General features: G+C 39.1%; 2 protein-coding genes and 2 long non-coding RNA genes across 33 annotated transcripts; 1 reads left to right on the plus strand and 3 right to left on the minus strand.

Moving 5' to 3' along the window:
• Positions 1–382: 382 nt before the first annotated feature.
• LOC142602345 (uncharacterized) lies at positions 383–4,446 on the minus strand. Its single transcript, XR_012836067.1, has 2 exons — positions 2,105–4,446; positions 383–911 (listed from the first exon to the last, which is right to left on the minus strand). It is a non-coding gene; the product is annotated as an uncharacterized LOC142602345 (long non-coding RNA).
• A 126-nt stretch (positions 4,447–4,572) lies between these two features.
• On the plus strand, positions 4,573–29,821 carry NFE2L2 (NFE2 like bZIP transcription factor 2). Of its 4 annotated transcripts, none has more exons than XM_075756563.1 (5): positions 4,573–4,731; positions 24,225–24,494; positions 24,659–24,754; positions 25,443–25,622; positions 27,517–29,821. In XM_075756563.1, exons 1-5 carry the CDS (start codon positions 4,702–4,704, stop codon positions 28,723–28,725), a joined length of 1,785 nt encoding a protein of 594 aa, XP_075612678.1. In that variant the 5' UTR covers positions 4,573–4,701; the 3' UTR covers positions 28,726–29,821. The 4 variants fall into 4 exon arrangements, with proteins under 4 accessions (XP_075612678.1, XP_075612680.1, XP_075612681.1 ...); XM_075756565.1 differs by lacking the exon at positions 4,573–4,731 and adding an exon at positions 4,919–5,261; XM_075756566.1 differs by lacking the exon at positions 4,573–4,731 and adding an exon at positions 4,981–5,035.
• On the minus strand, positions 29,478–31,621 carry LOC142602346 (uncharacterized). The gene is made up of 2 exons (XR_012836068.1): positions 30,369–31,621; positions 29,478–30,338 (listed from the first exon to the last, which is right to left on the minus strand). It is a non-coding gene; the product is annotated as an uncharacterized LOC142602346 (long non-coding RNA).
• Positions 31,622–32,626: 1,005 nt separating this feature from the next.
• HNRNPA3 (heterogeneous nuclear ribonucleoprotein A3) lies at positions 32,627–51,130 on the minus strand. 27 transcript variants are annotated; one of them, XR_012836072.1, is made up of 15 exons: positions 49,046–49,074; positions 46,898–47,009; positions 46,403–46,426; positions 42,329–42,451; positions 42,101–42,247; positions 41,810–42,020; positions 41,476–41,565; positions 41,307–41,414; positions 41,108–41,188; positions 39,923–40,069; positions 38,543–38,668; positions 38,387–38,458; positions 35,227–35,320; positions 33,210–33,264; positions 32,627–32,890 (listed from the first exon to the last, which is right to left on the minus strand). XR_012836072.1 is itself a non-coding variant. In XM_075756583.1 (13 exons), the coding sequence occupies exons 1-12, from the start codon at positions 49,051–49,053 to the stop codon at positions 38,406–38,408; spliced, it is 1,230 nt and encodes a 409-aa protein (XP_075612698.1). In that variant the 5' UTR covers positions 49,054–49,074; the 3' UTR covers positions 33,434–35,320; positions 38,387–38,405. The 27 variants fall into 27 exon arrangements, 21 of the variants coding, with proteins under 21 accessions (XP_075612698.1, XP_075612710.1, XP_075612707.1 ...); XR_012836071.1 differs by lacking the exon at positions 33,210–33,264 and having other exon boundaries at positions 32,627–32,941; positions 35,246–35,320; XR_012836070.1 differs by having other exon boundaries at positions 32,627–33,264.
• Positions 51,131–71,557: the final 20,427 nt, after the last annotated feature.

Consider the following 71,557-nt stretch of genomic DNA (forward strand, 5'->3'; position numbering starts at 1 on the left):
AAAACTAGTTCAGTAGATAAAAAAATTTATTAATTGACCAAAAAGTCAGAATGAGTTTTCACTGCATGAAAGACATGATAAGCTCAACAACTAAGAAACGTCCTTTATCTTGTTTTTTATCAAGCTAACTTAATAGGAGGTGAATTCTTAACGTGTAATGTTGGTAAAATGTGCATCCAGAATTGCCTGTACATAAGCATCTGTACATTATAAAAAGTTCTTCTGAAATTTTTTATCTGTTGAGTAGATCAGGCTGCTGTTGCAAAATGAAGTGTGATAGCACAAATGCATTGTTCTCAGGAATTTTTCAACTTGAAAAGAAATTAATTTCTAAGTTTAAGTCACCAAGCCATAACAAGACAGAAACTCTGACAGTCACACATTCAAAGCATGTCAATGTCAGTTTATTCCACAGGATGAGACAAGTACCAGCAGAAGATAAACCATTCCTGATTCCTTGAAGCCAAATTTAAAGTTGAACTTTCCTCAGGAACAATAAGGGTCTATATTCTACTTGTTCATACTCATGTACAAAGTCCTACCACTGCTCCTATTTCCATGGTTCCTGGGAATGAGATCATAACCAATACTTACTGTCTGGGATGTGGGAAAAGGTTGTAGGCATGTGGTTACTATTTCACTAGTACTAGAGACAGGGTCTTCTCCCTCAAGTGAAGAAAGAACCAGCTACTGTACTTTAGACTGTACATTAACCTCATCTAACTTCTAGATGGTAAGGGTTAGGGAAGATGAATTCCAAGCATCGTGGCTGAGGACTTATCATCTCATGCCAACAACCAGGCAGGAACCATGGTCCATCTTATGACTTTACGATGTAAGAAGGGAACAGATCTTGTGCTACATGTGATTCTGGTTCCAGGGTCCTTGGTTTACATCTCGTGCAGAGCTCTCTGTAAAATAGAGGAAGCCTTGTTATCACTGAGTGAAAAATAAATGTTGTTTCACTGAATCTTTTCATCAGTGTTTTTCTAGTGTCATCACAGGGACTAATTTTAAAATGAAAGTTCTTATTAAAAATGTAACGTCGAAAAAAATTCTAGGCAAAATCCCAGATCCTCAGAATCATTTCTCATTACAGTCTCAGTCAAAATAGTCACTGGTTCAAAGTTCAGAAATTCAGTGTGACTGAAATTCACTCAGCAGGTCAGGACTTGTCTCCAACATATTTCAGAGGTTTGAAAGACTTTATTCGGGCAGATATTTTCCTACATTGCCCTTTTATTTCAAGGTACCCAAACTAGTAAGGTTTTTAAAATGTGTATTTTCAGCAGTAGGTGGCACTATGAAGTTTCTAACTTCATAATTATTCTAATATAAAATAACATAAAATGTCACACAGATACATTAGAAAGACCTTCATCAAAATGTTGTTAATAGTCTATTATCTGAAAATATGGCCAGATCTTTCCATTTTCCTATCATTTTAAAAAGAGCATGAAAATATTTTCTAATAAATTCTGACAATAAAATAGATGTTTTTCTAAATATTACAATTGACAAAAAGTCTAATGCAAGAATAGGAATAATGATAATGTCTAATATAAAAATAGACAACTACTAAAATTTAAAATTATAGATGTCTTTAGAAGTTCTCGATAGTCTTTGTTACTCATCAGTAAAGTATCACTGTGGGTTGTTTTTGAATATACTACTTCGGCTACTTCAAATTTCCTGGAAATTATATCTATCTCATTTGCATATAAGATGTAATATTGCAATAATGAGTGTCAGTACATATAGACTAGTTATTTAAGTTTTATAAGGTAAATGAACATATACTAACAGGAATACAGCAAATGGAAAAGCATTTGGATTTTTCTGTGCTTGGCCAAAAGTTCATATTTACAAGCGGAGACCAAAGCATTACATGTGGGCCCATATTCCTCTACGTATGCCATATGGACATGTCCCTGTATCCCAGATAAACTCCAGGATTAGAAAGATGCAATGTTAATTGAAAACATTTTCTTCAAAACTTTACAAAAAGCTGTAAAGGGCAAGTAACAAACAAGCCTGTGTTTCCAGGTATTTCGGGTTGTCTAATAAAATGAAAATAACAATATTACAAAAGTATCACTCATACTTTGTTTCAGAAAGCTCCTAATGCCATACTCCTTGTTCGTCAGAAGCATACCGTGGGAGCAGTGCAGTGATATACAGCATTTTCATTAAGCTGATTTTTGGATGGCTGCCTTATTCATCAGAAACAAAGCGCTGGTCTGCCTGAGCTCAAGGTGTGAAGATAAGGAAAGGAGAAAAGAAATTAAGCAAGGAACACAAATGAAATATATAGTCAATGCTCTTTTATCTGGCCTGGCCAGAAAGTGTCCTTGCCTTTTTTTTTCACCCCAGGCTCCAAGCAAGCCGCTTAGCTTTGCATACTATTTCTGCACTATGATACAATCTGTGCCAATGCCCAAGATTCATGTTTGCTTTTATTTTGCTTTCTATTAAATAAAGCATATAGAAAAGACACCTTTATAGCTTCAGGGCAATTTTTCACGAACTGACATTGTGTATTATTCATTTTGCGCTAACGTGGTCTGCTTGCTGTTTCTTTTACAATACTGAAAAAGTCAAAAGCTGGTACTGGAAAAAACATTACTTGCAAGGAGCTGGCAGCAGCTGTACTCAAAGGTTTTTGACTTGTGACAGCCCACTTCTGTTTCTCTGGAGTCTCCAACAGAGTCCTTTCAGCTGGATTCAGTTTTAGACCACAGAATAAAGTGGTACTACAAAAATAATACACAGGAATACACTTAATATTCTGCTGCTGGTTCTCCATTACAAATGATTTATTGTTGCCAGGCATTCTCCCTCCATGGAATTGAAGCCATAGCATCGCAAGAGCTCCTTCGATATACCTAGTTCGTCCAGTGATGCAGCACATGTTCTGCTTAGACCTCCATATTAAGTTTAGTGGCTCTATGGATATGTTTTAACTAAACCTTAATTATAAGGCAAGTGCTTCCACTATATCTAGTACAGTTATCAAACATGCATATAATAAATCTACTTAGATTACAGGTTCTTCTGCCTTCAAAGGGACATAGCAATTTCATACAATTACAGCAAGCAACATCTTTGGGTAAACACCTACTTGCAACATGATGGTGCAAAGATTTTTTTATTATTATTACAAATTTATCAAATGTATACAGTTGTGCTATTTTTTAATTTATAAAGTCACACTCCTGTACCTTATAGGGCAAACATGAAAATGAGATCTTCACACGAGCCCCATTTAAATGGCAAGGTGCAGTAGCAGCTCAATGGTTGTGAATACCCAAAGCAGGCACAGTGCACCAGGCTGAAAGACCATAGCAGCACTCTGCCTCCAAGACACAGAAGCTAAATCAGCACCTACAAAGGAATAGTTACATCTTCTATCATGGTTAGTGAGAGTGTCCTAATTGCACACTATTTGGTTATATTAGATCATTGAAAGTAGCCTCAAAAACGGGCCCAAAGGGTGACCAAAGGATAATTTGAAAGGTATATATTGTCATATACTGTCAGCCAGGCTACAAACACAATGGCAGCGGTCATACCCTTTTCAAAGCCGTATTCAGTGCACTGAATTGATTAACTATTTGACTGCTACTTGTATTTCCGAGTGGAATTCAGCTTGCTGTCTAATTAATGTCATTTACCGAATGACACGGGATTTAAGAGAAGACACTCCAATAATTTGGTAACTATGACATAGGGGTAGGGATCCAGGCCTGTGGCCCATCTGCTGTAAAGCATTCCCTCCTACTTTTAGGTGTGCTGTGGCACACGCTTGCTGTTACGCGCAAGGAGTACAATATGTTGTTGGATGCGTATTAAATAGCTAGAGAAGTCAAAAGGTTGACAAAATGCTATCGGGACTAGTGACATTACTGCTCTGCGGAGGAACTCGTCCGAAGGTGTAAATTCCCAACGATTTGTGTGTACCGAATCCCAGATCTCCTTCTCTCTGTTTTGGCTGGTGTGTGAGTTTGGTCACTCGCTGGGCATTGCTCTGCTTGGCAGAAGGCAGCTGGCACACAGGCACGTCTGCGAGGCTGTGACGGCATTGCTCCGCTTTCTGGTCCTCTGCCTCAGCCCCCGCAGCGCGGTCACCCCAGCAGTGCTCTCCGCCGGGTTTTGCCGGCACGTCCATCTTCCCGGCACCGGGGCTGAACTCGCTGTTTGACTGCACGGGAGATAAGCGCTCTGTGGGTATGAAATGCACAGATGCACACGCAGACAGGCGGCTGCGCTAAGGCACAAGAACGAACACACCGAGCCGCCCCGGTTCCGGGGGTTTGTGCGGGGAGCCTGCCCGGTGAGGCCGGACTAAGATGCGGCTGGCCGTTACCGGGGACAGGGTGGGGGCTGGCCCCGGCAGGGGCGGCCCCTCACGCAGCGAGTCACCGGGGCAGAGGGTCTCGGGTGGCTGTGCCGCGGAAGCGCCGGGGGCCGGCGAGGTTCCTGGCACGGCCGCCGCCGCTGCCGGGAAAAGAGCCGCCTCCGCGGGCTCCCGCAGCCGCTGAGTGGCTGGACGGCGGCGGGGCGGAGCGCGGGGACGGCCGCTGGCCCGGCCCGGGCCGGGCCGCCTTCGGCCCCGAACAGCGCAGGAGTGAGCGGGCAGGCGGTGCCGGGCCAGCCGTCAGCGCGCCGTACCGGCCTCTCCGTGCCCCTCGGCCCCGCGCGATGGAGATCGAGCTGCCCCCCGCCGCCCAGGTGAGAGCGCGGCCGGCGGGCGGGGGGCGGAGCAGGGCGGGGGCGCCGGCACCCCCCGCCTCCCCCCGCAGGGCCCGGCCCGGCCCGGTCGGGTGTTCGGGTGAGGGGCGGGGCGAGCGGTCACGAGGCCGGCGGAGCACGTGGTGCCGCCCCGCCCCTGTGAAGGCGCTGAGTCATGGTGGGGGCGGGGCAGGGCCGCGGAAGCCTTCACAGCCCCCCCTCCCCCCTTCCCCCCCTGCCCCGCTCCGGGGGGGGGGGGGTTTACCGGGCCGGGCCTCTTCCCGCCCGCGCCGGTTGTGGAAAGGTCAGTCAGGGCCTCCAGGAGCCGCCTCCGCGGCAGCTGCCTGCTGCAGGCAGCCTCGGGCGGGGTCAGGAGCTCGGAGTGAGCCGGGGAGGGTGAGAAGGCCGGAGCCGGTCCCTGAGGGAGCGGCTGGGGAGGCGCCCTCCGTCGTCGTCGGGGTTGCTCGCGCCAGGCGCAGCCTCGCGGCGCTGCCCCCGGCGTGCCCGTGCGCCTCTCGCTCCTTCCTCGGGTGAGTTACCGCAGGTTCCTTCTGTCGTGGCGCGGCTGCCCGTGGCAGTTGCCCCGCTGGGGCCCTGTCCCCGCCGGCGTGCGGCCCTGTCCCCGCCAGCGTGCGGCCCGAGCCGGGCGAGCGGGAGCTGTTGCACAATCATGTACTTCCCTGGGGCGGCTTTGGGCTTGGTTCAGCCTCTCACGCTTAGCCTGAGGAGCCTAAACGGGGATGACCCTGGCCTCGGCCTGGGCCGGCGGTGAGGGGCTGTGACCGGGGTGCCCCCCTCGCACCTCCGGGTGCTGGAAACGCCTCGAGGGGTTTGAGCCAGAGCGCTTCTCTGCGGCTTTGGCAGAGAGGAGGTGAAGTCTTGGTGGTCTTCTCCGAGGCAAATCTATTGGAGGCTTAGGGGTATTTGGATGTATTTGTGTTTTGTGCTCTTGTGCTATGAGGCCTCTTCTCTAAAAGCCTGGGAAATTTCAGTACTTTTGGATTGCAAACTTGTTGCAGAAGGAGTGGGGTGAATAACTGAAAACATAATTGAACTCGATTTTAAATTTATATAATCATTATGTGGTTTTCTTGGGCTTTTAAATGGAAAATGTATCCTTATCAACTAAGTATTAGGTTTAAAGAAGAAATAGTTGAAACTTCATCTGGAGCTGTTTTAATTCTTAGCTCTTGAGTTTTGAGGGTCTTTCAGTGTATGCCAGTACAATCTATGCTATGCTATGCAATAGAGAGGTGTTTTGGTTTTTTTTAACATCATCTGCCCATCCTTTAGGATATATAAGTGGGTATTTCGTACGGGTAATATCTCTTCAACAGTCTTAGATATACCTTTTGCTGTTCATTGAATGCTATTGCTCTTCTGTCTTAGGCCACTCATAGCTTTGTCTGGCCCATCTGTTTTTCTATCCCCGGGTAGTGTGACCATGACCTCCACCTTGCCTCCTCGGTTTCTTGGAAAATACTACGACAAAAATCAGGCTCTTGGCCTGTGCTATGTAAACAGCCTGTGAATTTCTTTTTGCCTATAGTATCCAGCTATGGCATTTTTTGCTTTCGTGTCTGAGAGAGTCTTGACAGACTGATTCCTGTGTACCTGCCTTTGTCCCTTCTTGCCCAATCCACTGTGACTTCTCTGCCAGCAAACCTAGCTTTTGTTACTCGTTTGCCTACTTTGTCAAACCCTTTCTACCAAGCCACCTGTTGCAATTTTCCTATCTGAGCTCAACAGCTGCTGGCTTCTTCTCTTGCAGACCTAGCCTGAAAAGGCACTGCATTTTTTAGATAGTACATGATTACCATCTTTGACATATAGTTTTAACTGTATTTATTAAACGGAAAATTCAAATACCTTTTCCCATAAAATGCTCACTGAAAATGAGAGATGGGGAACACAGTCTTCATTTAGCAAGCCCCCAGATGGGAAGGGTGTACACTTGTGCAAATACAGTGCAAGCTCTTAGACTTTTATGTGTCTGGTAGCAATTGTCGTAGCATTAAAGGTGAATGTAAAGGACTGGGATCGATCTAGCTCCCTAACCAGAATGTAAAATCACCGCTTTCTGCTACATAGTTCTGTGGGAGTTGGCAGTGTCATTGTCTGCAATATTCTTGAAAAAAGTATTTGTTTGTTGTACCTCTCTGTCTGGAAATAGGATGCACCTCTATATGCAGAGGTGAAATGGGATGTTGTCTATTGCACACTAACAACACAGACATCAAAACACCTAAAATAAAAGAATGCGATGGAACAAGTGTCAAGATGTTTCAAATGAAAGCATGATTTTCTCATAATAGCTGTTTTCCTCCTTGGTAAAGTTGGGGTTATTGAAATGGTTGCTTTTAAACTTGTAAAACAAGCTCAACAGTTATTAAATTTTGAGCCTCACAACAAGAAGAGAACAAAAAGAATTTGCTTTCCAACACAAAGAATGAAGCTGTGGGTTGCACTTAGACTGAGGTAAGACCGACTGTAGCAACTGGCAAAGCCAAGGAAGCAAATAATTGAGTGCCTGTGTAAGTGTATCTGTTAGGGATTTTCCTACCTAGAGAACTGCCCTGAAGAGTCTCCAGCTCAATTAGTGTGATCCCTTTAGTATAAAGGGCTTTAATGAGGAATTACATGTACTTTTTTTTATGACATGCTGCATTAAATTGCCAAGTGAATGCGTTTATTTTTTTATTCATTCCCTAATGGCCTATCATTTCCACATCAGGTAGATTCTGCAGGCGAAGACAAACAAGTGCACTGCTCAGGCCTGGCAACAAGGTTTTTTGGGTTGGTTGGGGTTTTTTCTGGTTTGGTTTTTTTTTGGTTTTTTTCTTGATAATGAGGTTTAATAACCCTCTTGGATAGGAATATCTGATCAAGATATCTGTAGAAATATCTATTTATGTATGTAGATAAATTTCAATATAGGAAAACATTATATTCAGAAACATGTGTGTCATTTACTAAAATTCTGGACAAGTTTGGAGGAAGTAGATGAGAGAGTATCACAAGTTCTATCTTAAGTAAAAATGCATTTCTTTTGACCCTCTCAGCTCTTCTGTGCTCACCTTAGTATCAAGGTGCACGGATTAGAGCTTTCTTCCCTTCCAAACTCGCAAAAAAATATCTTTCTGTTAAGGCAGTGGCAGATGTAATGCAGTGTAGTATGTTTAGCTGAAATGAATGTGGACTAATAGGAGCTGACCATGTCAATCCCTTCAAGAGAACAGCTAATTGGATATTACTGTTATTGTTGTAAATATCCATCATACACTGTTCTGTAGTTTCTTTAAAATGTGCTAAGAATTTACAATTATATTGGAAATTGATGGAACTGCAAGAAGTTAATTGCCTCTGAAAATCTGACTTGAAGTTTGTGGTTAGGATTCAAAGTTGGAGAAGAATTTGGCTTTGAAAGTTTGTTGGGAAATAATTGGAAGAGACCAAACTGGAACAAAAAAGAACATTCAGTGTAAGCAGAGGGCAGCTGGATGATCTCGTCTGCTTTAAAGAGCTTGAGACGTTTTTATAGCACTGTGTGAGTGGGCAAGAATAAATTTTGGTGCTCTGTCCCTTTTTTCTTTTTTTGATTGAAAAAATAGAGACACTGTAATACTTACCCTGAATAAGAATGCAGCAGGCTATGTGTAATCTTGAAGGACAAGTATGTTGTTAAAAATGTGTCAGATTATTATATCTAGTGCTGCACCTGAATACCCTTTTGATTTCTTTTGATTTCTTTTCCTCAAGTGCTATATCTTAAATTTGCAAAGTAGGAAAATATCTGTTTGATAGGTATTGCTACTTTTGTGATCCTGACTGAAATGAAAGTAGCAATGGTATATTGAATATACTGATTTTTGTTAAAGAAGTCTTGGATACCTTTGTGAAATGTGCTGGGCTTTGTGAGATGATGATGAGGAACACCAGAAGTGGAAGGAGCTAAATGAAATATTTTATTCACTTTCTTAGTTACATAAATTCATAGTATTTTTTAAATGTAGTTTTTCCTCTGTAGTTGTAAAATGTTGTTATATTTGGTCCTTCAATATAACGAACAAACCCCAAAACAGCACAAGCTGTCAGTCTGTCATTCAAAATTTTTGTAATGCATTAGACTTTTAAAGGAGAGTGAAAAACTCAACTGCAGGCCCAGAAAAGGGTGAGCTTAGGGGAGAAGGAGAGTATATAGAAAGTTCAGGTAATGACAGCAAACAACACCAGCTGTGTCCATGCCTGTAACACTGGATGTGTGCTTCATTAGGAAGACGGAATTTGGTTTTGTATCTAGAACACTGCTTCTTTCCTCTTTTTTCCCCTTTGAAATTATAACGATAAGCTTTAAAATTACTAAACCATTCACAAAAATTAGGCCAATTTGTGAAAGTGTGATGTATTTGCAATAATTGTGTTGGCTGAAGCTAGTGCAGTACAAGTCCAGGCAGTAACCTGTCAGCATGAATTAAGTATTAATCCCCTGCTGCTGTGCTTGAATTGTAGCCAGCAAAAAGTCCTCCAAAGTCTCCAGGTTAATCACCTAGTTAAAGTTTGTTTTGGCCTCTGTCTTATTTCAACCCGAAGTAACGTATTATTTTAATATAGCACATTCCTAGAGAACTTGAAAGGGTTTGAAGTCTGTTCAGTTTTCTGATAGTGTATTATACCAAAGTCGGACTTTATGCCTCAGAATACAGCTTTAGGTGAAGGGAAAAGAATACGATGCATTGGCCAGATTCTTTTGGCCAGGTTCTTTTTTGGTAATAATCTAGTTTAACTGCTTTTGGAAACACTTCCATCTGCTACCTATGTAAGTCTTTCTACATAGACCGATGAAAAGTCAGGTAGAAGTTGGAAGTCATGACTTTGAATTCGTGTTATCCAAAGATGACTGATATACAGCAAACTGAAATCCTGCTCAGGATTGCTCAACAGTAATACTTTTATGGCATATTTGGTTTATTAAGGTAAAAGATAAACAATTAAATCAGCCAGCAATGCTATCTGTGGTATATAAAACTGCTTTAAACCATGGAAGGCTTATCTGGAACAGATACCAGCAAATACAGTTCAAATGAAGATAGGCATTGTGTACTTTTCTTTCCTACCCAGTAACTGCTTTCTGTACAGGAAAAGTAAAGCTAGTGACAGTCGTATATTCATTGGCAGTAGCAAGAAATTAATTGATTGTATAACACTTAACTTTTTCTGAAGTATAAGAACAGTGTTACTACTCTGTGCGGCTTAGTATTGAAGCAAGCACAAAGGCAGCTCTGTCTCAGGATTCCTTTGTTTCAGTGACTTTTAGATATACATTTCTTAATTTTTTTTACCACCTTTTGAAATAAGGAAATGAAAAAGTACATTCCCCAACAGAGTATGTTGTTTTAATATTAGTTTAGTTTTACCTTGACATGCATAGCCCAACAGTTCCTGTTTCAAATAGAAGCAAAGTCTCTCAGAACCACACATTTAAATTAAATATTAATCTGGCACTATACATTTAAATTAAGTATTATTTTGGGTAACCAAGCAATCTGTAATATCAAGTAAAGATAAAAATGTTGAATTACTTGACTGCTTTGGAGAAGAGGATTTGACTTTGTCTTATAAAGCATCTTCTGTTTTCTGTCTTCAGCCATTTTGAATTCTTGGTAAAATATTTGTTCAGTTTAACTGACGTTGATTTTTCTAATGTTACGTGTTGATACATGGGCTTTGTGTTTGGCTCTTAATATCTACTTTAATATTTGCTTTAAAAGAATTCATTCAAGTGTTTTGACATCTCCACATCATGGAGATGATGGAAAGCCAATAGGAGTTAATAAGAGTATTAATAACTTAACTAAGTTAGTATTGTTTTACCAGCAGAGTATAACTGCTGCTCAGTGGTATATTACTAATCCCTAGTACGAGCACTAATTGGCAGGACTGTAGTAGAATGGGTAGAGCTTAGAAATAATGCTTATGTGGGTGCAATTTATATATTACAGATCTAGTTGAAGTTTTTCATTATGTCAGTTTAGGTTTCTGATTTTCGCCTGATGAACTGCAGTTTTTGTACTGGGAAGAAGGAATACAAAACAGTGTTTATTTTTAGCTAAGTTATTTTGAAGGTGCTGTAAATGACTAATTTTTCCTGTCTTTACAGTTAAACTAAACCATTTCAAGAAGTATGTCTTTGTTGTTGAAACTATTGCAGTACTGAGGGAGTTGAGACCACCCAACCTTGTCTTGCAGAGTCTTAAGACCTTTAATCCAACTTCTGCAGTATTATGAGCAATGCAATTAAAAAAGAGAAGAGAAAGGAAAAGAAAGTTCCTTTAAGTTTGTTGCAGCAACAAGTTATGTAAGACCAGTTTGAAACCATCTCTTTCAAACCTTTTAAGGAAGTATCTTCTGTATGACTATAGAACATAAAGATATCAATTTTTCCCTCTTGCCCCCACCTCTGTCTTGCAGCTTCCAAGTTTTATTGCTGTTTGCTGTATTGGTTTTACATGCTGTCTCTTGTAAGTATTAAAAAAAACAACAACCCACTCCTGGAGACTGCTTGCAAAACAAAGTTTGCATGCTTGAGAAATTGACTCAGAAGGAGCTTGCTTGATAGCCTGTCTTTAAGAAGAGGTTTGTTTTATGATTAAGGGTGTGCCTATTTGCTGTGTTTGAAATTAATGCCCACTAAATGCTGAAGGAGTGACTTTTCTACAGCTCAGTTATGTGAGAAGCTGCTGTGACTTTGATTTGCTTCCTGCTCAGATCATCACCACCATTTAGCCATAAAGAGCTATGAGAGAAAGATCTGGGGGGTGGGGGGGTGTTGTTTGAACCCTTGTGGTAAAATTAGTACCTCCCTGCTTATTGCTATAATTAGAGTGAAGCAATTCCTGTGCTGCTTGGGCTGTTGGAAGATCCCCATTCAGAATTCCCAGGCAGCATGTGGTCAATGCAGGTCTGCCACTCTGAATTCTGCCTGTTCCCATGTAAAATGGCTAGTCTTTATCTGCTCCACAGCTGGCATTTGTGTTTTGTGCTGCCTGGGCCTGGAAGCTTGGTCATTTCTTCTTTCAGTCTTCAGGAACTGTTTGCTTGAGTTATGTGCTGTTGGGTAAGAAGGCTGAATTTTGTCCTAAAACAGGGTATTTCCAGTTAGATTGCGTGCAGTTATGTGACCAGATGACATGTTCCACTGTCAGCTGGGTAATAAAACGATGGGTGAAAGAGGGTGGGTGGATAGCTCTGAAGGTTGGTGCGGCTCAGCTCAGATGGGTAACAATTTTTCAGAAGCTTTATGGCTGGAAGGAGAACACGAAGACATTAGTGGCAGAGGTCATCCAAGACATGTCAGTGGGAGTATTCCACCTCAGCTTGTTACACTAGTGCTTGTCTTCACTGGTATCATAGAATTAGTGACTGATACGTATGCACTGGGGCAGATAATATAATCATTAAGTGTTCTTGGAACAAATGTACTGTAGACCCTGGTGCAATCTTCTGTGAATTATTTGACACAGGATGCACGGACATATTTTCTGGTGTATAACATTGAATGTAAGTACTTAAGTAATAAAAATTGTACTATTAAAATAGCATAATATGATGAAACAGAACTTATATTTGAAACTAAGTCATAACTTCTGACAGCTAGTCCTCCAAATTATTTAAATTGAATTCTTTGGCTATGAAAATGCACATCATGTTTAGATGCCTCAGAGCTACGTGTGCCGTAACAGAGAGAATTACAGCACAGTAACTTCTGATACTATGCTTTCTAATTTGGTTTTAGTATTTGAACTAGAATATTATCAGATAAATTATTCAGTGAGTGAAGAATTGTTGTGACTGAGTGGAATTTTGTAGTTCCATGGAATGTTTTCCAGCTTGGTTTGTGATCCTTTACCATCTGCCACTACAGGCATCTAGTTTGCACCTACCGCTCTCAGGAATCCTTGCTCAGCTGATAACCAGTGCAAACATCTCTAGACATCTCTCATCTCTCGAAGTTTCTTTAGGCTGAGAAAATGAAGCATGGAAGCCACTTAAATAATGAAATTGTTAATGGAGTGCTTTAAATTATTCTGAAAAATTCTGTTACTAAGGTCAGACACATAGAATTATTTTAAATTCAAAATGAGGCTTGGGATGAGAGTTTTTGATAAATTGTGTTTTTGTGGCGGAGATGATGAACAAGGTCTTATAAAATGCAAATAGTAATGACAGAATTAACAGTTCATAGCTGACTGTGAGTAGTGATTTACCTAACAAGATCTCTCTCTCTCTCATTGTCTAAATTAACTGTGCTATAGGGAAATTTTAGAATCTTGCTATTTTTACTGATAATTTGCTATAATCTGACTTTCTTCCAAGTATTTACTGAGGCATGAGGAAGTGTCAAGGCAGAAAACAGTTTAAGATCCAAATCTGACCTTTTCTTTGGATTCCATATTTTCTTATTTTACGAGTGATCATCTTAACCTTTTTGCTCAACAAATTGATTCTAATTACATCTGGTAAGCAATCAAATCTTCTGTAATGTCTTCTACAAGAAAAAATCAGCTGTCAATGCTGATTTTTAGAAACAGTCTGCTAAATATAGTATGCTGTAATATAATTGCAAACTGGATAGCCTCCCCCCTTCCAGTATTTAATATTTGTTAACCATATTAACATGCCTGGAGTATGTTTGCTGCTTATGGCTGGAAGAGGTATATTGACATGTTTATTATTTGTGGCAAACAGTCTTGTTTTGGCCATCATAGGTGCTGAGGGGACAGACATCAGGGATTGGCCTCTACCTTGATTTTTTTAGGTACATCTACCCACTTAATCAGAAGGCTGAAAGAAGCATTGCAGTGGTAATCAGCTGTACAGGCTGTGAGCCTCCTGTGCACTGAGGAGGGACAGGCATGGAAGCCCTGAGGAAAGTGGTGGGCAGTGGAGGCTCTTGAGTTGGAGGGAAGGCTACAATTTCTGATTGTTGACCTTTGAGGGTTTTGTTGTTCTTTTGAGGATATCAAAGTGACTACTTTTTATATAATTTGGTAAGATGTATAAAACCATCTACCTATTCTGGTTCACGCCTTGAAAGATTAATTAGCTCCTTTTGCTTTCGGAATTTATGAATTGACTACTATGCAGGACTTTAAAAAGTGAGGGCTGGATTGTACCACACAGAAACAAAGCTATGGTTTTGTACACTGTTGTTCAGTTCCTCAGTGGGTTTACCTCTTTTAAGCAAAAGTTGTCATTGTGTATAAAAATGATAATTTGGCATGTAGATGCCTGACGTGTTGGCCCTGCTTGAGCTTTCTGGTTTAGTTGTTTAACTTTGCAGGACCTTCAAGTGGAAGGTTTGTGGGGGTTGATGGCTTTTAGAGGATTGCTTTTTGCTGAGAAATACATGAATTACAAGTACTGAAGAAAATGAGTAAAATCTATCCTTGCCTCATTCTATGGAAAAAGAACTCTCATCATGTATCTCTGTGTGGCTGGAGGAAGGGGAAAAGCTATACAAACTCCTGTCATGCAAATTAAATAACTATTTCTATGATGTTTCATGTAAATTTAGGGAGACCATTATTGGTCATCAGTGCACAGTTGAATGATACTTACTGAAGCTTTTCTGTAGTATTTCACTAATGAAGGCTGTGCATGGTGTCAAATAAACCATTTAATTACTTGTTTGGAAAGATAGTGTCACCACAGCAAAAATTTGCCACACTGGGCCTCCCTTCCTCAAATCTGTTATGATCCTTACTGTCCAGTATTGAGCAGTTGAATAGCAATGTATTTTTGGCCTTTTTTCTGGGTTTTTTTCTTTCCCCTTGTAGGAACTAAATAACCTTTCCAAGTATATTTGAAGTTGAGCACTCAAAAAAAATTCCACCCTGCTTGCTTACTCAAAACTGTGCCCTGACACTAAATTTCCAGCATTATCTATATAAATTACATATGTGAAAAGCGTACATTAATTGCAAGAGTCTGATCCACAAAAGTATTTAACACTTGTGCCCCACAGGTTGCAGTGGGAGGTAGGCACCTACGTACTCTGCCAGATATTGGCTGCTGTATACAGAACGTGTCACAGCTGACCACCTCTGGAGCAAGCTGTATTCCATGCAACATAACTGTATACTTAAGTTTTTAGACTTCAGATAGTCGAGGCTCATGAGGTGTTTGGCAAGTTCTCTGAGTTTGAAAGCATCCTTGCTCTTTCTTTGTGAGCTCAGCTTGGAAGCATGGAAGAATTTCCTTGATGCAGCCTTATGGAGTAGATGTTGGTGTGACTGAAGGAGGACTGATGGATGTGTGCTGGCAGGACAGTTAGTGAACCACTTTGCTTTCTAACCCACACAGGTATTTCTGTTGCTTGCAATTGTAGCTTGGCCTACAAATGACAACAACAAAGTTGCTTGTGAGATCAGTGAAGTGAAACTTGGTGAGACATGCTTCTTGTGATACTAGAGCATGCTGTTTCCACATTCAGGCTGTAGTGCAGCCCCAATAACCCATCTGGTGCCAGTCCCAATAACTTGCCTAGCCACCAGCAGAATGACAGCTAAAAGTGGGGGCTTTACAGGAACATCCCAGTGCTGTGAAAATGTGTAGTACAAGAAAGATCCTAAATAATGCCGGAGAATGTTTTGACTCTCCAACACACTTTTTTCATGTTTAGTTTGAAACACACTTTTCCAAAAAGCATGTAATACTGATGAAATCAAAATAGTGGCTGACAGGTCATAACCCGAGGTTAATACAACCTAATAAATGTTATTTGCAGTTTTGTTAGGTTCTTTTCTCTGTTTCTATGTTCATCTTTTCTTGCTTCCTGATTTGTTTCATTGGATGTTGAGAGCGTGCTATAATTTGACTGGATTGTGTTTCCCAGATGAGTGAGCCATTATTATAAACAAATCCTCTTGTAGATAAACTAATGAGTAGCCTGTGGCAATGTCCACACAGTACATGCCTGGCTGGGTACAGTAGGATAGCTTGAAGATAATCATTTAACAGGTAATTGTTTTCCAAGTGCTATAGGTTCAACGTATAAATTTAATTGGGACACAAAGGCTTTTGTATTCCTATGGTTAAAACATCAGCAGTATTTTCAGATGTTGTATATTTTTTTATATTTTTTTTTACATGTAGGGTAAGGATTTTTTGTTGTATAAATCACAAAATTCAATATATGCCAGGCTTTTTTATGATGCAGTTTTGACTTGGGAGGAAAAAACACCAAATACAAATAAAGCCATTAAGATCAGCTTTTCCTGAAATGAAGTAGACTTCTGTCTGAGATGGCTGCTGTTTGAATACCTTTGAAAATGGAGTTATGTGGGTGCAGTACGTGGTGATTAGACAACAGCTAGAAAGTCAGCCACAGGAGAATCACTTGGTTTACTTGCTGGGGTAACATAGCAGGGTTTTGTTGATGTATTAAGCATGTAAAAACAAATAGGCAGCCTAACCCATTCTTTTATAAAAACAATCCCATATTTCTGCCAGCCTCCCAGTTTCATTATGCAACTTGTGTAGTAGATTGTAACTTGAATACATATTAACTTTGTGTGCTTATTGACTTAATCATTTTGTAATGCTGCTGATGTAAGATAAAGTAGCAGCAAGTAAATGGCTCTGTTAAGCTGAAAGAGGGATTCAGAATTTGAGTAGAAGGGACCACAACACTTTTATACCAGCCAAATATGCTGCAGAAAAGTGAAATTTAGATTAACACAATATAATGAAGACCTAAAAGGGAAGAATGGAACCCATCTAACTGAAACAGCAAAGCTCTGAAAACATGTAACGTTCATTGCTTTAGATACTGGTGTTCCAGAAAGTACTCTGAGATGTCAAGAGATTTAGGACTAAGTTTGAAGAAGCTCGATGACACCCATGACCGTTTTTGGCTTTTGCTTAGCAGCCAGGGTAGTGCTTGTAAATAGGGGCATAGTTAAATTTATTCAAGAGAGGTTCATTGTCATCAGCTCACAACATTAGACCTCACTCAGTCTTTTCCTTTAGGCTAAGGTAGAAATAAGGGAATTTGGAGCAGATACAATGCATGACAGATTTGGCCATGAATATTAGAGAATAACTTTTGAAAAAAATCAGATATTGTACAAAGAAAAGAAGTACCAATGTCAGATTTAAGACTTTGCTTTCTGTAAGCCATGCGAATGAGACAGATTTCAGGTTTGGTTTTTTCCCTGATGATTTTTTTAAATGTTGAGGCAGGATCAGTCTTGGGACCATTCAGCCCCTGGAAACTGCATATTCTATATTAAACTCTATTATTTTAAAGCTACCTTCTAAAATATGTATTGATTAAATAATTTGGAAAATCACAGCTACTTCTGGAGTGTCTGAAAGCACCAAACCATCTTCTGCAAAAAGATGTGCAGCACTGAGCAAGAATCCCTTGGTCTGTTGTACCAGAAATGGTCACCTCAAGGCAGACCGAATGTGGTGGGAAAAGGATCTGTGTACGTATTTCTGACTCTGGCGATCAATGAGCCAGAGAGGAGAATGTTGCTCCTGCTGCTGTGCCCCAGGCTGGGAGTGCATGCTGCGAGGCTCTTGCACATGTTCAGGATTTTAAGGAATGGTACAGAGCTGAGGATTGATTGATTTTGCAGAAAAAGAGAAAACTACTGTCAAAGTGAAGTAGTAAACTGTTCTTTATGTCCTGCCTTTTCCGTCTCTCTGCTGTCTTTCTGATGAGGGTGTTTTTCTTTACCTGCTGTGGTCTTGGTCTACTGTTAGCATTAGGATTTTGCAGCTTTTGGAGCTGGAATTAAGTTAGTACATTAATGACCATAAACAGCCTACAATAGCTATTCTTTTTTGCAGTTACATTCTTGCTCATTTTACATTCTTCAGGCTTAAAGAAACCTGTCTTTTCACTGTTGTTGGAGAATATATGAGGTATATGTTTTCCCTGGCAGTTTGGAAAGCTTGCTTGCCATGGGATGTATCATATAGAAATGCCATCATGTTGAGAGCTGTATAGCTCTTAGTCATAGCCTTTGTTGATACCATTCCTGGAAGGTAGTGCTTCAGGTGAGATACATAAGTCATCCACCTCTCAGAGGAGTTGGAGTGAGGGTTGGGAGAGTGGGTGAGTAGTGTCCAGAATTGCACTTGCATGGGAAGATTGTCCTTCCAGCCAGCCAGAGCCTCTCCCCAGCTTTGTCAGAATAATGCCCAGTCAAGGCTTGTAGTGAAAATTTCTTAAGAATGCTGGACAATCCAGCCAAGCTGTTTTTCAACTAATCTAATTTATAAGAGTAGATCCTGACAATTTGGCACTTATTAGGAGAGCCTGCTGGAATACAGTGGGAGGGACAGTCTGAAGTATGAGATGTATGTCAGGAGAAAACAGAGGCTAAACGCTTCTAGCTAATGAAATGTCAAGACTTCTGTTCCTGGTCTGGCAAAGCATTCTAGAAGTTTCTTTCTACAGTAAGAAAATGAAATTTGTCTACAAACAGTTGCATTTCAGGGACTGAGCTTATCTCATTTGTCTCCATTGGGGCAGAAGAATGTCCCAAGACATATAGTCAGAATTTTTCAACAGGCTTATTTGTATAGACAGGGAGTGGAAGTTCTCTTACAACATCAATTCTTTAAAGGCTTTTCAAGCTGGCCTGCCAGGGCTTAAAAAGAGTTTGCTGACCAAGATATCATACATCCAAAGGCTCTTTAGGGTCAGGAAGAGCAAATGGGCACCAAGAAGTAGAAGCAGGCTGGTTTAGCATCAGGACATACTGGTTTAGGGTCAGTCCAGTCACACCAGCAGTAAGTGGCAGATGTATGAGAGAGAAAAAAAAGACACCCCATCACACCCACCCAAGGACCCTGTTTCCTCTTAGATTGTCTGGAAGGTCTTGGTGAAGATGTAGGACAGAGGGCAGCTCCACAGGGCAGTCAGGGATTTGATCTTGTGCATTCACAAATCACAGGTTGCTGTCACGTGGTTTTGTTTGACAGCTCTCTGTTCTGTCACACTTCCAAATCCTAAATCCAGACATCTAAAATTGCTGTTGTACCCTTCTGCCATTCCTTTTTCCCCAGTCTTCTCACAAGGGCCGCCTCTTGTTGGAAGGGACAGGGAAGACGTGAAAAATTTCACATTCTTGAGTTAACCTTTTTTCTTCCATTTGTAAAGGATATGGGTCAGCTTTCAAAAAGCAATTGTTTTTGAAAAGTTACGGTGTTGGGCTGTCTTTATTTGTTTGATGTACTTTCTCTGAAGCATGAGGGCTGTGTGTCCAGGATTTTTTTCTGTAATTATGAGTTGTAATTAATAAGTAACTTACCTTGAAAAAGATTTAGAAGACAAACCACTAGTTATGGTGATCTCAGAGATCATCTGAAAACATCAAATGATTTATAAATCATTCTTAAAACCTACTTGAACAACATCAGTTCCTCCTGAGGATAATGAGGGGAAGACATTCAGCTGTTGCTTCCACAGCCTGTCCTTTTCTTCAGTGGTGAGATGCTTCCAGCTCCTCCTCTTGCACTTGCTTTATCACTTGATCCCCTCCCTTTCATTCTTGCCTTGGAATATCTCTGGTCCTTGATCCTCACTTCCTACACAGTTTTTTTTTAATAAATCAAAAATGTTAAGGTGCTTTTTGTTCATCCCTTTCACTTTCTGGAAAACAAATAAGAATTAGGGAATACTTTGCCATCTCTGTGGAGTGTTCTCCTGCTTCTTGTAGGGTCCTGGTCTGAGCTCCCTGCTGGATGCAATAGCCACTGATTCTGTTGCTTTTTCATTTATTCATCCTGGCATGTGAAATCTCTTTTCTTGGAGTTAGGTGCTAGTGGATCATGGGAAAGAAAACAAATCCTTGCCTGGTGAGAGATTTTGCTAGTGTTAACCCAATTTATGTTGCAAAAGGCATGGCTTTAAGAAGTAAATGTTCAAAACACAAGATGTGCTCTGTATTAAGGGGATAGCTAATAATGAGTTGAAAGCACTGAGATGCCAGCAGAGAAACAATCTGCTACTTGGGCCGCTGGATGTTTCCACTTTACCCATGCTACCTGTAAATGGCTTACATTCCAAACAAAACCAAAACCAGTCAGATAAACCAAACAGGGATTAAATGAAAGATTAGCATTTTATTTAAAGCACAAAAGTCAGTCTATGAAAATAACATGAAAACAGGGTCTCTGTCCTTTGTTTACCCTACTGCAAATATGTTTGCTTAGGAGCAATAAGAGTTAATTGTCAAACTTTACAATGTAGTTGGAGATTTTCTCATAAAATGTATAACAGACTCTGCCCAGATGGCAAATGCTGATATGTAAATCTAAAACATGAAAATTTCCATTGAGGGCCAGATGGTGGCTTAATGTGAATTGTTTAACATTTATGTTTATCTTATTAAAAGTGCCTTTATATGTCCAAACTAAGCTATCAATGTGGTTGGAAGAGCATATCACTAAATGAACAAAAAAAAAATCAAACCAGGCACCTCCTGCTTACATGGATCATGGGAAAGCAAAGCATGTCCTCTGTTGAGAGAAGTTCTTTCTCTGTTTACAAAATTGTGAAGAAAATATCATAACAAAAATCACTGTTTGGGAAAAATATTAAAACTATATTACTTTCCCAGAAGTTAGAAGTGTTGGACAATGGTAATACAGACATTAAGTACTGTAATGTATTTCCCCTCAAAATAGGTGTTGGTGTTCAGTGGGAAAGAGCTGAGCTCTAGACAAGGGGAAAGCATTGCAGCTTCAATCCCTCCTGGGCACAGGCCCTTCCTCCTGCAGGGGAGGCCTGGCTCTTCCTGCACTGCCTCTTGGCTCTGCCAAAACCATCGTTTCCTCTGATGCAATTCAAGAAATTGCACAATGGAGGAAAGAACAAACGGGCGCTTGTAGACTCCGTCTCATGAGGGACCGCTGGCGCCTTTACAGTAAATACATCTGATATTAAGGGAAGTGGTTAGCATGGTTCCAAAGGGCAGCAACGAGCCCTGGGTCAGATGAATCTTTCACAGGACTCTCGGTGCACGTGCTCCAGTTTGGATGCAACTCTGTGCTTGACCCTCCAAATGAATCTTTGAGACCAGCACACCATGTTGAGGCATCTAAAAATCAGAGGGTAGCTGTTGCATGGGCAAGGAGTGAAATACATTTTAATAGCTTTAGTTAAACACTCCAGGCATCAAATACAGTTATTTTTGTGATGCTTTCACAGTGGAAGGGGAAACATGCTTCGATGATAAACCTAAAATACAGTGCCTGCCTGTGTCTGTGGATACCTCTGTGTATGTGTGTGATAGTGTTCAGCAAGGCAGAGAAATAATTTAAAGAGGAAGGCTGTGGGGAGGCTGAAGGAACAAAATTGCAAAATATTTGCTTTAGACTGCAGTTTTAAAATTTTTTAGTTCTTTGCCATCACCTTGTGCTGGGGGTTGTGATTCACTCCTTAGTGAATCACTGGGTCAATGTTGATTCTGTTAACTTTGACCTGAGGTTTTGGACTAATGCCCAGAAATTTTTTCTTGAAAAGGGCAGTATTACTAAAAGCATTGGCTCAAATTATAGATAAGTGTTAAGTGGCAGGTTAATATTTAAATTATTAACTGTGCTGTTTGATATTACATATTAGCATATTAAACAGAAGAACACTTCCTCCACGCAACCCATTCATGTGAAGAGTAATTACTCGAATTGTTATTCGAAGTTAAGGCTAATATTGCTGTATTTATACAGAACTTTTCAAATTGAAATTGGAAAAGGGCCCTCCTAATTATATGGTGATAATTTAAAAAAAGACAAAACACAATAACAATCTTTTGGTTTAAAGTGCCACAAACACAACAACTAAATAAAATAAAAGTTGCTGCTGACAAGCATCCCTCTCCAGGGTAGAACACACCACCATTTAGCAAAGCTCAGCCCTTTGCCAGTGATGAGGTGCTGGGCTGAGGTACTGCTCCCTTGTAAAGTGGTGACAGGAGCCAATCAATGCTGTCGTGTTTCTGAAACAATAGCCCAAGATCCTGAAAACCATGCAAGCATATTTATTCAAAAAGTAATCCTGCTTGCTGAACTGATTGCTGCACACACACAGAGGTGGTGGTGTATAGCCACAGCGGGTTTTTTGGCCAGCTGGTGTCTTTGGAGGTGTCTCATCCCACAAATGAGGCAGCACCCAAAGCTACTTACTTTGATAATGAATATAACCAGTAGTGTGGCTGAAAGATTTAATAGCTGTGCCTGAAGTTTTTCCAGTAAGGCTGTGTGGTTTTTCTTTTTAAGGAAAACATGTTATGCCTTCTGTACCTCTTTTTTTTTTTATCACTTTTGTTTTTCATGATTTAAACTGAAGCTGAGCACCAGTTCTGCTATTTTTGTGCTGTAGTCTGTTGCAACTCAAGGAAGAAAACAGCTCTGTTAATTCACAGCCTTGTGCATTATACACAGAAAAAAAATCTTGAGTCACATTTTTAATGGTGCCTTGTAAATGAATAATTCAGAAGTGAGCCCTAAAATCCAGATCCTGCAGTTTTATCCAGAACATATTGCAAATGCTCTGAGACTAGGAAACAGTTTTGAATCTGCTGCAGGAGGAGACAGTGAGCAGCTGGTAAACTACTGGCCCTTAATGAAGCTATACCATATTGCAATATCTCCAATTACTGCAGAACTTAATTAGTTCGTTTTACCCTGCCAATCTGGAGAGACCAAACATTGTCTTGGGCAGCCACTGTAATTATTTCAGCTTCTTCATTGCTGGCCATTAAAGCTGAGTTTGGTCTCTCCCAGCAAGGTATATTAAATATCTTAGGTTTGGGAATGCTTGCATTGTGTTACACGCAGATATTTTATCTAACTGCCTGAGTTTAGAGGAAAGTACTTTTTTTAGTAACTGGTAGAAGTAGTTCATGCGATGTATAAATGAGTGTTAATGGTGTAGTATTTTTAATAAAGAAATGAGACTACTGAATTGGTTTGTTCAAATGTGGACTGACCCTAAAGCTTTTTGCCATAACTGCTGTACAGAAGTGATCACTTTGAATGGCAACATGACTTGGTGTTCAGGTTACTACTTTTCTCTATTTGAAAATAGTCTTTAGAGATAAGGGAACATTTTAATTTCATATGATGGCAAAATAAATGTATCTTGGGTGTAGCGCTGCTAAATGAATCAGTAAAGTTCTGTTTAAATGAAATGCAGTGTTCGGTATATTATTTGTAGCGTGCTAGCCTGATGAGAATGCCTAACAAAACATTATTTTGTGTGCTGCCACTGAAGGGAAATTTTAAGAATAATGAAACATGCCATAAAATCAAAACTCCCAGGTACCAGCTAGAAATTGTTGGCATTTACCCATCTGACAAATGTGGCTACCAAGTATTAAAATTCTCTATCAACTGACATCCAAATTGATGATTTTTTTTTTAGTGTTAGGTTTTCTTCCAAGAAGAAAATAGTCCCGACTTTATCCCTTAAACATACTGAATATTTGAACAATAAAAAAACCAAAACAATCTACTAAACTCCCCCCCCCCCCAAAAAAAACCTTTATGCAATAAATTAAAAGAACTTGTAGCCAAATCAAATAACAACAACTGGGTGGTTTTCCCTAAATGGGAGAGTTTAATTTGTCTTCTGAAACACTACAGGCACAAGGGCTAGCTGGTTTCCAAGAAAGGTAGGTTATCGTTAGCTGTCTGATAATGATTGAGTCTGTGATGAGCCAGGGGCCAATTGATTACCAAAATTTGACACCTATTGACCTCTAGTTTATACTCAGCTGCTCCAAAGCAACTGCTCTTAGAACATCATCTTAGACTAAACTTTAAATTAAGACTATCATTAAAAAAAATGTAATTGTGTTTAGTGCTACAGTGATGTTATGCCACTTGGTGACTTTGAAACCAGGTTATCCTCTGACTCTGAAGCCTGCTTATCTTTAAGATTGATACTTAATACCAGGCTGGAACATAAATATTTTAAAATACATTTTGCAGTATGGCTATTATAGTTCCTTCAGACAGCCCCTCTCATGTTTTTAGTCAGCTTTTGCAGTTTTATAAGATCATACTGGAAAAAATTTACATAGGCAAACTTTTCAATTTCTGTTCTTTTCTCTTAAAAATTACTATCTTAATGTGACATAATTCATTCTATAGCTTCATATTTTCTATGAGCTAACTTAGGAAAGAAGAATATATTTATCCTCTGGGTAGTTTTTGTATTACCTTACCAATTATAACAAATTGCTTCATTTTTATGAGCCTGTGCGTGGGCCACAGCAACCAAACCATCAGTTCGCACACTTCAGAAAGGTTGTGTAGAGCCATATTTTATTTAGATAACTTTATAGGATTAAGAGAATAAGCCTCAGTTACATGAGTCTACCTGTTTAATACAGAATTTAAAAGCTTTGCTATTGTTCTAAACCAGTTTTGCTGGGGAGGATGCTTGCTTAAAAAAGGCATTTCTATTACAGGACATGAACTTGATTGACATCCTTTGGAGGCAAGATATAGACCTTGGGGCAAGGCGTGAAGTTTTTGATTTTAGTCAACGACAGAAAGAGTATGAACTCGAGAAACAGAAGAAACTTGAAAAGGAAAGACAAGAGCAGCTCCAAAAAGAGCAGGAGAAAGCCTTGCTGGCTCAGCTGGAGTTAGACGAAGAGACAGGTGAATTTGTTCCTGTTCAGCCAGCTCGACACATTCAGTCAGAAAATACTGAGCCACCAATCAGTTTTTCGCAGGTAAACTCTAATATGTGTTTGCAAGTGTGTTTAAACTTTTTTCCATTCACAGGAAGACATAATGTTAGTGGTTACCTAAAATGAATTTGCATTCATGGCTGTAATGGAAGATTCTTCAGTTATTCAAAGATGCAGTAACATTTTTTCATAACTTTCCCATTTAGACCACACAGACTTCAAAGCCAGAAGCAGAGGCCTTGTCCTTTGATGACTGCATGCAGCTCTTGGCAGAAGCATTCCCGTTTATAGACGACAATGAGGTAAAAATGCTCAATACTGCAGTTTCATGGGTGGTCTTCTAAGGGATCAGTCTCATGTCTTCTCTTAGTAAGATTTGTCTTCACCAAAATATTAGTTTGTGATATGATTTGCGTTTGGAGTCCCCAAGCTGACTCCAGCTGGAATAAAGCAGCGTTGTAGGCTTAAACCAGGGCTGTGTCCGGAGGCAGTTGAGCAATACTCTTGTGTTCCTGCTGCTTACTGATCCTGCAGCCTGGATTCAGTGTATAGCACATGATGGCAACCTTTGCAGTCACCGCAAGTAGCGGTGGTGGGCTTTGTTTGTTACCGTGAGCTTAGTGCAGCTCTCTGGAGCTAGTGGTTTTGAGATGCTGTATTCCCATGTGCTGACTCTGGGCTATTTGATGTGTAAAGATAAGCCCTTCACCAGCCAGTTTCTAGCTTTTTTTTTTTCCTATTTCTTTCCTTAATATGAAAACTCCTTTCATAAGAATATTTTTGTATTATGCCGTTATTTACAAAAAAGTCTTTTTGTTAAGAAATACCTGTCTGTTCTGCAGAAATGGTAGAACACCAAAAACCAGATTTTTGCTTTGGAAAATTCAAAGTTAGTTTTTGGCTGGCTGGTTTTTGGTTTTTATGTGGGTGGTTTTTTGTTATTGTTGGTTTTTTGGGGGTTTTTTAATTTATTTTTTTTAAACACTCCAGGGTGCTTCAGCTGCATTTCAGTCACTGGTTCCTGCTCAGATTGATAGCAACCTGGTCTTCGTTTCCTCTGATCAGACTCAGCCACCTGAATCACCTGTTCTAGTTCCACTTATTGATGCGGAGAATATGCAGAACATAGACGAGGTTTGGGAAGAATTATTGTCCCTTCCGGAGTTACAGGTAAAGGTTTAGTATGATAAGCACCTGAAAAAAATAGCATGATATTTTGGAAGAATGTGGTATTTTGGAGAATGCAATACAAGTGTCTTTAACAGACGGTGATTATGACAGTCATGTTGGATTCTATATGTGCAGGTTGTCTATAGCTCAATATGAGCTTTGGAGAAGGAGGAAAGGAAAGAAGGAAGGAAATCAGTTGTTTATCAGAAGGCCTTAATAAAACACAGTCTATCTTCCCAATTAGAACTTCCCCATGTTCAGCAAATCATCGTTTGCCTCTGTATGCAACTTCTTATGGCATGATCATGGCTGAAATTTCAGCTGCTTAAAAATGGACGCTTCTGAATTATGGATCCACAGCAGAAATTGCTTCCACAAGTATTATTGTAAATGGGTTTTTTGCTGTGTCTAAGTAGATTGTGTAACTTGTTCATGGTTACTTTTGCATTCAACTTCTAAGGAAAAGGTTTTTTAAAGATGGTAATAGAACATACACTTAAATACATAGAAGAGTCAGGTATAGTTATATAACTATTGTTTATATATGTTCAGTAAGAACTAATTATGTAATGTGTATCAACTGAGTATTTCAAAGGAACAAAAAAAATCACTTTGCTATAGTAGTAAATTGTGCATTACAGAGGACATCTAGGAGGCTTTTTTCCTCCCACTTCATGTTTCTGTTTATATTTTCCTTAGACTTGACTGTAAAATCCACTCTACTTTTTCCTCTTGTCTTTCTATATTTTTCAAAATTTTCCTAGTTTCCGAATCTTTACTGCTGTGGTCGGCTTAAAAGCCCCACATAAGTAACAAGGGCAATTGGCTGTGAAGAGGCAGCAGCAATGCTGAAAATAGATTAAGAAACCAAACTGAAACTATCTATTGCAGTAATTCTGAATAGTAATTGAATAATCTTCTGAAAGAAGTGAGATAATTGAGGGCATCACCTTTTATGAATTATGTATTGAAGGAAAGAACAAAAAAAGAAAAAAGCATGCTCAGTCAAAACCTTAGCTTAAGCTTTGAACGATCTCTGGTTAAATAATCAGTGTGTGGTTCCTTCTTAAGAGAAACAGCATCATTTTGGTAATTGCCTAATTCTTTGGGGACAGCAGGCACACTTATTTCAGCTTCGGTTAAGAAACTGCCACCCCGTTGGAAAGAACATTGGTCTTGTAGCCAATGAAAGCCTATCAATGTAATAGTCCTCAATGCTCACACGGATGTTAGCCAGCTTAACTAAAAGTATGTGGGGTGAGTTAATGTTTGTAAGGCTTTGTCTTAGTACTCTTTTTACTTCACTGAGAATTACATTTCTCAGCACTGAACAGCTGCTTCATTCATTCAGTAAATCCTAAAAGAATCTTGGTTTTTGAGGAAAAGAATTCTATCACATAATAGGAAATTGAGTGCTAAAAGTAATTATGTGCTAGTAATGAGCATTAAGTCTCATTCAGTAATTTTACAGTTACCGTACTTATGCTATTCCTAGCAGTGGTGCTTGTGAGAAGTTCAGACCTGGCAGCTCCAGGATCCCCATGAGCAGTTCAGCAGAACAGGAGGGCTCTGCGCAGCTTCAATGTAGCACTGGAGTGCATTGGAGTGGGTCCCTCCAGCATCTTGCTACGAGTTTGAGAGGCTCTGCTGTCCTAATCTAAGTAGCTTTGTCCAGAACAAGTTGCTTCATACTCTGCTTAGGCATCTAGTCTGCTTTCTAGATTGCCTCTCCATAGTACAAGTGTGTTGTAGTCATCCAGGTTACAGCAATGTTGTAATACTCATTTTCTGTGCATGTGGATTGCTAAAATACTTAATGATTGTGGGTTATAGAAAAAGGTTTTATCATCAATTGGTGACGTGTTGCTCAACTTCTCTTACATTTCCCATGTAGTGTCTTAACATTGAAAATGATAACCTGGCTGAGGTAAGCACAATCACAAGCCCTGAAACCAAGCCAACAGAGATGCACAACAACTATAATTACTACAGCTCGTTACCCATCATGAGAAAAGATGTTAACTGCGGTCCAGATTTTCTGGATAGTATCGAGGGGCCCTTTTCCAGCATTTTGGCACCAGAAGACACCAGCCAGCTGAGTGTGAGCTCTTTAAATGACACATCCCCTTCAAACTCTGATTTCTGTGAGGATTTCTACACTGCCTTTATTGATACAAAGGCAACTGGTGACACAGCAACGACAAACACTATCAGTCAATCACTTGCAGAAATTCTAAGTGAACCTATTGACCTTTCTGATTTCTCACTGTGTAAAGCTTTTAATGGCAACCACTCAGGAACCGTACCAGAGTGTAATGATTCTGACTCTGGTATTTCACTGAACGCAAGTTCTAGCGTAGCATCACCTGAACATTCTGTGGAATCATCTGCCTATGGGGATAAGACTTTGGGTTGTAGTGATTCTGAAATGGAAGACCTGGATAGCGCTCCTGGAAGCGTGCCGCAGAGCAGTGGTAGCGCGTACTCGCTGCGCTTCCAGGATCAAGTGTTTTCTTCCATGGGGCCGCACACTCAAACACCGAGCTTGCAGTGCACAAACACACCAAAGAAAGAACCCCCTTCTGGTCCAGGCCACCCCAAAGCTCCATTCACAAAAGATAAACCTTCAAGCCGCCTTGAAGCTCATCTCACAAGAGATGAGCAAAGAGCAAAAGCTCTGCAGATCCCCTTTCCTGTCGAAAAGATCATTAATCTCCCTGTTGATGACTTCAACGAAATGATGTCTAAGGAGCAGTTCAATGAAGCCCAGCTTGCACTCATTCGAGATATACGCCGGAGAGGCAAGAACAAAGTGGCTGCTCAAAATTGCCGTAAAAGAAAACTGGAAAATATAGTGGAACTGGAGCAAGACTTGAGTAACCTAAAAGATGAGAAAGAGAAATTGCTTAAGGAAAAAGGAGAGCATGACAAGAGCCTTCGTCAAATGAAAAAGCAACTAACCACCTTATACCTTGAGGTCTTCAGCATGCTACGTGATGAAGATGGAAAGTCTTACTCTCCTAGTGAGTATTCACTGCAGCAAACTAGAGATGGCAATGTCTTTCTTGTTCCTAAAAGCAAGAAGTCAGAGACTAAACTTTAAAGGGCAGGACAGCTGACTACTGTTCTCTGAGTTACTATTTTTATATTGTTATCCTGATAGTTTTTACTGTGAGGTGGAATGCAGAATTAGGTAATATTTTTCAAGTGATTCTATGCAATGATAATTTTAAAGTTAATAATTAGTTTATGAAAGATGCAAGTTTAAAACTAATAGTGTAATGCAGGTGGATGTATGCAAAACTTGTAATCTCACTTTTATAACAGACATCTTATAGCACCACTTTGACTAGTTTCCATATACATGTAAATATTTAAGATATCATATTTATATACTGTTACTATCTCTTGTGATATTCATAGATTTATTTGATATATATATAAATGATTTTTAGCCTTCTAAATACAATTTCTTGCAAGACAGTCTGGCTTCTGATACTTTTTTATAAATATGCAATAGTATTTGTTTCCCATTTTTCTTACACATTTATACTTGCTTTATATTTAATATATGATTTTAATTTAGTATAAAAGTTGATACTTAGTGTTTGATTTGGATTTATCAGTTCATTAAACTTTTTTAACTCTATTTCATACGCACTTATTTCCCTAAAGGGAAATCCTCACTAGTTTTCCAAGGCCAAGCCTTCACGTAACAAATAGGCTTAATTACCAGAGACGTATTGTGCAGCATTGTCAGCATTACTAAAGCTTCCTTTAGCGTCACTGTAAGTGCCATTTGGAAGGGTTGTGTAACAGAAAGTTAAGTTTTAAGTCTATGCTAAGTTTCCATAATTTTGTTTTGCTCTTTGAACACTACTTTAATTCATGATCTTTTCTCCAAAGGCATTTAAAATCTGTTATTTATGACATTGTTAGCATTACACATTTTTCCAACTAAAAATTCTATAGACTTTTGAGTACTTGTTCTAGAAATACACTGGGTCTCACTCAGCCCAGCGAGCATCCTTTGTTGCTGCGATTACTTGGGAGCTTATGGAGAAGGGATGCTGATTGCCAGCCAACTGCACTATCTGGAACCTGTGCTCAATTAACTGAAAAGCATTGTGGTGTTTAAATTATGATTTATAAGAGAATAAAAATTGGCAAATAAATAGCATTGGGTTTTTTACTCTTCAGCTGGACTCCATACTTGATCATTGTGGATTTTTTGAATACAGAAACTGTATAATTTGTAATTTGAAACACATTGATCTGAATATTAAAAACCATATCCTCTTCCTTCATCTTCCCTATGAAACTTCTAAGAGGCATGTTCAGGCTGAAATGTTTTTTCTGCCACTGGTGCTCTATATCATTGTAGGACTTTTTGTCTATTACAATATTATGCATAACTTCATTTAGTATAATAAACACCAAGTTGTTTTGCAAGGCCTTATTGTACATTTTTTAAGAGAAGGAACTGGAGATACTAAAAAAGGGCAGAGTAGGACCCATGATGATTGATAGTGTAGCAAAAAGGGTTTAAAGAGGGGCATGAGATTAGGAAACCAGCCTTTTGTTAGCTCAGTATTTACAAAGTTAGAGCAATGCTAAGTAAAATGATGTGAGTGTTGGTGAGTTCAGGCTCAAGGTTTTTATTTCCCAAACTCTTTAACCATGCTGGAGTTGCATATCCAGCAGAAAGCATCTCATCTCAGGGCTGGCTGTGAAAGCCAAAAGAACAAGTTTAGATTACCGTAATCCCCATTGCCTACTTATCACTTCTTACAGACCTTCTGAGTGGCCAAAAAAAAAAGCAAAGAGGAAGGGTAAGGGATGAAGTATAGACTGCCATAGCTCTGATGAGTGTTATTCTGTCAGAGGATCCTGCAGAAGGTCTCCTGTTTTCAACTGTGCTCTGTGCTGTTTGCTGCTTTCACACAACTCTCCAGTGACTCCAAGCCCTCTCACCTGAAGAGCACAAATGGGTTTGGAGCCTACCGCTGTATAGGTGGCAATTTGTTTTTTCCCTGTGGGCACAGAATTTCAGATGCAATTTTATTGTCCAGTTGGTCACAGTAGTATCTGTGTAACTCTCTGTGATCAGCTTTTGGTTTTATTACCCCAAATATTTTTTTTATTTCCAATCTTTGTCACCTTGTTATTCATCTGCCTGTTAACTCATATACTGATTCTGAATAGTAGAGGCTGCTCTAGTGCCAACACACACATTCCTTCTCTCTCTCTCACATCAGCAGTGCGATCTTAGCTAACCAGCAAGGAGCAGAGCAGTAACAACAGCTTCACAGAGAAGGAAGTTCTGCTTCAGGGCAGTGTAACCAGCAGGAGCCATGATCCTACTGACAAGATCCTCTTTAAAAGGCAGGCATCACAGCCACACGCCAGTGCCAGAAGAAAGCCTTTGGTACCTGAACCTAGTACACTGAGGCTCCAGCCCTGCCTACCTTAAAGTAACAGCTCCACACAACTTCTCATGCTGTGTCGCATGCTGCAAACTTTGAAGTGAGAGGTCCTGCTGCACAAACTGTATCAGGCAGCAGATACAGCAAAGTCATGAAAAAACTAGCCTCACATTTCCCACATCCCCGGAAGCAGTGGGAACCCAGCCCCTTACAGCAAGCAGGAACAGCTGTGGTTTTGCTGAAAACCTCAGGAAATGTAAATCTGGGTGACCCAACTTGCACTTTGAAGCTGCTTACCTTGTTTATACCAACCTTCAGCCTTGTAACAGGGTGTCAGTCCATCCCCCTGCAGCCCTCAATGTGCTCTGAATGCAGAACACGCTTTTTGGAGTGGCCAGTCAGTACCGGTGGTTGAAAACCTGGAGGCTGGATTTGATGGACGAAGCAGATTTATTTGCTGTAGACAGGGCCGCCACGTACCAGCTAAACTAAGCCAAAGATGTTGCAGCAGTGAGGAAAAGCTTTCTCACTGCCTTTACCGACCTTGCACCAGCCCTGCCTGAGAAGGAAAAACACCCCTAACTAATGGGCAAAACACAAGGGCACGTGAGACTGCGCTGCCATTTAAAGCAAGAGGATCCTAGCCATACTTAAGGGCAGCAGTTTCAGAGCATAAGCATTAAGGAAGAAGCACACTGAGCTGTGGCCCCGCACCGACTTTCAACACTGATACACAGTATCTGCTCAGTCCTAGAGAGGAAGAGCTCCTGAATTCCCCCACCATAAGTGGGCTCTCAAACATTCTCTCTAGCTGCAATACAAATACTTTAATTACAAATTGGTGATAAACCAGACACCTCAGTAAATGCCTGCCCTCCCATTTGTTCTTTATTTTAGCACTAATGCAGAAGCCGAAGGCAAGCAGCACCCTTACAGCCTGTGCAAGGGCCCTTGTATTCGTGCTACCCACACATCTAAAACCTCATGCAGGGATACTTATTCCATTACCAAGATGAAAAGAGCAACAACAAAAACCGCACAGTTAATGCAGAAGTCCCATTTGAATTCCACCAGGCAAAGAATCCGTCTGAAGTAACTCAGACCACATCAACTTGCACTGTTTAAACCAGTATTTTTCCTATCAGTCAGGAACACAGTGAACATTGTTTTCACATCAAGACACCCAACATCATTAAGGAACAAAATACTCCACATTAGATTATTTTGGTATATGTGAAAACATCAGGTTGCAAACTATATCCTTCATTTTATTATTACTATTATTGCTGAGGTACAGAGTATGTTCCCAAACCTGAGAGTGGCTAAGTGATATTGCCAAGTCTAATGCATCACAGTGCTGACCTCATACACTGACAGTGGAATGTGGACACCATACGTTTCTTGATCAAAACATTCAGTTTTAAAACTATTGAAAGTGAAGCTGAGGAGCTGGGCTGAAGCAAGGTTTTCTGACTTGCAGTCCCAAGGTGGAAAGATGATCCTGTAACTCAATGTGTTGCAGTAATTTAAGACGCTTTGTGCTCCTCACAGCACTGAAAAAAGGTGATGGCAACACAATTTAGATTGTAAGTCATTTGACAATATACACTTTATTCTGATACAAAATTGAAATATTTTAACAAATTTCAATCCATTATGGACTATACTGAAGTTTTTAATTTCCATGCTATTCTTAAACTCGTTTAACCACAAGTTCTAAGATATCAGCATACTAGCACCATTGCTCTTCAAGTCTTTGCCAGTTATTATAACATATTATTCTGTTTCCAATCTTGCGATATTATCTTCTACATGAAGGCCATTTTTTCTTCTACGGAGATACTTGGATTACTTTAGTTCAGGAAAAAGCTTAACTTAGCTAGAGATGTCAACCTGTAGCACCCACAGCAGAAAAAGAATCATCCATCAGATATCTGAATTTTAGTGAGACTCAAGATCTTTCATGCTCCACACAATTTAAGACACAAACACTTGTCAGAGACCACAGAGTGATACATAAGTGAATATTCCACTGCAGCTTAGACAGTATATGAAAACACGTTAATGTCTTAAACACAGGAACCAAAGCAAGGCAGTACATCACACAATGCTGGAAAGACTAGGAGCATTCCCCTTCCCGCCTTAAATACATAAAGGATACCACAGTTAAGATGCGTTTAATTTCAGCGCTCTAGAGTAACACCACACTTACACATCTCCATCAGCTGGGCCAGTGTAACACACTGTTACTACCTGGAAGTACCATTTGCTTTTAGGTTAACACACAGGTTTAGGGATCAAAGAAACGTCTGTGGAACTGCAGCTTAGGGACTAATGCTTCATTAACTTTACATGTTACATCCCCATCTCCATTTACAGCTGCTCTTTTCAACAGCAGCCACCACAGAAAAACCCAGCCATGAAACAACATTCTTAACTCTTGGAAGTGCCTCTCGGACAAAGATACGCTCAAACAAGTACTCCTGACGGATGTGTTTATCCTTGACGAGGTTTATTTCTGAAGAAATTGGAGTGTGAATAATCAAAATTAAGCAAATTAGTCTAACAAGAGTGTTATAAATCCAAGTGTGGAAATAATTCTAACTGCAAATATCTAGTTCTACACATGGTGCAAAAAGACCCCTCCAGAGCACAGAACAAGTCTGCAGCAGTGCAGAATCCTCCGATGCCAAGGAAAGGAAAGGAAGCGCTTTGCTCTATACACAGGCCTCGTAACGGCATGCAAACTAGAGAGTTTTTGTTAAAACTTGCTTTTGTTAAAACATTTTTCAAGATTTTACTGTTAAAAAAGTGTAACGTTCCCCCTCTTCTCAAGGACAAAAACATTTGCCCTCACCCAAGTAATCATAAGAGGCACTAAGATTTAAACTCATGTTTCTTTTCCCCCATTACCTGCTGCTCCACACAGCTGCCCAGGTGAGCTCACAACTTTGCCTGGCCGAGGAAAAGCAAAGGTTTTCCACCTCTAGGTGCAAGAAAAGCAAGCTTGTCACCCCAGCAACAGGCGGCCTAGCATGCTACACTGAGGAGACTGAACTTACTGCAGCAGTTTTAAATCTTGCCTCAACCCTGGCTAACCAAAAACATTTGTCAGCTGTTTGTACAAATATACAGTCATTGTGGGATTTCCATCAAGTAGCTCCCAATTCTATGAAAATCGCAACACTACCATTGTAAATTACTTCCAAGTTAACTTTCAATTGTACGTTACAATGCCAAGTTTGCTTTCTGGACGTTTACAGAGAGCATGTAACAAGTTTAAATCCTTGAATTGGTCTACAAACATGCCTGAGCCTCAGGTTAAACCAAAATGCATGGGTTCCATTTGGCTTTATTTTCTAAATAACCGAAGCATAACCAACCAAAATAGAAACTGACTTCACAAAAACAATGCACAGACTCAGGAACGTATTGGTAAGTTTAAACAGGTACTAGACGACTATATAAAAGGAGTTAAAAGTATCCCAAGACTTGTAACAGCAGAAGAGGCAGAAAAGGCAATACATGTTCCAAGAGTTAAGAACCAATGTGCGCAAAAGCAGATCCCGTGGCAAGTTCTCTTGTTGCCACTCACCGGTGTAAACGCAGCTGTGCTTTGCTTTCAGCAGGGCATCAGGTGGCCACATCAGCCTCCACTGACCCACCCTGCCCGAAAGCACCAGGGGCTGCCAGGGAACTCCTCGACTTGTTCAGGCAAATACAAACCCACCTGGGGAACCAGGATCCGTTTCTGAGGGACATCACTGCTCTAACCAGGGCAAAGTGCCTTTACAGACCTGCCGCACGAGCGGCACGTCACGCCCCACTGAGAACTGTGATGAACCACTCCAGGGTCTTCACCTTGCTGGGTTTCTGCAAGGCGGCTCTTTCTATTACAAGGTAACCGATTTCTGAAAACCCCCAAGGAAACTAGAGCACACAGTTCAAACCATTGGTCATTTCTGTCTCGTTGATCTCGGACACAACAATTTTGTACCTGCCAGGAACAGACGGCTCTCGAACAGCAATTATGCCAGCAAGCAACCCTCATCCAGAAGAGGAAGCACTGGATGGCATGTGCTGGAATACTTGCTCCTCGGTACGCAAGGCTTTCCTTGAGATAAAAGGCTGGTGAAGGAAAGCCTAGAAGGAAGTTAAGGGTTAAACAAGTGTTTTACTAGACACTACAAATCTTACCCAGTCAGAAACCTTCAATTGACGAGGATGTGCAAGACATTCCCCATTTTGTCAAGCAGCAGCTTCTCATTCAACCTGAAAATTAAAGAAATTACTCTTACCTTGTTTAAAAACCCCCCGCTACTCTTTTTAATTCATGAAAAATGTTAAAGGCAAACCTTACCTATGCTCATTGCCCTTCCTTTCAGGTCTAAATGCTAGACCTATTGATCTGGGGTCAACTCAAGTAGCTATCACTCAAGGAGGTTCCAAAAGGTGAAGAACTCTTGCTAGACTTTCTTCGATATTTCAGCTGTGATAAGCAGATTTAACTAGCCTTTGGAAAGCTGCTCACTATCAGCACAGTATCTTATGCCTTCACTTTTCTGGAAGTTGAAGCTGTTGCTCCTGCTGCCTTGTCATTCTTTAATTATGCTGACTTCTCCATACTCAATAGGCTGCTGAAGTCCTGTCTTATGAGTCTCCTTAGCAAAGTATGGATCAAAGAAGTACATCCTAGGTTCTTTAAAGCTGGTTAATCGCTGTCCTTACACCTTCCCACAGCACAGAACACAGCTAAGCTATCCCACCCACCTACAAAGCGGTCACTTACATCCATCTCTTAAAAGGTTGCATACAGATCTTGTTCATAAAGTTTATTACGACACTATTTTTCAAAGTTAACATTGTTGTCACAGTACAGCTACAAGAGGCCCTGTTAAAAAGAACACTGTCAATACATTCTAAAAAAATTTAGAAATACCAGATCAATGGTCAGAAGGGACATCACCCCCATCCTCCAGTTGTCCCTGCAATCAGTTGCAGGCCCCAGGTACAAGTCTACACATCTTCTAAGCGTAGTAATGTACAAAGCACGTCAGTAGTTAGGTGGCTCACTCCCTAGTGAGTGGTGGTTTAGTTTTCAATGTTTGCAAACTCCAAATGGGTTGGTTAAAAAACGCCTTTATTGAAATACAGCCTCCCCCCCACCCCAAGCCCCAATTAATATGTACAACAACAGAAGCGTTCACTAAATCACCAATTCTTGCTGTAACTTTAGAGATAGTTTAAAACTCCACAGAAAAGAATAAGCAGACTTTGAAATCCAGTTTGGAGGCTACCATCTTGACACCAGTTCCTTGTTTTAGTGTACTGCAGTCTAAATACACTCCAATAACAGTGTTTAAATAACATTGTTTAATTATTTTTTTCAAACAACACACTCATTTTTCTACTACTTCTTAAAATTATAATTCATTAATTAATGACTGATTATGCCTCAAGCCAGTTCATACATCTTTGCAGATTCATTCCTACACTGGAATCGCATTTACCTTATACTGCACATTGACCCAGAAGTGAAAACAGGCGTGAGTAATTCCAGTACCACATTGTCAAGTGTCTGAGTATTTCTTCTATTGACTGCGTCCCTACTCTCGTGAGTCTGAATTGACAGAAAGCACTGTCCTGGCAATAATCGAGAGAGAATTCACATCAGCTGAGAGGAGTACAGACTGTAGTGCCTTAATTTGGAGTCAGAAGTGAGAGTGAAGTACAATTGCTAGCCATATGTGCTGATAAGATTTTGCTACTCCAGTGCATCAAAGCAAATCGCAACACACTATCGTTCTCCCTGTGGAAGCTCCAGACTGTACCATTCTACGTTGTGGGAAGTGTTTCTAGTCAGTAAAATACAACTAGATCGTGTTTTGCTTTATCTTCGAGCTCTTAGCTGAGTGCAGACATCCGCAAAGGAGAAAGCTTGAGGGCTATGCTAGTTAGAGCCCGTGGTGAGCGGGCTTTTGGAACGCGTTACCTGGGACTGTCAGTGATTACACCTGTGCTACCCTTGGCTCCCAGTCAGAAGAATGTGTCCAGAAAATTGCCTAGGGTGCATGCAAGAAAGTATATAGCCAGTAAGTTATTGAGGAACACACCTAGTACTCTCACTATGACGCCTCATTTAATTCAAACAGCGCAGTCTGGTGTGAGGGAGAGGGAAATGGGGACAAAGGAAGGGGATGAAAATTCCAAGCCACCCTCCCCGAAGTATAGTTTTATTGAAACAGAGTCATTGAATATCCCAAGGAAACAGGCACTTGATTCCCCCCACCTTAACTTCTCGGGAATTACAATAAATAGAAAGGTAAAAAGCAAATGTCTTTTTCTCTTCACCCAAGACTTAAGCAACTGCAGTTTTCCCTTATACATCTCAAATGAGACGGGAGACAGCTTTAATGTGTCTAAAGTCGGTCTTGTTAAAATATTTATCATGCCTTATTTTCTTGAAGCGCTAGTACTAATACAGAACTACAAATTAAAAAAATATGCACAAACCAAAAAGTAATTTGAAGTTTTCATTAAGGTAAAGCTTAGTTCTATAATTCACAAACACTAATTTGAGTAACTCAATCCTAGTTATACATCTGAAACAAACTATAATGCAACATACAGATGTTTTCCCTCTGTATGCCTATGTAACTCATGTCAATGACAGTTACATATATACACTGAGACTAGACCCCTTAAGACTGCAAATCAATAGGTGTTTCTGTTGTTAACTTTAAATTAATACAAAATAGTAATTGAGAAATGCATTTATCCTCTCTATTAACTAACAAGGAAACACCCTAAACTACATTTTATTTCTGTTATAGAGTTCTCTGTACTAAATGTGGAAAAACTGAACTACACAAATATTGAAAAGTTAAAAATTCCTTAATTTGTTTATTCCTGGTACCACTACCACAATTTACAGGGCAATATACCTGATGTAATGGGAAAATAAAAAGAAAAAAGAAAGACAAAGCTACAACAGATAAAGACCTCAGGAATGTACATCTAATCGACACTACATTGCATTAATCAATAGCTGCACTTTTTGCAAACTGTGGCTATGACAGTCCTGAACAAGAAGGGTTTCCTGTTTAAGCTGCGGTAACTTTTCTGACTATGGATCATCGTTCCTTCTGTGGCAGATTTTACAGTTCCTCTAATGCATTTGGGACGACTGTCTCAAAGTAACCTGCAGCTTTCCTGACAACTCCTCGCTCTCTCTCCTGCTAAGAACTGTAGCCTGTTGAATACAGGATAAGAAAATTATTACTCTCAGTGAACAGTTGTACATTATTAATCATCATTATAAATATGCATTACACCTACCCTTTTTCTGGTAGCATTTTTAGAATCTTCTACCACCATAGCCCCCACTTCCACTTCCAGATCCATAACCACCTACAAAAAACAGGGTGTATGTTGAAATACAACAACAAGAAATTTTAAACAAAAAAAATATTTTCTGTACAAAATGGTATTTACCACCATAAGGGCTGCCTGAACTTCTGCCACCAAAGCTGCCACCACCTTTCATGGGACCATAGTTAGACTGCTGTTGTCCACTGTAATTGCCAAAATCATTGTAGTTTCCACTTCCACCATAATTACCTGAAACAAATGCAGATTTATAAAGCCACTTGCCTCATCATGACAGCCAATGTAAATGTAAATAGTAATTGTTTAAAACAACTTAAAATAGAACTGCAAGCACTCTGCATGCTACCCCTACGCACAATGCACAAATGACAGAAGACCTGTAGCATTTTGAAGATTAGAAACTGGTATTTCATTGAAGATGAAAACCATCACACAGCATTAGAAAATCTGTACCCATTTTAGTAGGCAATTTAACAAGTTAGCACAACAGGCCAAATGTAAGGCCTCCAAACTCAGAAAGGCACGTGAATTTCACTGTCATTCTTCCACGGCCCAACACTTTGCATGTATGACAATACTGTAAACTACATACAATTTATTCGCTCTAAAAAGCAACAGAACTGTAACAGGCATGCTGTGTACACACACCACAGGGGATAATAAAGTATACAGCAGATTTTGCAGCTTAACTCCCAAAACTTGCACTAGGTCCTTGCAAGTTCTTACTGCTCCTTCTCCAACAATTCTAGAAAATCACCTAAGCTGTTTTTGTAGTTGTGGGATACCCTTACCAGAACCATCCTGTCTATCACTAAAGGCTTCCGTAACAGCTACCCCAGATGTAAAAATTAACCTTACCGTTCAGAAATCCCTGCAGGGAAATTAATACTGACAATGTAGAACACAGCTAAACTGATCATACAACAGGACATAGCTATATATATTTTGGTTAGATATTAACATAGATTTTTAAATATACTCACATAATAAAGGGTTTACACTAGTTAAGGCTGTAACAGTATTATGATAATGTGATTTCCAGTTAGTCTAATTAGAATGTGTAATTGGCAAAAGAACTGCTTTTATAAAAATAACTGGAGTAGCTCATTTCACAGGCAAACAATAAAAAAAGCTTATAGAAACTTAGATGTATAGTCCTCACCAGGGAGGACGTGATCTATGTCATGTGACCTGGTATCTGACAGCCAACAGCATACTTCAAATGGTCAGAAGTTTAAAAATTTTCCTACTCTACTTCCACATACAGATTTGTAGTTGCTGCTTTTTGGAGAAGAAAGTTCTAGGCAAAACAATGTTGTACCACGTATCAAAGCTGATCCAGAGGGAACCTTCCTTTTTTAACAGACCATTCTGCATTAAGACCTAATTGTACAGCTCATTTTATGGAGTATCATACTTCAGGCATACACCTGCCTAAAAAAAATTAAAAACAAAAAAAAAGTCTAATTAAAGCTGGCATCTTACCACCACCAAAATTTCCTCCTTCATTGTAGCCATCATATCCTCCTCCTCCACCTCCATATCCACCACCTGGGTTTCCATACCCTGGTCCTCCACCACCACCATAACCTCCTCTGCTGCCATAGCCAGGACCACCTCCATAGTTGCCACCTTTGAATAAAAGAAGAATCAAACTAAACACACGGAAGCTAAACACTGGTAAGAAAAGGTCCATTTAACAAAAAATCCAACAAAAACACACAATAAAAGTGTCCCACAATGTTCTCCCTGTATTATATTCATTGTGATTGCATCATTTATCTAAAATATTTAATCCAAACAAACAAAAAAATACCCTTGAAGCATGATACTTTGAAGTTCATTCTGGCTCACAGAAAATACAGACCTGTTGCTTCCAGTACAACACATGACATGTAAATGGCTTTGTCAGTACTGTGTATCAGCCTCTTTATTCCTCTGAACTGAAATGACTCAGCAGGCAAAACCCTCAAAAGAATTCTAGACATACAGCTTTATTTACATGTGTGTCAAAGCTACTGGACTTTTTTTTTTCTTTTTTTTTCCCTCTAATCACACGATGCATATCTGAAAGACTTAGTATTCCCAGATGCTGATCTGGCCTCCCACATTTTGATGGAGTAGTTCCAAACTGGGAAACAGTTCCATAGAACTCAACATCACTACACCTATCCGCTTATAGAATCACGACACAAGTAACTACATGCTACTTCCCTCATTTTTTCCCCACACAGAAAAATGCTACTTCCACAGCCAATTTCCACAGTTCTCTTCGGATGCATTTTGGATATTCATCCAAACTTCATCATGAAAAAGATACTACTAAGCCATGAAAAGTCTTACAGTTAATTGAAAAGATTTCTGGTATGTTAGTTGCTCATTGCTTTATTCAGTTTTAGTCATCGCAACTGACATCAGAATCTTCATTTAGTTCTCAATAATCATAAGCAGCTGCTGCATGTCCTCATGATATGAGGTTATTTAAAGGGTAAATATCGATTATTTCTTTTCCACCCATCATTTTGTGGGGAAAACAAAAAACCTTTTACTCTTAACAGCTCTGCAGAAAACATTATCGCCAAAGAAGGACTTGGTTTCCAAGGTGAAGGCAAGACTTACAGCTGGTTATGGCGTTAGTGGGGGAAAAAAAAAAGTGAACAATACACTTACCATCACCAAATCCATTGTATCCGTCACCACCCCCAAAGCTTCCTCTGCTCCCACCACCGCCACCACCACCCCCATAGCCTCCTGGAACATAAAACAGACGAGAATGTTTTCCCGAACACACGTGTTACTGTTTAAACCAACTGACACAGGAAATAAAATAATAGAAATCACATTCTATATAAACATTCCAGTCATTTACCTCTTCCACCAAAGTTTCCTCCTCGGCCAAAGTTCCCTCCACCACCTCCAAAGTTTCCACGACCCATGAAGTTGCCTGAGCCACCCCCACGACCTAAAAAATATTTTACTTAAATTACATTAATTGAAAACCAGTTATAGAAAACAACCATGCACAACTCCAAACTCACCTCTCTGAGAGCTAGCAGTCTGCATTTCTTGTTTTGAGAGTGCTTTTTTCACTTCACAGTTATGTCCATTTATAGTATGATATTTCTGAACTAGAGAAAATTGTGAAATAGGAGTTAGAAAATCAAATCACTGAAAGCAGTATGTGGTAAAACTCTCACAGAATGCTACTATAAGGCATGATCACAATTCTAAAAGGAACATTAAACCTATCCCATCTCTTACAATAGTCAAGCAGTTGATTATACCAACATCTTACATTCCACACACTGCTGTTCTGAAATCTAACTCTACGCTTTTATCCCGTAAGTCATTTCTCACTAAGGAGTTACATACCAACAATTTTATCAACTGTATCATGATCATCAAAAGTTACAAAAGCGAAGCCTCTTTTCTTTCCGCTTTGCCTGTCTTCCATGACTTCTATGGTTTCAATCTTGCCGTATTTTTCAAAGTACTCCCTTAAATTATATTCTTCCGTATCTTCTTTAATTCCACCAACAAATATTTTCTTTACTGTGAGATGTGCCCCAGGCTTTACAGAATCCTACAACACCAAAAATGACATTCAGTGTTTTAAATTATTAGGGAAAGATCTGGAAAGTGTTAAGTGAAACACTAACTCACCTCCCTTGAAACCGCTCTCTTTGGTTCAACCACGCGTCCATCAACCTTATGCGGTCGAGCACTCATGGCAGCATCCACCTCCTCCACACAAGAGTAAGTCACAAAGCCAAAGCCTCTGGAACGTTTTGTTTGTGGGTCTCTCATCACCTGCAAAAACATCAGGGGTACTCTGCATTTCTGTACTAGGTTAAGTATCTATTCCTTTCAAAAGCACATTTGATACTTTACCACACAGTCCGTGAGTGTGCCCCATTTTTCAAAGTGCTCTCTCAAGCTATCATCTGTTGTTTCAAAGCTCAGACCTCCAATGAACAGCTTTCTCAACTGCTCTGGCTCCTTTGGCTCATGGCCCTACAAAATCAAAAATCAAAAACATATTTTCAATACAAACCAGAGAGTTACTTTTTCACAGAACTACTAAGTTATCTGTGCACATCATAACTACAAACAGGTGGAATACATTTACATAAAAACGATGACTTCTAATGGATTTAGACAGCAGCATAGTAAACACTTAATGAAGTGTGATTTTAATTAAAAGACTAACTAACTAACAACTTAAGAGTGCTCAAATGCAAACAACAGTAAAGAAATTTCAATATACTAAATAATCAGGTTGCTCCCCACCCCCCCGGAAGTGCATTCATTTTATGCCTGTCTTATGCTCCAGTTGCACATTGCTCTGTAGGGATTAGCAATGAAGTACTGTGAGATAAAGGGAAGCGCTAACACTTTATGAAGCATAATCATGAAGAACTATAAAACATTTAATAACACAGTGTACAAGAAAAAAAGGTTAACTGTCCAAATTGAGCATCTAGTCTTTTAGGATATCGATTTTGAAAGGTTATTTTTATGTATTTTGAAGAAATTTATCAATTCTTAATTCCTTAAAATTGTAAATTTTGTACTCAGATAATTTTGTAAGTTGAGTGCACGCAAGCAAGAAAGTCTAAGTGCATATGTGGTTTTCAGCGTTATAGGAAACACCTCTTAAATGTGAATCAGCATGGACTTATGTATTACAGATAAAAAAATGTCTTGAATGACTAATCAATGACCAGTAGTGAGTACAGCTACTGGCATAAGACTGGTACCCTAACAAGCATCATAAAACAAACAAGTGTAATTGAAGCTCTTGACAACATTACCTCTATATGACCAGTCACATTTTAAAATGGGCTAATTTTCAGAGCCCAGTTTTCCATAGCACAGTTAAAGTGGCCTTACAAGTACATTAGTGTTTCTGCTCTCTTTCAGCGTTGCATGGGGTTTTTTAGTTAGGCAGGGAATATCCCCCATACATTCGACAGGAGTTTATGAACAATTATTTTACAACTTTGTCCCATCCTCAAGACAGAGAAGTCTTATAAAAAGCAATCAGATTAAAATCTTATTTAGCAAGCTGGTACTTTTGTGCACATAAAACACTGCACAAGGAGCTGGCAAGCTATGCTGCTGGCTAGCTATGCTGTATCCGACTTCCACTCTGCAGCATGAATGTGTAACAGGCTTCACTGTTTCTGCTGCAGTAGGTTAACCTAGACTAGATGCAGCATTAGCCTGAGAGCTGAACTACATAAAACCAGCCGCAGACTTCTATGTGCAAATGTCTTACTTCAAATCCAAAGATTAAGTGCTTTAACCTCTGCCAGTTTAAATAAAGAAGGTGGTAGTGCTAGGGTTGGTCAGAAAAGCATACATCGTTTTGAGTGCAACACAACCACCCTAAAGAGCAATGAGTATTGTAAAGCAATACATGGCAAAAGAGAATTTCTAAGTTATATACTGCTTTAGGAAACCATTGGTTTATAATGTTCACGTTGTACTACAGAAAACAAGGCCTAAGATTATGAAAAGCTGGTTGGGAAGTAAATCCTTACCCTTATACCTGCTAAACTTAGTGAGAAAGACCGTCAGCAACTCTCAGTAATGACCTTCTATTTAAGGCACTAACTTTGTTATTACAGGAACGTTATAGAAATGATTGACAGTCAATGGTCCTGTGACTACAAAGTAAAGCTTCTTTTCCACAGTCTTCCCAGTAGTCTGGACTACAGCAGTGTAATAAAAAACCATCTCCATTCTAACCACACACAAACTTATAATCTTAGAGGGTAATGCACCTAGTATATATACAAACTGCTTTAGATTAAGTGAAATACTGCTTTCTGTAGCTAATTGCATTTTTTAAAATCTACTGACACTACTTAATTTTTAGCTGAGTTACATCAAAGTTGGGAACATTGTTTAAAACTCTCCTATGCATAGTAAAAGAAATCTATTATGCGAAGCTGTAGAGTTTAGACTCTTCTAAAACAAAAAACCTATATAAGGAAAAACTTTTTACAGTTCTCTGACAATCCTCAGGGCTGCAGGGTTTTCAGTCAGCAACTCAGACTGCTTTTACTTTAAAAGAATGACCACAGAACTATTCAGGTCACTCCTGAAAGGAAAAGTGAAGTCCCTTTACTACTTATTTTTATTATGTGCATCTGAACTGCATGGGAGAAGAAACACTTGCTGTTACAGCTTCTCTCTTATTGGAAAGGAATTACTCTCAGGACACACTTATGTTATAGCAACTCTCCACAGGAATAAAAGACATCTTCTTCAGGAATTAGTTGGTTTTTTTCAAGCATTTTGTTCTCATTGGGGATAAGTATCTCTAGGGTTTTCCAAATGCTGTCCTCTATCACACAATACATTGCTTCTCAGTCCTTCTGCTGCAAGCTACTTAGCAGTCTCTCTTGGGCAGCAAACCGTACGCATCTCTCCCTTCCTCCCTAGTGTAACTACCACACTGCTTCAACAAGATCGGCAGGCTCCCTCCCACTCAGCCGATTCTGTGGGCGAGCACGCCATTTTGCAGCGCTCCTCCGAGAGGGAGGGAGGGAGGGAGGAGGCAATAGTAAAAACGCCCAGCCTGCCTGCAGCCAGCAAGAAGCTTCATTTCTCCCCTAAGCAGCTTAAGGGACTTCCCAAACATATTAATAGGCTCTGAGGAGGCTGGAAACTTTCTTTCCAGCCGTGACTAGCGACTTCCTCCCTCAAGCCAACGCTCCACGCAGCCCCGACCGCCTCCATTTTGTGAGCGATCTCGTCTCCTCCACCCTCAATATGGAGCCGGAGGGCGGGGCCACATGGAGCCGGAACGCGCACGCGCAGCAGCACCCCCGTCCCGCCGGCCACGTCCCAGCGCCGCTGTGGCGCCACGGGAGCGTCCCGCCGGGCTGGCGTGGGGGGGGACAGCGCTCGGGCCGGCAAGGGCGGCCGGCACTGCGGGGGAGCACCTGGTTCCCTCAGCTCACCCTTTTCTCGCCCTCAAAATCCAATCCTACGTCCTACCTAAAAGCTTGAATACTCAGCGCAGTCTAACTGTACCTCTCTCGTAAGAGAGGAAGAAAAAAAAGGGCAACTAGCACCCTCCAGGATTTCTGTAAAAATCATCTTAGCAGAAATCCCAATGCCTTTTGATAACGCTGCTGCAGATACTCACTGCCTTTATTCTGAGTATGCTATAAACTTCACTTTCATATGGCATGGGTTCTGAATCATGAGCCCTTTGGAGTTGCAGCATTTCTCTCTAAAGGTGCCGTTCCCAGGTGAAGTCCTCCTGCACATCATACCTCTGTGACCACGAGCCAGTTCCCACAAAATGCCTGGCACAGCCAAGCCTGTACAGTGAGACTGCTCTGTTCTTCAGGCAGCCCAATCCTTGCCTCCTTTCTGAAAGCTCAGGAACAACTGGGGCCTCATCAACTTTCTCTGAGAACGTTTTCTCTAGCAACTTCAATAGCTTTTAAGTACATTCCTGGCCAAGCTACTTCTGTAAACTGCAAGAGCTTATTTAGTAGAAGCTGAGCTACCAAAGTTAACATTTTATCCAAAGTCCAAGAGCAGTGAGACAGTTGCAACATTCCTTCCAGGAGGACTTTACCCAACTACTTCAGTACAAAATAACAATATGCTACCAGAAACATGCAACTTTGTTCTTAATTCAAGTGTACAGACCCTCCCACACTGCAGTAGTGTATCATTCCAGAAAAAGTTGAACTAGCTAAAATATTCAGGTACCCTGGAAAAGTAATGTTAGAAAGCAAACAAATCAAAATAAACAATCAGAAAATGTCTCAGTTATAAGCTATATAAGCATATTTAATACCCTCTTTGCTGATCTTAAAATTTATTTTCTGAAGGGTATCAAGACCTTTTTCCCCCCTCCCATTTCCACACCCTGCCCCAAGGTAACTAGCTCCCATCCTCCCAGAACAGCCCCAACATCTTCGCTATACTACGCACCTTATTCAGTCTACGGTATTTCTGCTAGAAGCAAAAGAAAACAGTTATTTTTACTTAGTACAGCCTCGCTTTCATTTGCAGTGACTATTAGGCAACCATTTTTTACTAAAAAAAAAAAAATAATAAAAAAAATAGAACCTGTCTTCATTCCCACTAAAACCAGGATTTTGAAGATAGGAAGGAATCAAGTTCCTGCTGATAGTCTGAGGATGCATGAATTTCTTAAAAAAATAATTACACCTTGCTTTAATCACAAACATACATTTAATCAGTTTTGTTATAACAGAAAACTAGAAAAGCAAAATTTCCCCGCTACGCTTAACACCCCACCCCTTAAAATTCTAATACACTGCAACATAAAGCTACTCCGCTAATATGGGGATGAAGAAGGTAGAAAAAAAAGCTATGAATTAATACATCAGATAGAAATGGTTAAGTTTTTTACTCTCTTCCCCTTAAAGCTACTTTTTTAATTAAAACAAGCAATCCTCTCACCTGTGAGGATCGTCTTCCTTTCCTCTTGTAGTCTTCCACATCTCTCTCTTCCTTAAGAGCAGCCATTTTGGAAGGGTACTCTAACTCAGCCTTTCTTTTAGATCTAGGAAACCTAGAAAACAGGTTGGATAAGTCAGTACTTACCCAGCTCCTGCAAAGCAGGGCCTCCTCTGGCTGCAACGCACGGGTGTGGCTTTACAGAAGGAAAAGGGAGAGGAGTCAAAGTATAAAAAAAGGTATTTAAAACGGTAAAAATCCTCAGCCTACTTTGCTCATGATTAAGAGGAGCTTGCAGAAGGAACATCTACTAGCCTACTAAAGGTCTTTTTACAACTGTTGGAATAACTAGGTACAACCTAAAGCTACAATCTGTAGAAAACAACCTATGTTGATTACTGTCTTACGTAATTATCATGAATACAACTGGTACAGGGCAAGCAAAAATTCCACCTTTGATACCCAAACTCACTCCATAAATCAAATTCTACTTCTCTAGATTTTAAACCCAAAAATATTTACCATTTTGCAAATATTGCTTATTAGAATTATCTTATGTGTAACCTCTTGCAATCAGGGATCCAGCAGCCTGCAAAACTGGAACACGAGAGGATGTGTTAAATGTTTTCTGTATTGAAAGGTATTTTCCACCATCACCAGAGCAAGAATCCTTTACTGATTCTATTCTTGCCACATCAGACACTGTAACATTTGATCCTCAGCAATCTGTAGCACTAGCCATCTGCATTACTTTTGCTTCCAAGTGATGTATTTGATTACTAACCTGTACTCTGTTTATATACCCAACTTTCAAAATAAATGTTAACGAAGTTATGTACGTATCATTAGAAAAATCAAGTATTTCACAAGATAAGCTCAGTGAATAAATCCGTATCTAAGCATTCAAACAAAAAAAAAAATCACGTTCCCTTTAGCCTTTATTATTTCAAGTTTTCTGAGATCATTAAGTTACTTGTCTTACTATACTGTATTAGTATCTTTGGCTACAATTTCATCACTACTTGGGATGTTTCTTGAAACTTTTTTACAGCAGCCAAAATAGAATACTGTCAACTAAATAACATGCTGCTATAGAACTGTATTTGCACTGCATTAATATCATCGATATTTACAAAATTAGGTGTATTTTTGTGGGGTTTTTTAAAAAGTTTTATTCCTGCAAATACTACACAGGGAAAAGCAGGCAGGTCTCTACTAATGACCAAGATGTACTGTTATTCAGAGCAGAAATTATTATTTATTATAATTCCATGTTAAAATGCAGCTTCAAATTAAACTCAGTTGTGAAATCATGAGTACCATGATTTAATGCATTAACAATTTTAAAGGTTTTATGAAGTTACATCAAAGTGTTGTATTATCTTCAGTTCCTCTCTACACAATGTTAAACCTGCTCTTGAAATCCTTTAAACCAAACATCAGTTTGACTTAGGAGGTATTAGGATACTAAGTGTTTCAAATGAGCTGTTCAATTCCTTAAGTCATACAGAGGAGGTATGAAACAGAACGTTAACAAGTCAAGGGCTTTTAAAAAAAAAGTAGTTGTATGGCAAAATAAAGCTTTGGGAATTGTTAGGCAGGAAAGGGATAAGCCCATTTAAAAACTTTTTAAAGTAATGAAAAGTATACAGTCCCTCTCTGATTTTGTCACCTAGGCTGCCTTCTCCAGTGAGGCTCAAGGCTGACCAACATAAAGCTCTTGAGCACGGTCTCTGCCACAATGGCCTCTGAAGGCCATGGCAGTGAAAAGAGAATTGTCTCCTTGCTAATGCACACCATCAGCTGAAGTGGAACACAGCCCTGTTCAGCCCTATCCCTACCTTGCCTCGTAGAAAGTTGTTAAAAAAAGCTGTCAATATCAGCTTTTTTTAATACTTTGCATCAACAAAATACTCTATTCAACTCTAAATAAAAATATTTAGAACATTCTCACCAGCCGAGTTAAACTACAATTGAAACAGTTGTATAGTGCAACTACAGAACTGTAAGCAGTCTCAGAACAAATCTGTTAGTTACAGTGAGCAGAAAGTCACTAGATGCCTCCTTACTCAAAGAAACTTACAATGCTACTGTAGCTCTTAGAGACAAGATAGTGGAGGTGAAACAGACATTCCCAAGATGGAAGTTTACCTGTCCATTCAGTGAATACTATGAGATGTATTGGTCTTTTTTGTAAATAGCTAAAGTTGGACCTAATGTTCATACAGTATATCATGCCAAACCTAAGAGCTAAAGCAGCTCTAAGTGTGTTGACAGTTTATTCACAATGCCAATAGGAATGTCTGCTGGGAAAAAAATAAGAAAATATTAGCTTAATAACTTATCTGGTAAGTTTCCAAGCTTTACTAAAGCATCTTCAAATGTTTTGAACTCATCATCCCTCCCATTTGTCAAACTATTCCACAACCCTGAAGCAGCTAAAACAATTGCTTACATGGAAGAGTTATTTTTAGCTGTTTTGCTAAGGGATCCAGTTTCTTCTCTGTGTTTAATGTAGAAACAGAAACTTGTGTGACCTGTTGGTTTCTCTATTCTCAATTCTCTAATTCATCTTGCAACAAAGGGCATCAAGATTAATTAAAAAAAAAATCTCAAAAAACAACCTGCACCATTTTTGCTCACCATACTTTACTTGAAATACTTAAGCAAAAAACTTAGATTTTTAAGAGAGGAAAGAAGAGCAAGGGGGGATATCACGACATTATTTCTCTCTGGGTAGGGTGTGAATGATTGCCCCATTTGGTCTCGACTTCATTCAAGTTGAGGAAAATTTGAACCAAAGTTTGTGCAGGACTGCTTCTTTGTGTTGCCTACCAGTATCATGGCAGGATGCCACCGAATGTCGTGGCTCTTGTGCATGTGGTTGGGGGAGTGGTGAAACGGAAACTATTGAGAGCTTTGCACTATGCCTTCCGCCACCTTCCCGGGCTGCAAAAGCTCGCTACACGTGCTAACTCCCCTCGGGAAGGGGGTGAGGGGGGAAGAGATATTAGGGAGGTGCTGCAACGTGTACCAGCATTCCTCAGCGACAAGCAGAGCACGGCACTAAACGACCTGTTTTCAAAGTCTGTTCCCAGGAAAGTTAAGAGTGGGAAATGAATAGCCCTAGCGCACTACTCCGGGTAGCTTACATGGGGGCCACACAAGGAGGACAGAACAATGACACAGGCACGTGTGGGCCTCGCTTCTCCCCACTCTCGCTCGAATACGCGCCTAAGTGTTTTGGTATCCCCTGGGATAGCTGAGGAAGACTCTGCTACCCACAGCCCTGTCTCAAGCCAAGGGGCAGGCCTCACCCGCCCACGTTCTGGAGAGCAGCGAAATGGCGGCCGCAGTCACTGTGCCCGAGGGGCCGCAGGGCGGAAGCGCAGCCTCTCCCGCATCCTCCCCCTTCCTGCCAGCGACCGCCATTGCGGGCTCAATGCGCCATGTCGCAGGGAAAAGCGGGTCTAGAGCGCGGCAAAAACTATACAAGGAAGCGGCGGCTGCTCCGGGGCGGCAGCGGGAACCGCGAGGGGCACCATTACGTGTGTCCCCCCCTCCAGCCCGCCGCACCCAGCACTGCCCCTTCCCGCCCAGGGGCGCTGGCGGAGTTAAAGCAGCTCTACCTCCGCGGGGGAAGGGGGGGGGGGGAAGGAGGCCGCTTCACCTCCTCCTTCTACCCTTGCCTCAGCTTAGCCCAACGAGCCCCACTCCCTCCACGCGGCGGGCAGTTACCTCCATTTTGTGACCAGACTCGCCTCCCTCAGTACCAATATGGAGCCGAGAGGAAGAGGAGGGGGAGGGCGGAGGAGAGGTCACGTGGTCGGAAGGCGGGCTCCAGGCACCGCGCGACAGGGCGGGGGCGATTGGCAGCACCGCGCGCATGCGCGCGCGGCGTCCGTTACCGCTTTCTTCTCAGCGCCCGCTGCCCCTCCCCCCGCCCGCCGCGCCACCAGCCCCAGGCCGCGCTTGGCGGAGCGGGCCCTTCCCCACCGGGGGGGCGGAAAAGGACGGGAGCGGGAACAGGCGGAGGGGGAAGGTGGGGATAGGGTAGGAAAGGGGAGAGAAGAGAAGATATAACCGTGCTAGCGTTCAGTTAAGCGCCTTCCCGCCCTCGTCGATCCCACGCCGGCAGCTGGCCTAGCGCACTAACCGCCGCCCGCTGTGGGGGTGGTGGCGCCGGCGCGTAGCCGTCACTGGTGCGCACAGGCGGGCACCGCCTCTCCTCTCACGTCAGGCCGCCCGCCGGCCCTGTCACCTCCCCCCTCGCCACAGCTACTCGCCTCCGCCTCCCGTCTGGCGGGGGCCGAGGGTCGGTATCTCCTCTGCCTGCGGCTATAGGGGCTGCTGTGTGAAAGGGAAGCCGTCGGAATGCCGGCCTTGAGGGAGACTCTTAATCGCCCGGCTTAAGATACCTTGTAGGAAAGGAAAGGAGGGAACTTACAGAGGACTTCTGCAGGAGTATTAGGGTATGCCTGAGGCACCCAGGACCTTCTGAAAGAAGTTACTTGTCTCCACGTATTGTTTTTATCCTGGAGACGCTGCAAAGAGGCAACGAAAGGATTTGCTCTCCGGAGAGTGTTTAGCACTCACCCTTTGAAAGTGAGGGTAGGTTAGTGTATTTCTGGTTGAATACCAAAACACATCCAAGCAGCAACAAACTTCTCCATAGCTTCTTAAGCAGAGGCATACACTAGTATAGAGAGTTTAAAAGAAAGGGTCTCCTGCAAGAATTTTGAGTAGAATAAAGCATAGTTAAGCACGTACAATAACAAACTTTTCCTTATCTGGAAAATGACATCAGGAAAAACATCAGCATAAAAATCTACCCTTAAAGTTTCTTCAGTCTTGGTTATCTCTATCCTCTCGTAGTACCAGTAGCTATTTCAGTATGATGACCTAACCTAGGCAGGAGGTGTTGGCACTTACCCCCTTTAAAAATATCTTTATGCTTTATAAAGGAGTAAACCATTTGATGTGATTTTACTGAAAGGTTTGTAGGCAGGTACCCGCCCCCCCATATGAAATGCTTGACTTGAAAGGGTTATGATTCACTGGGAGTTCAGTATTAGCTGCTAATTTAATTTCTTTATATCTTTATCCTGCAGTTCCTAAAAGAAAAAAAACAAAACTTTTGAGTTTCAGTTTACCATCTTTGATTTATGCAAAAGTGTCAAAACCTGTTTGATTTCTTTAATTAAAGATAATTTTCCTAATATGTGGAGAAATTCCCAATAAGTTTAGAAATGTTCTTGCTAATATTGTGTACAGAAGTTGAAGGAAGTTTTTAGATTATTCCTATATTTTGATCTCTGAGGAGGTAAGTCACTTCCTAGAAAGTAAAACTCACTGGAAATCTCAGCAGCCTCCAGATATTCTTTGCATTAAGGCCAAACCTAACAATTTCTCATTCTTCCTTCTCCCAACTAAGTAAACCACAAAATTTAACTTTTAATTTCAAATAAAGTTCTTCATATATGTGTCATTTACGTTGCTTCTCTTGTTCCTCTTAGTCACAGGGTGAGAATACTGTGAGACAGACAATAGTGCTGGCTAAATATGTCTCTTAGGTTTCAAAGGTTCTTGTAGTTTACACAGGAGCTGCCTCATAGAATTTGAAGAATACCATGCCTTTATTGGTTTGATTGTCATTCATTTCACAGTTCAGTGTCACTCATGGAGGCTGATTGTCTTGCAGTTTCATTTGGTTGCACAGCCATAGGCAGATCACATTTGAATTCTATAGTTTCAGTTCATGATTGTCCTCCCCTATGTGTAATCAATTGTACAGTATGTAATAATTTTATAATATTGTGCTTACTGCACTGACATAAAAGACAAGGCAGTAAATGAGGGACATGCACATTTTACAAAGATTCACAGTTGCTTATGAAAATTATCCACAAGTTTCAGGTCTTAGATGAAAAATTGTAATTTTGATTTCAGGCAAACAATTTTCTGCTGGTAAAGTGTTTTCAGGTTGGTTGTTATCTAGTAGAATATTGCTTTCCATTTTGGATCACCCATTTCTTTAAGAGAAAATGTAGCATTTAATACACCTGCATCTATTTGGGCTGATGTAGTTTCACAGTCAGATGTAGTTTTGCATTATGTAGCAGATGCAGTATTGGTGACCTATGCAGATAGCTAATATGCTTTTCTTTTTTTCCTAGCAGTGTTTGCAAACATATACTCTCCTCTTTGTAAGCCAAGGGAACTGTATTTGATACCTGGTTTAAAAAAAAAAAGTGGGAAAGGCTTTTAACTTTTATATATTTTGATGGCTGAAATATCAGTTTCTCTTCATTGTCCCTTTTTGTTGAGGGTTTTTGGAGGTTTTTATTGTTTGAGTCTTACATGGTATTTGTTTGTAAAGTGAAATTTTGGTTATGTAAATATTGTTGGTGAAATTGTCCAAAGTTTGTTTGGTTTTTTTTAGTGTTACACAGAGATTAGAATGCTAATATGAAATTGATCTTGAATTCTAGTCTCTAGAATAGTAATGTTAATGGAGCCAATTCACTGAAACAAATATATTTTCCATAAGCCTCTTAGATTGCAGAAACAAACGGACTCATTATTAATTAAATATTAGTATTGCGATGATAGTTTTGCAAATGTAGTTGGTTTGAATATATTTGTTTCATACTTCGAAAAGGACACCAACTACAATTTTGATAAGAAGGCCTGAGTGCTGTATACTAAAACATTCATGTGAGCTTTAGGACAAAAGATTGTTTAACATGCAGTTCTTTTTTCTGCGCTATAGAAATATAGTATATTTAAATGTGCGCAAGTGTCACTGCAGACACTTGACTATTGTGCAAGGAACTGTAGCTTCTGCTATCTTCTTTTAGGAACTATTGTTTTCATATCTGAATTTGATTTAAATTGCTGAGCTTTGCTGAACAAAGACAGGATAATATATTAGCGTAAAGTCTGGCAACATTTTGGCAATTCTTGTATGCAGTACAGGGTGCATGAAAACCTTTTACGTCATTAATTAGAAATACATAGAACCAATAACCTGATTTTTTCTATCAGAATTAGTAGTATGATTATGCTATACTATTTGCTTTGTTTCAGAAATTGTTAATAATACTCTCAAAATGTACATTGTATACATACATTTGTATACACACACAAATCCTAAAGACCCTTTCCACTTCAGATCGTGCCAATTCAAGTGTCTTGTGCCTCAGAACTCTGGCAGTCTCTGGAAAACTTAGTTGCAGTGGTTTGAGATGATAGTATTTTCCCTTCCTGTCTGCTTTTTTCCCATGGAAGGCACTGAATGCATGTAGATATGTCAGCTGCTTCAATTTACAGTCTCCTATATTAACTTTAATAATTGATTAAGGTGCATTTGAAGTAATATGTCAGTCTATGAGCTAGTTTGAAGCAAAATGACACGTACTTGTCCATCAGCCTAGTACAGGTTTAGTAATCTCCAGCAAACATTTGGGGAAATAACACCAAACTCTTGCAACTATGTCCATTAGACTCCATCTGTCAGAGACCTTAGATCAATTTTGTATGACATATTCCTCAAGAGCTGCACCTCAGAGCTGTGATCCAGGAAATGAGAGAGATCAAACAATTAGCAACTAGCTTTATTAAAAATACTTTAAAACTGCTTTTCCTTTGTATCTTTTGGTTTCATTCAGGGACACAGAATTAAGTCTTTCTACAAATTGTATTTCTATATAAAATGTTTATTCTTTAGAATATTTTCTATTTGCACCAGATACATAATATGGAAAATAATCCTGCATTTTTCCCCATTTTTTCTGCTCTCCTTTGGATGCTAATTAAATTTGAACTTATCAGACTTTTATTCCATAACCTGCTCTCTGTTTTATCTGAATTTTCTTCTTAAAATTTTATTTGCTTGAACCCTTCTGACAAAAAATAAAGGTAGTGTGCATTGGGAGTGATATTAGGACTAACCAAACAATAAAACCTCTAGCAGCGAAGGAAAGATAGCTTGCTGAGATACCATTATAACATAGTTGGTTCTGTGACTTTGTGCACAAGAATTTCACATTTATTGCCTAGATATTCGGATAGGGGGAATTTTGTTACTAGCAAAATTATACCCTAGACAAAGTGTAAAGGTGTCATGTTAAAGTGTCAACAATCATATTTAAGGAGCTTACTTGAGATAAAGCATTGTATGGCTAACATTCTATGCTGCTTGATTTACACAAAGCTCTAGGACAAATTTAGGGCTTTCTTACAAGCAATATACTTCATTTATGCTGCATTTTTTTGTTAGCAAACATATTTTCTTTAAATGTAGATCAAATAGAAAGGAGTATATGTATTGCTAGGGGAAAAAAGAATGTGATAGCCACTTACGGTTGAAAACTCCAAGAAAAATGAAATTTAATATGTTGTGTTTGAGACGCCAGTGCATGAGGAGTCAGCCGTGCTAAAATTTGTGTAATAAAATCATTGCAACTGGGAAATAGGTAAGAAATACAAGATTTATGGAATAATTTATAATTTGGATTCATGTTGTCTATACAGGAAGAAAAAATCACCGTGACATGTAGAAGAAAGAAGAAAAATGGAGGATGTAGCAGGTAATAGCTGCTCTTCTTGAAATCAAAATTGTGAAAAGTAATATGCCATTATACTTGATCTTGGTGTTCATTTTTTGTTACTAAGACTTGAAAACCACTAGTTAGCAGTAACTGTACAACTATCTAAATATTAAGTATTATTTGGTACATTTTATTAAGGTGAGGAACTGCAGGTGGATTTCCTGCTTGCCTACATATCTGTGCAAGAGGGTAGGGCAGGGGAAATAAATCTTGTTCTTTCCTTGACTGCAATGCAGATCTGGCTCTGGGAGGGGTTTTCATATCCGCACAGCTGAAACACATGGGCAGTGTTCAGCCAATAGTTAGCCTTACATCTGGCACTGGATTTGCGTGGCTCAAAAAGCCTTTTCTGACTGCTAAACATGTAAACCTCTCACTTTTTTTTTTTCTAAATTGAATTTGCACACATTCTTCAGACTGGGATTTATATCAAACATAATTTTAACTGTTTATCTGGTATGCACTGTAGCTACCCTAACAACTACTTTGCCAATGACTGTCACAGACAGGATTTTTTTAAAAAACAGCTACATAGATGATTCATTTCCTGTACTTACTCTCCCAGCTATGCTTAAGCTGCTAGGATCATGCTTTTTGATGGCATGCTATGTTTTAATCTGTTTGTAAATCATACTCCACTTTTAAGTATTACACCCCCCTGGCAAGTCAGATATTTCAAAATACATTGAATTGATTTTTTTACATGATTTTCTGGTTTGTTGCTGCTGAGAAACATTTTATTAATTTCATAACATGTATTTGAGATTTTTACATTACTGTGATGCAAGGACATATGTACAGTTCTTTATATATAGCATGAAACATATGTGAATATGGTTATGTCTTTCAAAAGCTGCCAAAATAAATTTAAATTCCAGAGGGTAATACCACATGTGCTAATGCTTGCATTTGGAACAGTAAGGCGTATCTGTTTTTTAAAAAAATCATCAAGTTTTCATAATGAGTTCCATACAAGTTTTCTTTTTTCTTTTCTAACATAATTTTTTTATTTAGTTAGAAATAGATATTGTTAAATACAAAATATTATGCCCTAAAATATGAGTGGTTGTAATTTAAATCAGTATCATAAGCATTATAATAGTTTCTGCTAAGTATCTTATAATTCTTTCTCACTACCTTTAAAATGATTGTACTAACCAATGCCAGGAGTTCAATGGAGATGCTGGGCAAGTAGAATAAAACTCCAGAGAATGTCAAGAACCATTCTACTCATTGCGGCTGATTAAATCACTTAATTAAGAGAAATATATTTAAACGGCTGGGAGAATATAGCCAAAGGTGAGGAAACTGCAGCTGGTACTTAGCCATTTGTACATTCAGAGACCTCAAGTGTAGGAAGTGATGTATTCCATGGAAAATTGTGTTCTGAGTTAAAAATATGCCCTGTAATGCTAGAATATTTGCTGCAGAAATGGCTGCACATGCTTGTTTACCAAATATTGTAGGTCATGTGCAATAAACACAGTTGGAAAATGCTGAGTAGTGGAACTATCTATGGCAATATATAACCTGATGACATTTCTGCCTTCAGGACACACACATGGCTTGAATTCATTTGCCATATAATTAATCATTTTCTATGTGTTAATAAGAGGATGGTAATATAAGCATATAGATTGTTTAAGAGAAATCTAACATAAGGTCAACTGTCTAATTCATAGAAATCTATTGATGTTTAAGGCTGTAACTTTCAAACAAGTTATGTTGTGTAAATGGGAACAATTCAGATTTAAAATGTTGCTATTTTACTTTTGGAAAAATGACGGACAAGTATTTTTTGTGGAGTTTCCCCTGAAACCTATCACTATTGGTGAAATGTAATATAAAAAATAGTACCTTTTTAATGTTTGCAGCTGTAACGCTGTTGTAGTTGTATCATCTGCATTTAACATGTATTTCATCAATCTGCATTATCCAGATGTCAGGGGATTTGGTTACAACATCTTGTTCCAGATATAGTTAAAACATAATTTCATTTTGTGGTGTGTAAGGGATTTAATAAACTGTCTAACACTGTCCCCAAAGCGTACAAAAAAATCTGGATAAAGGCTTTAGAGTTGTAAAATCACATTCTTGTCCGATGTACATTCCTTGCACTTTACGTTGGCTGAGGTCTACAATCTAAGCAGGCCTAAGTAATTTGCAGATATTATGCATTTTCATATTCTTTCTGGGTGCCATTTCAGAGACTTGTTACTCAAAACATGCAGATAAATGGGTCTGATTGCGTCACTTCAGTGGGGCCAGCTTGAAGAGGTATCACCTGGGACTCTGTGACTTTGGAGCTTCTTTCTAAGTTTAGTCGACCAAGAGGGCTGTAGCATTCTGAATACTAGTTGCAGTTGTACCACAGAATTTCCAATGATACAAATAGTTTTATATATTTTTCTGTCTAGCAGTATACACTATTTTATTTAAAAATCAAGAAAGGTGCTTGTAACATGTAAATATAGAAACAATGCAGCTGGCTATTTCTACAATTTAAAGTTGCCACTTTATCTAAGCAAGAATTAACTGCTTTTTATGTCCTCATATGGACATGTGCTAACCTCCAGTAAACCTGTTGCTTTTATTCCCTCCCTCTTGTGAAGTTAGCTATGGGATTAACTGAATTACTTATTTTTTCTTCTGTTCTGTAGTCCTGTGCCCAAACAAAGCCTCTGTCTTGCCTATTTTTTTAGCTTAACACCCTCCCAAGAGTTTCAGAAAGCAGACTGATGTAATTATATAGCACATCCCAGTGGAAAACTAGGACGACTATGTCAGGCCTGGAGCAGGGAGGCAATATTCCAAGCTGATGGCTGGAAACCACAAATCTTGACCATTATTGCAAAACTTGTGATAGGAACACAGAGAAGAGTATTATTAGCCAGTCATGGAGTATTAAATTATACATGACTGCAGCACTGCTGAAACATCAGCCACCAGCCTAAAGCTCTTCCTTTTTCTGTTTCGTTCACTTCAATGACAAGAGGCAGATTTTCCTGTTTTGACCTTTGGATTAAATCTGTCAATATTGATTTTAAAGTCTGCCTACAGTCTATCTTTTGAACCCAACTCTTTTTTTTTTGTGAAATCCGTATCAGATCCCACTTACACTAAAACGCAAGCATGTGTGTTTCCAAGTGGTTTACATGCATTTTGGTCTTAGGATGCTGAGGGAATTGGCAGTATGTAAGCTGAAAAATGTCTGTACATGTTTCACCCTGTTATTAGGATTTTACTTGTCATGGTTTTACCCCAGTTGGCAGCTAAGCACCACGCAGCTGCTTGCTCACTCCCCGCCCACTGGAATACCACTGGAATTACTGGTATTCCAGTAAGAATAGAACATAAACTTTAGTCCATTCTAGCATGACTTCTGTATGTCTGCAGTAGCAAGCTTTTTTACTCTAATGAAATCTAATTACTGGACCAAAACATCTGTTGCTGAATTGCTTCTCTGCGAAGGGTAATAAGGAGAAGGGAATATTTTGGTGTTAAATACAGTTTCTTTTGGAATGTGCACGTCGCTACTACATGCTGATAGATATTATTTTAGCTCCATAACTGTTCCACAAAACTTCAGTTCCTCATAGCAGGGGCTATGTTCCTTTGTTGTCTGCCTTACATAAATGGTATTAGTATGCTGGAACCCATATAATTCACTATTGTATGAATACCACCAGTGAAGAAAGTCTCCTCAGACCTTGCCAAAACTGTCTCAGGCCTTCCTGAGACTCTGCTGGACACTGCTGCTCTTCCTAGAGCTCTGTGAGCGTTCCTGCTTCCACTGAGGACTGTGTAAGAAATTTGCTACTTAATACTGTAGGACTGCCATCTTGTTACAATTCAGTCTTGTAAGGTCACAGTCTAGGTAGGATGATTTGGGAAGAGGAGTAGACTAGAGTTCTGTCTTTGCTGTGACAGTCAGCTGTGCTTTAACCGTTTTGGAAGAAACTGGTTTATAAATACACACAGGATTATGGGTATTTTGAAAACTTCAAATAATACGTAATTGCTCATTGTTAGTTCCTGGGAGAAAAGAAGAATTCCGTGTGTTTCCAGTAAAATCTGGCAAAATGCTGCTTTCATAATGCTGACTTTGGATACTTTTTTTTTTTCCTACTGGCAGATTGGTTAGGACTTCAGCTATGGTAATTGAGGATGTTTTCCTACATTCCATGATTTCACATGTTGGATTGTGAATTGAAGTAGCTGAAGTGTAGGCCCACATTCCCCTCTCCTTACTGTTTCCTGAAGATGGTAACTTCCAGCAGGGGAGGTACCAGATGACAGGCAGTGTGCAAATGACTTAAATCTCTGCAGCTGCTGTCTCATTTCTATTCTGGTGCCACATGTTGTTATCAGTAATTTGTGACATTCATCAAAAGTGGAAAGCAATGTCTTTTTCATGTGATAAAAACCGTCTGTGTGTATGTTTTTCTTTTTTTGTAATGTGTGTGCTACCATTGCAGTTAAGCTGAATGTTAAAAGTATTAATGCAGTTTGTTATTACTTTGGCAATTAGTGCTCAACAGACAGACTTTGTTCAGGAAAAAAAGTCAAGGTGAGGCACAGCAAGGAAAAAAAAGGTCATTAGCTCCAAGCTAATCAGAAAGAATACTTTTTTTTTTTTAATTTTCTGTTGTTCTTAAAAATTATATATAGCAGAGGAGAATGATGTAAGAAAGAAGAAACTTGGTGAACTTAATGGGGAGAGGTTATGGAAACAAGTCCCTTTGTTTTCTTTCCAAACAAATGCTTGGTGAATTTCAGACTTTGGACTTGTCTGTGATTGTATTTTCAGATAAGGTAATTGATACTAATTCACCTGGAATTACTATCAAATTAGAGCCTGCAACAACAGAATAAACACTTGAGTCCATATAGAGTTTGCTCAAATATATTTATGTAATAGCCTAAAAGATTTCTGCCAAAGGTTACATCCATTGTACCAGTGATATGCCCTAGCTCACAAAATGCAGATTCCGAGCTGCATTTTTCCAAAATCTGGAGGTGTTTTATTTCCAGGTTTGCTTTCTGATCTCTCACTAGAAATTGTCTTTTACTTTGTTTTTACTCATGAGTGAACTGCAGCCTTGCTGTTTTTCTAGCTTCCCTTTGTTTTCAATTTTTGGTTGTATCTTCCATTTTCTATTGCTATCATCTGTTTTAAAAATATGTTGTAAATTTTTTTAAGTTAATCATAATATAATTTTTATATTTATAATTTGTATTTTTCTTCAGTCTCTACTTTTTATTTTAAAATAAGATGGCTGATATAGCACAAAATAAATTTAATTAAATGTTAATAAGTAATGATTATAAGAAATACATTTTACTTGCAATGCTACATTAGTATTTTGCTCTGAGGTCTGAATCTGGGACTTGTATCATTGTACACAGATTTCTAATTCTTGCACAGCATTCCACTGCAGCTGGTCCTCAGTAAAGAAGGAGTCCTTCTTTACAAAACTGATTGGATGACAGGAAGCCAGATTATTCCTGAATGATGGATCTAAATTTTTCAGTTTCATAATAATGATGATGCTGATTTAATGTATCAGTTCTATTGCAAAGTAAAATATTTTGAGCCATAAATTCGGTCCTATTTGTTGAAATAATCTATTCATTCAAGATAGGAACAAAAATTAAAATTTACCTGATGTGTTTCTTTTGATATTACATTCCTAAATCATGTAACATTTCTCTTCATTTTGACAATGAGTGGACTGGCAAAATTAAATGCTAGTTGTAAGAGAACAATTTGTCTTTTACTAATAAAGGTGGTGGTTTATGTGTTGCATAATATTTGAAGCCATCTCCTCATACCTAGATTAACTAATTAAATAGATGAAGCAAGTGTCAGATTTAAAACCTATATTTTGTCAAACATCACAAGTAAGGTAGATCTATGCTATACTACACCATTTCTTTATTTCTTTGAGAGGAATCAGGATTGGGGATATCAAACCTGAATCCCTTTTGTAAAGGAAGACATTAAATACTTTTGATGCCACTACTATGGTATTATCTGAAAGAATATTTGTTTCTTGAGTGTGAACTGTTTTGGCTTGCAGTACTAAGGCATTCATCCAATCAGCTTTGGGGTTGGTTAGAAAAGAAGTTCTAATATAGGTCTCTCACTAGACTTAATATATACTAGCATTGAAGAAAGGGTTGCTAAATTCCTGAAAGGAGGATGAACCTGTCTTGAAAGTATTAAGTTAAAAACAATGCAGTTGTCAAATAATCCTCAGATGGTGATATATTCATTTGTTCTATTCCCAAAACTGCTTTATATACAATTTAAAGCAGTGAAAATTAATGGTATTAGGAAGCCTGGTCTAGGTTTGTGAGTGAGTGCCTTTTTTTTTTCTTTTTTTTTCTTTTCCACCATTCCACATATAAATACTAAGAAGCTTGGCATAAAGAACGCAGCCTGGGGCATACCCCATAAAACTTACAATGCAATTAAATGAGCAATTTCTACTGGAAATAAAATGGGTATGTTGAGTAGAATATGAATTAAACCAAGCAAGAACAGAGTCATGACAACCTTTTGTAGTACTCCAGGCTCTTCAAAAGAACCCCCAGGGTCAGCAGTACCAAATGCAGCTGACAGGTCAAGGCCAATCAGTAAAGAAAGATAACTGCAGTTTGCAATGAAAAGCAGGTCATTCCAAATTTTGATTAATGTAGTCTCAATACTGTGGTGTCCACTCGAGTGGGTTAGCAAAATAAAGACAGATAGCAGTGGATTAACTCTAACACTTTATTATACTGCAGCCGTTACAAGCTTCTCTGCTGCATTTACTAAGACTAAGTTTTCTCCAATTTATGATCCTTTGTCTCACATTGCTGTCTGTCCTGAATTCTGTGGAATTGACTGAGTTAGAAGGGGCAGCCCTGTTGACTATTTGCAGGACCACCAAAATGACCTCAAAATAACTTTGGAACAAGGCAAACCCTCCACGTTCTTAACATTATGATTAGTTGATGTTGGCAGCATGTTTATCCTGTGGAGCATATACTGCAAAAAGGTGTCAGCTCCCATGGCTTTGTTAAAACACTAGGGGCAACTAATGTGTTGTTTATTGACAGTTTTTGTTACACAAAACAAAGACTCAAAACCTTTGGCTACAGAGTGAGCTTTGCAAGTGTAACTTGCCAGGGCAGGAATCTGAGAAGTCCAGATACAATGAAGAAATGTTGCCATGTAAACTTTCCTCGTTACAAAAGAACAAATATGATCCTAATCTGTGTTCCTTAGATGACGTTTTTTGAAGTAGAAGAGAAGCAAGTGTGCTCTCTTAATAGTTCTTTCCCGTTGCAAAATAAAATTAGCAAAGTGTTTATATACATACTGGCCAATATGGGATTGAAATAAGGCTTTACAAAACACAAAATATCTGTATCAGTGAAGGATAAAATTTGCTAGCATATATGAAGCTACTCCAGGAGATCTAAAACACCAAAAGACTTTGATCTAGGTGGGTTCCTTTCCTTACCTTCCAGTCTTTTGTTTTGTTTGTTTTTGTTTTTCTTTTTCTTTTCAAAGGTAAGAACTTTGTGCCATACCAGTTTGAATATGTAACTGTGGTCACTAACCCAAGTCCTTCTATGCATAGTCTTCTAAGTCAATTAGTTAGTTAGAACTGGTTGTGTTATTTTAAACAGCACTTTCATGACATCATCTATTATCCTGGAAGCAGAGGTGCAGCCTGTATGCATAATCTCCTCAGTACTGGTGTGTGGGAGCTGCTTTTTGCTCTGCTCTTCAGTTGAATGGAAGGGCAGTACTTAAAGTGGACTGAAGACTAGCCTGGCAGTGGTACTGTAGTATGCAAATGGCAGAATCTAACTGGTCTAGATAATAGTGAAGATGTAGATGAGAATTACCATTTCTCTGTTAGGTAGAACTAAAATGTCGCTATAAAATTATACAGGAGGTGACCTTTTTCAGAGTAGAATTAAAATGCTTTTTTTTCCTTCATAAGTGACAGTATATGTTATTCTGTGATTTATTTTTTTTTTTTTTTTTTTTTTTTTTGGTAGGGAGAGAGCTATCAGCTAGATATTTTAGTGAACCAACTGCAGAATTTGTAACATGTGTAGCACTGTTTTTCAAAGTAGAAGATTGTAAAAAAGACTATGTGTAATTTTATGAGCTATACACTTTAATGGTGCCAAGGCCAGAATGGCAGAGTTCTCTTGAGGTGACTGCCATTATTGATACAGAAATCTTGTCTGTATGTCCCAGCTATCAGAGTGACTTTGTTTGGACAGCTGCAGAGAACCTGCCCTGTAATAGGGGAAAGCTTTAATTCCTTTTTAGGGAGGATTTTCTTACATTACAGAAGTATTTCAGTGTCTATTCAGACCACAGCTAACAGATCGGCCACAAATATGATGCATTTGTACATTAACAGTGCGCTGTTATTGGTATTATGTGAATGTTTATGGGTTTCTTTGTCCAATCTGTAAATACATAGACAGTTGGCAACAGTTGCCTGAATTTTTGTTTGGTCTCTTCTGAGGCTGAGCAGTAGATAGATAACTGGCTTGTAACTCCCCTGCTTTGAACTTCGTGTGTGTCTGGATGTGTGGGTCCATGTGTCAATGTGTGTATCCAGTCAGCCCATAGTGACTAGTCTGAAAGAATCAGAGCAGAACACAGCAGTGAAGTCTATTGCAATGTCAGAATCACTGCTGTCAGAGAATGGAAACTGAGTCCCTGCCTGTTAGGGCATCTGTATCCAGCCAGCAGGCAATGAAAGCAGCAGGCTCTAATGAGAAAAGGGAAGCCAGTGAAGGAGACAGACTCTGTGAAATTTATTAGCCACTGCAATAAAGCCACTTCTTCGGGAATGAACATGAAGTGGCCTCTGAGTTTATTTGGGGTAAAAAGCCCAGTAAAGGGAGGCAGTTTATTTGGGTTCATACTCTTCATAATCCAAGATATTGACCTCTACGATCTCCCAGCCAGTAGCAAAAATATCAAGACTCTCCCAGCTGTGCACAGTACTGTTTATTTTCATCTAATAAAAACAAGCCCTGAGTCTGTTAACTATTATTCAGTTCCCTTTGCGGGATGTATCTTACCAGTCACCATTGAGAATATTGCTTTCAGACTAATTTTAGTTTATAGCCCCAAATATTTCTAGTTTGCTTTGAATAATTGTTTTCTGTTGAAAATTAGGTAGCTGGCTTGTTAATTAGTAAGATACAAAAGAGACACATCACTACATTTTTAAAGCTATGGTGCCAGCTAGTGGTGAGAGCTGATAGACAGCATCTCAAGGTTGATATTTATGTAAGTGTACAGTATATTTTTATTTGCAGCATGATAAGGTGACATTAAGTTTTATTTGTCAGTTATCACTACTTTGTGACAGAAAAGCAAAATAAAATCAGTAGCTGCTGTAATTTTCCGGTTGGATTTTAACTGGGTATTGTTTATTTGAAACCTTCCTGCCATTATTGATGGAGTAATAGGATCATTCATCAGGCCATTTGCCAGTGAAGTCTTTTAGTCCTTAGTTTCTCATGTGTTAACATCAGTTCTTATGCGTTATGAACCTGTAGGTGCTCTTTTACTTTTCTAGAAAATGGAATTTCTTAAAAAATGCTGTAGAGTTTAGTTGTGAGCAGCAAAAAGATGCTTAGACCATTTCTGCAATTGATTCTCTTGTGAATACCAAGGAGACCTCTAATGTGACCAATACGGGGTAAAACTCTTCATTGATTATATTTTCTTGTAACTGATACACCACACTAAGATGAAAGTCCTGTGTTTTATTAACATCTAAGGAAAATTCAAACAATTCATTATTCACATGCATTGTCTGTATTCAAATAAGCTCACAACAGAAAGTAAAAATAAGCAAAACTTAAGAACATTTGTAAAGACCTGTAAAAAATAATTAATATTTTTTATGTTTTTTTGAACAAAGAGTCATTGACAGGCCATCTTTTCGAGTTTAATTAAGCAATAACAGATCTCAGTGAGGTTGTGGAAGGCTCTTGCATACTAATAAATAAAACCAGAAGATGAAGCATTTCTTTCATTAAATAGTAGGAGCTGTTTATAACTCTATTACTTACTGCTAAAATCAATTATTATTACTAATACTCTACAAGTAATTTATAACTGAAGGCACACTGAAGGTTGTAAAGCAGAACTTTTTTTTTTAAATGTCAGACATAGCCATGAAGGTCAGCTATTGTGAATAAAGACACCTCAGATGAACACACTTGTAATAATATTTGTGAAGATAGATCTAGTGTTAGTGACAGCTGCAGGCAGTAAGCAGAGCTGTCAGTCTTACTTCCAGTCTAATGCATATGACTACACTGGTGTAAAAATACAGGGATGTTTCTAATCCAAGGGAATAAAGAAAATGGAATGATTTTTGTATAAGATTTAATCAACTGATTTAGACACACAAGCAATTTGTTTAAAAACCCATGCTCGAAATATTAACCTATGCAAGAAATAGTCCTCTGTTATTAAAATAAATTATATTGGATGTGAAAGAATTTCAGGGGCCCATGGTGCATGTTTGTTTCTTTCCATGTAACTACTTGAAATATACTGTCATATTTTCATCATACACTTCCTTTTGGGCACTTTCCATAGACAATATGTTTGCAACAGATGTGCACTTTCTGGTTTTTTCATGTGCTGTTACAACACAGTTGCTTTAATTTAATACTACAGGGAATATTTAAATCAAAACCCCTATATCTCTTAAAATATTCAAGTGCATGTATGAATCTTAACCGATTTCTTTTAACTGTGGGTTTTATAATATGTCTTTCATGCTCTTTCCTGATTTATTACTTAAATGATTTGGGATATCCTGCATATAGGTAGTCTCTTGACATTTACATAACTGTTGATTCAATAAGGTTTTAGTTTTTCAAAGAACTTACCATGTGTTGCCCAGTTGTGACAGTCACAGAAAATTAGGTGCACACTTGGAAATTGAGACCAACACATGGCATTCTCCAGCTTCAATTTTCTCTTTTTTGGTGCTTTAAATTAAACAATTGTCCATAGATGTTGTATTGGTATGTAACTAAACCACCATATTTATGCTATATTTTATTTTATTTTATTTTATTTTATTTTATTTTATTTTATTGGAATTCCACTCTCATTAAAAAAAAAAAAAAGTCTCTTGCTTGGACTAATGACTATAATGCTGTCATCACTGAGGTTAAGTTGACAAGGTATTTGACCTCCAAACAAAATAATGTGGAGTTCAATGATCTAAATGCAGTGACCAATATTTATTATGTTGAAATATCCATTGGGATTGGCTGTTCCTTTAGCTATCATGGTATTATACTTTAAATGTATTTCTTGTCTACAATGAATATGCAGCAGACAGAAATTATACAAATAGATTCTTTTTAAAACCATTTTTAAAGGTATTTTTAAGTTTATTTTTCACATTTTTGCTGGATAAGGTATAAATTTAACAATTTGCTTTCTTTACTACCATAGAACAGATCTTGTTATAATAGCACTGCGATAATATAAACTTAGTGTATTCTAAACTGGATACCCTTGTGCATCTCATAAAACACTCTGAAATGTGTGCATTTAAAAATCTGTATAATAAGCTCAGTGGACTTAGAAGAATCCAGATTTTAAGCATAAACCTTAATTTACAAAAAAGAAAAAAAACCTGCCTAAATTGAGTTGTCATGAAATTCTTTTACGTCCACTGATGTTGTATTGGGCTGAATTTGAAGCCATGGCTGATGAAGGGGAAAAAAAGATTTGTAATAGTTTTGAAGTCAAAATGAATGTGTTTGGAAGGCCCTTTGGCATAAAACCTGCTTTATTATTTATAAAGAGCTACCATATTTGAGTACCTTGTGCTGGTGATTTTCACCCTTCCCTCGGAACGCTGTCACTGGAGCCCTCCACAGATCTGCGTCGGAAGATACAGTGGCCCAGTACAGGAGTTGGCCACATCTGTCAGGAAACTGCTACAGATGGTTCAACTCATTAGCTGACAGAACTCCCAGCAAACGTCATCCAGGAGTGCGGGGACCTCACTTGAACTAAATGTTAAGCTTGCCTCCTGTTCAGTGCCATTACGTTTTCTGCAAAATACGATCCTTAACCATTTCTGTTGGATCCGGGGTACACTTGAGTGTAACCAGTCTGCGACACTGTTTTATACAATTTAAAAATGTGAAAAATTTAAATTAATACTGGTTTTTACCAGTCCACTGAAACAGTGTCTCAAGCATAGTATCTTTTAAATGTTGGTTATATCTGATATTAGTATGTCTTCATAATCATATCACAACTGTGATGCAATGAAATCCAATGCCTTTCTAATATATTATACATTTGTATTTGTAAAACCTTTGCTTTACTGTCATGTTTATATTGCTATGTGTGCAGCCACTGATGCAGAATTTCTCATTGTACCTTTCTTCTTGTTGCTTGGTGTTTCTAGCAAAGTTGTTATGTATTTATGTCAGTGGTGTTAGTAGCAGAGCAATTACAGGTGTGTTTCATAGCTAACTTCTGCAGCAGAACCAGCAGAGGGAGCATACACATTGGTATTTTATGAGGCTTATAGATTTTGGCCGATTTTTTCTCCTGTTTTTGCAAATACATGTATTTTTATGTATGTGGTTATTATATATGACAACGTGGCCAAATGTTTGTGCTCTGGAAGTGCAGTAACTGTGGAGAAAAGCTGAGCTGTCTATTGTTTTATGATTACAAAATGAGCTTTGATTTTGCAAAGACTTGTCCCAATTACTGGGAGTAATTCTTTGGATGGAGATTTTTTTGGACCCTGGAGAGAAGAAACTTTTCCCAAAAAACCTCTTTTATTGTACCACAGAATACACTGTCTTTAGAAAAAACACAACATAAATTTAAGGACAGGTTAAAATGACTTCACACTCTTGCAAGGTCAAGCCCTTAATAAATCACTAGATGCATTGTGTGCAGTTCACCTGTGTGAAATAGTCTTGGAGAAGCCGTTCTGGTTTTAGCTGGTGTTTGGAGATACATTTTGGGTGTATGCAAAAGATATTATGCGAAGACTTCTTTTTTGGTTACATCTAAAAGCATAGATTCCTAGAATACAAAATTGCTCTGAAATCGTTCTTAGATTCGTAATCATTGTGCCTTGGGCCTGCTCCCAAAGTTGACAGGCATTTTACATGAAGAAGTGTCAGGATGGAAGGATGGGGTTTTGTACGGTTTTATGTGTGTTTAAACAATACAGTAAATTAAGTATTACTTTATAAATTATATTGTTTGCATCATGATTTAAACTTTATTTAAATACTTTTTTTTGTATTTAGCATTATTACACTATGTGCTTGGTTAAGCCAGGCAGGGTTGATTATCATTAAAGTGTTATTTATTTCTATTTTATTAAGCCCCTTTTTACATTCATGTTACAGGTTAATTTATACTTTTATTTCATGCACTACTTGGCTTTACTGATTAATATGCCCCATGGCATTCAATAAAGCCAGGCAGTGGAGGAAATAAGAGTGGTATTAATTTCTAACATTGCTATAAATTTGCCTTAATAAAACTAGCTCAATAACACTGCAGTAGTAATACAATGGATGCTTCCAAATTGTTAGCAAAGACACAACTGAAAGAACAACACTTTTTTTTTCTGGAATTTAAGAATGCTATGCTGTCTTTTTTACTAGTGCTCAAATTAGACTACCTGTAATAATACTGAGTGCTCTTACATTGTATTCTAAAAAGTGGTAAATATTTTTCAAAAAGAATTATTTTACTTAGTCAATCAGTTCAATCAGATGCAGATAAATCCTTTGGATGCTTTCAAATGCCTTGTGGATTTTCCTGACCACTGTTACTTAACAGACTGCCTAAAACCAGGTTTTAAAATATCAAAGAAAAAAGAGAAAATTCTGGAGTATAAGGGCAAACAGCAAACAAGAAAAATTAGAATAATGGATTTGCTTTTTAGTAGTAAAATAACTGCTATTGATTTATGTTTTCCAGTATTTTCCATTGATTTACATGTTGTTTTGTAGTAGAGTGAAATTGTCAAAAAAGAAACACAGATAGGATTGGTGAATGTGGGTTTTAGGTCTATGAACTACTCATTATAGTGGAAATATTTTTGCTATATTCTATTTATTAAGTATTAACTTTGATAGCTATAATTTTTCAGGTTTAGATTGTGAAATCTTTGTAGTATGAAATTTTTAAGTAATCTTTGGCATCTAACAGCTAGCTGTGACACATTTTTTACTCATGTCTGCATTCCTTTCTTGCTCAAACTCATATTGTCTTAACTGAAAATTTTGCTCAGTAAGAGTATTTGGGCACAGCTGTTATTTGACCTCAGTGCAAAATGAAAGCATGATAAAGAAAGTTAACATACAAAAAATCTGAACAAAACCATAGTCCAGAAGGTCTGCCAAATTCTCAGAGCTTGATCCTGGAAGGTGCATGGAGAAGCCCTTAATTGCTCCTGAAGCCAGTGGGATGTGAGCCTTCTCTGCACTTTGCTGGGTCAGACCTTAATAAATCACTTGACACATTTTGCAGTGATCACCTATGGGGTGAAAGGCAGCAAATGTTTAAAAGGATTAATATAAACATTATATATCTAATGGAACTTATTTTTACATTCAGCAGCTATGAAAATAATACTGTCATTTTGATAAGTATTGGTTAGTTAAAATCAGATGGTCAGCAGACTATCTACTATCATTTGATTTTACTAAATAAATGCACTGATATACATTTACATAATACATAGCCTGAGGATCTACCAATGTAGAGTCAAATTCAAATTTTAGCGTTATGTAACGATCTTTGCTTAATATGTTTTTCTAAATAGTGACAAAACCTGTAAAATTGCCTTATTTACTATAAAACTCATATATGTCCAGGCATGCCATTTATTTTGCTTATATGGTGCTGATATAGCTTAATTATGCCAAATAACTTTGTTCAAGTGTTTTGCAACCTTTTAATCATTGAGCCACTGAAGTCAGAATTGGAAGTGATCTCCCTGCATGTGCAGGGCACAGCCAGTTCAGGTCTGTGCCCTACGTATGCAATGTGCAATATTTTCTCTGGGCTAGTCCTCTTGCAGAGTTCCATTTTACCAACTGTTTTCTCAGAAGAGTATTTAGTTTCTAACTGAAAACTAAATGTCTTCCTGTATCAAGCTTTAAACAAGATACTAGCTAACAATAGGAATAATAACATTCACAGTCATGTTAGATTTAATGTTTTAAATGGGGATATAATCCATCATACTTTGGGGAAAATTTGCCAACTGCTGTGTCAAGCTGGAGAGCTTATTCTAGAATTGTACTTCATGGAAAGCTCCTCTATATGCCCCTGGAGCGGTGGAAATTAGGTTAGATAAATAGACCATCGATTAGATTGTTCGGCAGTTTAGTTTGCCAGAAATGCTGAAAATCTGTACGACATATTAGTATTGGTGATAGATGCAGACAGTGAATGCTTTCCATCTTCCGTTGACCACAGTAGAAGTTTGGGCTGCTCACTAGCTCTCTGGATAAGGCATTTGGGGTGTATGTAAAAGATACTCAGAACATTTTATTTCTAGCTGCAGACATAAGCAGCAGATACAATTATAAAGCTATATATCTGTTTTCTTGTATCGTCACAGCCAAGCAGAATAAGCTGCAGTGCTTGCAAAACAGAAAAATGTATGTTTGGGCTGTGAGGCATAACACGTGCAATTAAATATGAGAAGATCTCTTCAGTTAACAGTGTGAGGGCCAGGGGCAGGAGGACTAAGAATGCCTCATCAACCTGGGTGCTGCAAGTAAGGCATGAAGGGTTAAGACAATGCCTTTCCCTTTGAGAAATTTTTTAAAAGCAGTCAATTTTAAAGTGATGTCTATAAATTAAAAGATTAAATGGAGGAAGGGTGAATCCCTCTCCCCATCTCTTGCACTGTACTTACCTTCATGCAGATGTCGAAACAAGAATATTCACTTCTCCTTCAACTTTTCTCCAAGTGTCTTTTAT

The sequence above is a fragment of the Balearica regulorum genome, chromosome 6, assembly GCF_011004875.1.
Source record: "Balearica regulorum gibbericeps isolate bBalReg1 chromosome 6, bBalReg1.pri, whole genome shotgun sequence".
Taxonomy (NCBI): domain Eukaryota; kingdom Metazoa; phylum Chordata; class Aves; order Gruiformes; family Gruidae; genus Balearica; species Balearica regulorum.

Excerpts from the sequence above, each read along its gene's own strand:
- NFE2L2 (XM_075756563.1), top strand. The coding sequence starts at position 4,702 with ATGGAGATCGAGCTGCCCCCCGCCGCCCAG. Across the intron at positions 24,755-25,442 it reads CGTTTATAGACGACAATGAG|GGTGCTTCAGCTGCATTTCA; the intron begins GTAAAAATGCTC and ends TAAACACTCCAG. Across the intron at positions 25,623-27,516 it reads TGTCCCTTCCGGAGTTACAG|TGTCTTAACATTGAAAATGA; the intron begins GTAAAGGTTTAG and ends TTTCCCATGTAG.
- HNRNPA3 (XM_075756583.1), bottom strand. Across the intron at positions 42,021-42,100 it reads AGAGAGCGGTTTCAAGGGAG|GATTCTGTAAAGCCTGGGGC; the intron begins GTGAGTTAGTGT and ends TTGGTGTTGTAG. Across the intron at positions 41,566-41,809 it reads TACAGTTGATAAAATTGTTG|TTCAGAAATATCATACTATA; the intron begins GTATGTAACTCC and ends AATTTTCTCTAG.